This window comes from Ostrea edulis, chromosome 6 (assembly GCF_947568905.1).
Source record: "Ostrea edulis chromosome 6, xbOstEdul1.1, whole genome shotgun sequence".
Taxonomy (NCBI): domain Eukaryota; kingdom Metazoa; phylum Mollusca; class Bivalvia; order Ostreida; family Ostreidae; genus Ostrea; species Ostrea edulis.
Window position 1 is genome coordinate 36371906 of NC_079169.1, and position 72089 is coordinate 36443994.

The following is a 72089-nucleotide window of genomic DNA, read 5'->3' on the forward strand; positions in this document are numbered from 1 at the left end:
TCCTCTTCCTCTCCCCCTTACTGCTCCACGCCTAACAGGACTAGAAGTTGAGCTTGTGTCGCTCATTTCCACTCTCCTCTGTTGTCTTGGCCGTAGCCGTCTCTCAGGACTTGGAGTTGCACTTGAACTTATCTACAATATCACAAGTACAAAATAATTTGTTTTCTATACATTGTAAACTTGGGATGATATTTATAAATGATAGATAGTATCATACATGTAACTCTAAATATGCCAGTCATGAATCAACATCTCTATATTATGTGCAGGCATTGGCTACATAACTTTGGTATTTGTTGTAATGATGTAAAAAAAAAAAAAAAAAAAACTGAAGCAAGAAAAAAATTGTTACTACCTTTAAGCAGCTATAGACTATAAGAGTTTACAAACACACACACACACACACACATATATACAAAAATTTACATACGGAGAGGGAATTAACACTTGATCGTGCTTTAATAAACTTTTTTTTTATTTCTCCAAGTAATAAATCATTCAAAAATATAATAAAATACACACAAAAGCATATAAGATATTTACATTTCATAAAAATATCGCATAGCTATAATCGGTCTCTAATTTACAATTCCCCCTTCCATGGCCCCATACCCGGTAACAACATTTATACGAACGTTTATTTCCATCTAAAACATATTTTGCTTGGGGAGTGTCTCAATTCTCGTACCAATAAAGAACATACAAATGGAAAATAGCTTATCTGTCAATTGAATTGGTCATTTTATACATTATTCTTACTGAAAACAACACTGCACACAATTCTTACCTCTTCTTCCATCTTCAATCGTTGTGTTAGTTTTCCCGCGCACATGCGCATAGCGGTCAAAGGAACTCCGGCTTCCTGAATATTCACGAGAACAGCTGCCTATTTGTAATAGTTTCATTTCTGTTTTTTTCATTTAATCTCTAGGATTTAATTAGCAAATTTTGGTGAAGATTTGTATTTTATCTATATAAAGATGTATGTAAATTTAGATTGGTTTAAATTCACACGAAAAAAAATAATTTGGTATCAGCGTGTATGCCTTTAAGCTTTACAAAGGAAAGACACACCAATAAATTGGACAAATTTCAACCAGACTTAACACATGGTATACTTGAGTGAAAAGGGATTCACGATTATTCATATGAAGGGATACCTCTCATTCCAAGGGGGAGATAATCAAGAAAAGCAAAAAATAGGATGGGGTCATTTATAGATCTTCCCAAGAACCACTGGGTCTAAACACGTCTCCTCCTAGACACCTGATCCCACCTCTGGTATATCCAGGGGTCCGTGTTTGTCCAACTCTCCATTTTGTATTGCTTGTATGAGTTAGGAGATTGATCACTATTCGTTATCTTCACCTTTCACAAATGACAAGCGGTTATATTCATAAAAATCGAAGGGAGCGACAATGAAAGTTCTCCTTTTTAGCTCACCTGAGCTGAAAGCTCAAGTGAGCTTTTCTAATAGCTTTTTGTCCGTCGTCTGTCTGTCTGTCCGTCTATCTGTCTGTCTGTTAAACACTTACATTTTCAACTTCTTCTCCAAAACCACTGGGCCAATTTTAACCAATGTTGTCACAAATCATCCTTGGGTGAAGGGGATTCAAAATTGTTCAAATGAGGGCCAACCCCCTTATCCAAGGGGAGATAATAGCAAATCAGTAAAAATACACTGAAATTTTTTAAAAATCTTCTTCTCCAGAACCAGTAAACCAATTTCATTCCAACTTAATGCAAATCATCCTTAGTTAAAGGGAATTCAAAATTGTTCAAATTAGGGGCCAGGTTCTCTTCAAAGGGGAGATAATCTCAAAAGAGTAAAAATAGGATGGGGTCATTTAAAAATCTTCTTCTGATGAACCACTGTACCAGTATAGTTGAAATTTACGTGGAAGTTTGCTGACATAATGCAGATTCAAGTTTGTTCATATCATGGCCCCCAGGGGTCGGATGGCACCACAATAGGGGAAACCATATTTTATATGTATTTATATAGGAAAAATCTTTTAAAATCTTCTTCTCAAGAACCATTGAGCCAGAAGAGTTCAAATTTACATGGAAGCTTCCTGACATAATGTAGATTCAAGTTTGTTCATATCATGGCCCCCGGGGGTCGGGTGGGGCCACACTAGGGGAAACCATATTTTATATGTGTGTATATAGGAAAAATCTTTAAAAATCTTCTTCTCAAGAACCATTAAGCCAGAAGAGTTCAAATTTACATGAAAGCTTTATGACATAGTGCAGATTCAGATTTGTTCATATCATAGCCCCCCCAGGGTCGGGTGGGGCCACATTAATTGAAATAATATTGTATATGTGTGTATATAGGAAAAATCTTTAAAAAATCTTCTTCTCAAGAACCATTGAGCCAGAAGAGTTCAAATTTACATGGAAGCTTTCTGACATAATGCAAATTCAAGTTGTTCATAACATAGCCCCCAGGGATCGGGTGGGGCCACAATAGGGGAAACTATATTTCATATGTGTTTATATAGGAAAAATCTTTTAAAATCTTCTTCTCAAGAACCATTGAGCCAGAAGAGTTCAAATTTACATGGAAGCTTTCTGACATAATGCAGATTCAAGTTTGTTCATATCATGGCCCCTGGGGGTCGGATGGGGCCACACTAGGGGAAACCACATTTTATATGTATTTATATAGGAAAAATCTTCTTCTCAAGAACCATTGAGCCACAAGAGTTCAAATTTACATCGAAGTTTCCTGACATAGTTCAGATTCAAGTTTGAAGCTTTATGACATAGTTCAAATTCAAGTTTGTTGAAATCATGGCCCCCGGGGTGTCAGGTTTTGCCACAATAAAGGAAACCGTATTTCATATGTGTAAATATATGATGAATTTTAAAAAAATCTTCTTCTCAAGAACTACTGTGCCAAAAAAGTTGAAATATACATGGAACCTATATGACATAGTGCAGTTTCAAGTTTGTTCAAATCATGATCTCCAGGGGTCAGGTATGTCCACAATAGGGGAAACCGTTTTTCATATGTGTTAATGGAAGATAATTAATCTTTAAAAATCTTCTTCTCAAAAACCACTGTGCCAGAAAAGTTGAAATTTACATGGAACCTTTATGACATAGCGCAGATTCAATTTTGTTCAAATCATGGCTCCCAGGGGTCGGGGTGGGTCCATAATAGGGGAAACTGTATTAAAGAATTTTAAAATGGATAAGAAAGGAGACGATGACTCATCCATGAAAGAGAATGTAGAAATCAGTCCCAATACACCATCCATCCCATTATCACCAGAACAGAAATCTAAAATGGAACAGAACAAGTTAGCTGCGAGGGCTACACTAGCCACTAAGGCGTTGAACGGTCTACTGGTAGACGTAGGGTGGAATAACAATGGGAAATTCATTTTCCATGTGTTAAAGTGACTCAGGTGTGCGATGTGGCCCATGGGCCTCTTGTTTGTGATACTCAGCAATTTCAATGTGATGATAACCTGCTTTAGCATCAAGAACCGTGAGGTAGGAATTTCCGAATAGGATGTCTGATATTGTGGAATCGATTTAATTCATGGGGCCACTGTTCGTGGGTAAGCAAAATGTGGCTGGTTCGTGGGGACGTAATTTCGTGGGTAAGCGATACGATGTCACTAGGAGAGATAACTCTACTTGGTTTAAAAAAAAAGTTCCATGACACATAAATTCATGGGTAAGAGTGACCCATAAAATCAACGAACATCAACCCCCCACGAACAATCATGACTCCACAGTATTTCCACTTTGTGTGAAAGTGCATAAGAATCCTTCATGCCCTTACTGTTAAACTGTCTATAATCCACGCACATCTTCAGTTCACCATTTTCTTGTTTACTAAAATCACATTACTTGAAAATTGTGACTTTGACTCTCGTATTACTCTAGTTTCCAACAATTGCTGAAGGTGGTCTCTAACCTCCTTGAACATTCCTAGGGATATACATCTGTGTCTTTGTTTAAATGGTGTATCCGCTGTCAATTCTATCCAATGCTTAACTGCAGTTACAAAACCAATGTCTGTATCTCCATACAAAAAATATTTTTGTTTCTTGCGATCTTCTCCTTTCCTTTAATGTACTCCTGTTCATTTAGATTTTCTTTGGATATTTGAATGTTTCTTTCTGCAATATCCCGAATTATTGTTGTAGGTTCACTGGTTCAGGCATGTCCTCCACTGTGACTGTTTGTAACTCGTCATTAATTAAATCAAGATGAAACCTTGACTGCCTTGGTTGTGACGTTAGTGATAGTCTAAGATACTCGTGTAAAATGATTTGCAAATGCTTGATTCGGTAGACCCGGTATCTAATAAGGCAGTAGTAAGTATCCCATTCACTTTAATCTTAACCTTTGTTGGATCTCCTATGATCACTGCATGCTAATTGACGCTTTCTTTCTCGTCGACCTAGCGTCCACGACTTGATACTGGCCGAGATGAGTTTAAATCTTTCTTGTGGTCTAATCTCACTCTGCATCCGTACTTCACATGTCCTACCTGACCGCATCTGTAATATATGGCTTCCTCACCATTGTCATTTTCTTGTGCATGACCTTTTCTTTTGTTCTTATAATGTTCATCCTGCTGTCCTTTGTGTCATTGACCTTGGCATTCATGATACTTCTTTCTGACATTAATTATGTCTTCTTTCATTTGATTCATTTTTGTATTTATTTTCTAAATCATTTCCTTTAATTCGTACATTTCCACATTACTTGCACTTGCAACTTTCTGGTGGATTTTAAGTTTTCTTGATGTTTCCTTTTTAAAGTTTATCTTATTCGACTTTCCTAACTGCCCGTCTCATTTCATCAAAGTTGGTGCATGTTTTGAAAATATGTCCAGTGATATCTTTTAGATTTTCTGCTAATCCATTCCAAAACATATTTCTTAACATTTGATCTGTGTTTGTTGGAGTAAAGTTACCGTTCTGAATCACTTTATTGAGCAAGTCCTGTCACCTACATCATCATTTCCACCTTGAAATGCACTATAGAACTGGAATAGTAGATTTTCATGATCGTCAACATTTGTTCCAAATCATGTAATATATGTAATATTATAGCAAATGCGATACCAAAAGAGTTTCGATCTTCCTAAATCAGCTAAATAAATATGAAATATATTGAAGTAAAGAGATCGTTGACTGAGACACACAGACAGGGTGTTCTATAACGGGAATTATACGGAGGATTTACTCATGATCTGATTATCACAAATTGGACGTGAAAGTATTTGATTGTATCTCTTCAAATATTGTGAAGCTAGTTCTCCCATCATTTTAGTATGTTGTACATGTATATACCATGTAAAATATCTTATCATAATTGCACCCTCCGCATGCGCGGTTTTACAACCTTTCCACTCACATGATTTTTAAAGTTTCCAATCTACTTTTGTAACCGACGTTTAGCATTTTTGAATGAAACACCACAATATTGGCAAATGCATGTATTTTTGATATATCTGTTTTTATTTTCATTTCTCTGTCCTATAATAAACTGAACTTTGTTCTTTAGTTCCTCTCTGAGTCAATCTAGATCATGAAAGGTGAAGATAAAGAGTAGTAATCAATCTCGTAACTCCTTTACGGACCCCTAGATATGGCAGAGATAAAATCAAGTGCCTAGTAGGAGTAAGCATCCCTTGTCGACCGGTCACACTCACCGTCAGCCCTATATCTTGACCAGGTAAACATAGTTATATGCACTCAAAATCAGTATGCCAAGAACAATTGGTATGAAACACGTCAGACAGCATTTGACCCAATGATAGGTTGTAATGGCAAACTATATCGTTATAACGACCATAGAATTCATGTTACCATCATTCGCATAATGCACACATTGATTTGTTTTAATTCACTTATATTTAGATATGATGTATTGAGGTACAGTGATATCTGTCTGTCCGTCCATCCATGTAGTCCTTTTATATTGCATTGTGCGTTTATGGACATATACATGTATATGATATGCATTGAATTTTGTTATTCATTACAAACTCCAATGGGTGTTAGGGCATATAAACCCTGTATGTTCATCTACCCATAGATGTCGTTGCTCGTTAACGCTTCTGTCAATGCCAAAATTACTTGTAAGATTCTTGTAAAACGCTTAAACAATTATTCATCTTAGCTTAATCGATTTATGATGCAGAATTTTAAGATAAAATTGTTTTACCACTAGTTAACAAATTCCACAAAATTTAATCTTATTTAAATTACAGCATACTTTCCCGAAGTTTTGGTGATATCTATATAATTCTAATTCTTGAATTCCGATCCGTTTTCCGTTATTTATTTTAGTAATACCCGCCTATCATATACTTTCGAATGTGGGCTTGTTTCAGGTTAAGATGAAATAGATACATGTTTTAGAGGAATTATCAATTTTATGTACATTTCAATATTTCTAATGCACTCAAACAGTGTTGTTTTCATATATTTGCCATACATTGACGCACAGGATTTAAACTGTATACAAACTTGCAGAATTTTATTTTACTTATTTAGCGGGTCAATTATAATTTTCGAGAGGCCCTATAGTTTTATCAACCCCACATGCAGGGGTTCTCAATCACGCACCCCTTTTTGTGCGAAAAAGATACAAACTGGAGTCGTAATCTCCCTTCGAAATTTTCTGAATTCGTCACTGTTAAAAATTATCATATAACAAAGGATAAAATCTACGTCCATTAATCTAGTGTTCCGTCTGATCCAAGACAAACGGGTAATTGTTATAAAGACAGTATTCAAATCTTCTTCATTTATTAATGAAGCTAATTGAGGGTTTACATATATATATATATATGTATATATATATATATATATATATATATATATATATATATATATATATATATGTAAAACTTATACGGTACCAATTTTGATGCACGAGATGCGCATTTCGACAAATAATGTCTCTTCAGTGATACTCAACCGAAATGTTTGAAATCCGAAATAATTATGAAGTTTTAGAGCTAAATATAGCCAAAAACAGCGTGCCAAACAAGTGGAGCCAAATTCGTCCAAGGATAAGAGCTATGCATGAGGGAGATAATCCTTAATTTTGAAATGAATTTCTAAATTTTATAACAGCAATTAAATATACATCCGTATTTTCAAGCTAGTAACGAAGTACTTAGCTACTGGGCTGTAGAGACCCTCGGGGACTAACAGTCCACCAGCAGAGGCCTCGACCCAGGGGTCATATATATATATATATATATATATATGTGTGTGTGTGTGTGTGTGTGTGTGTGTGTGTGTGTGTGTGTGTGTGTGTGTGTGTGTGTGACTCCAAAGTGCGATGATAACGCCAAATTCCGATTTAACAATGTACTTTGCCGTTCTCACAATCCTCAAAAGGGTGAATCTTGCCGTTGCTGTCGTTCAAGTCAATCTTAATCACCCATTCCTTCGTCCAATACATCCCGAAGAAGTTGGTGTCAGCACTGCAGCAGAAAAAAAAAATCTTCGTTGGGGCAAACTATATATATGCAAAACTTATACGGTACCATTATATATATATATATATATATATATATATATATATATATATCCAAATTGTGTGTTTTTAAATCACAGTGTCCGGTATAAGATATTAAAATAAAAGCGCTTGGGTTAAAAATTTAACTTTGTGTACTGTTTATTTTATTTCTTTTAATATATATATGAAATAGGTAATGCAGATTTTAAAATAAAACTAAATAGTTAACATCGAAATTAAATATGAAATAAAAATTAAAGCAAAAGAGTGAGTCGTCTAAGGGAGAAACGTCTTTAGGATCATAACGTCCTGCTACCGGAAGACACCCTTCGTTTACCCGTATCGTGTTTATACAAGTACTGCTAAACTAACGTTACTGCTATTCAATATTGATAGCGTGTAAAGTGTTGTACTACTGGCTGACTTGGTGTACGCATGCTGATGTTGGAAGTGTTTCAACACTGATTATCAGACTCTGTGGATAAATGTGCGAGTTTTACAAGTGATTCACGGTTTGTATAGGTACAGTGTATCTAAATACATCGGTCATGGCTATCTATAGATTATGTATTTGTCGTATGAAATTAAGGAGGGTTCTTTACATCATGAAAATGACTCGCTTTTAAAACATGGATGAAAATATAAGTATCATCAATATTTCTATATTCATTTCAAAAATCATCGCCTAGCACCAGTGAGCTCAGAAGGTTAGCAATATTGATGGATTTGTCAAAGGCGTTTGACTGTATTCCTCATGATCTAATTTTATTGAAACTTAAGGCATATGGATTAGCTGACAATACTGTAAATCTTATAAAGAGCTTATCTCAGTAATAGAAAACAATATATTAAGGTGAATTATCTGTGCAGTGGATTTTTAGGTCTGTACCAAGGTGTACTCAAGGGGTCCGTCCTTGGACCGATAATTTTTAACATTTTTTTGAATGATATCTGTTATTTTGTATCGGACGATAACACTCTGTCACATGCTAGTCTCTTATGTTAAAACAAATTGGAATTAAATAGCGTTTTTGATACAATCGTTTTCAGATATATGACTAACGGTCAAATCACAAATCAACAGTTAGGAAGGAGATTCTTGCAAATGCAGTGCATGTTGTTAGTTACAAATGACATTGTAGTTTGCTCAGATTCTTTATTATTCTTTATTATTAATTTCTTCTTCTTGGTGCTTGATTTTTATTTAATTATTTTTATTTATGCTTTCAATTAAATATATTACTATTTATTCTTAATGCTTTCAATCTGGCCTTTGATGATTAGCTTGCTATTTTAACTTTTATGTTTGCAGCTAGTTTAATATTTCTTTGGCATTGCCTTAGAATTTCATAGTCCTTCTCTTATCTGATTATATTGTTTTGGCATAAACTCTTATCCTTTAGTTTGTGTTGTAAAAATTTGTGTCTTAAGTTAGTTATGTTTGCATGTAATGTATGTAGTTTTAGAATCTGTAATACACGTCTCTTGCAACATTATGATATTTTAAGTCTCTTATATTATTATAATATCTATTTCAATTTTACGATAGTGTTGTACATATCCTCCACTTTTCATACATATCAAATTTCTCTGGTGTAGCATACAAATGCGATACCAAACGGGTTTGATCCCCCTAAATCAGCTGATTGAATATCCCAATCTACTGATATTCCTACCTAGTGTGTTGTACCTGTGAACACATAGGCCTAGATTAGGCTGATAAATAAGTAGAGCATCTAACAAATTTCTGACAGGAGGGGAGGATCACCCATGTATTTTTTTTCAAAGGATCCAGTCTATTTTATGGACTAATACAAGTTTACATGTAGTATTATGAAATTGAAACTGCATGATCATAGAGGTAAATATTCAAAACTTGTTGCCGTTCGTATGGGTATTGAAGATGTGCATGTTGGAAGATTTTTATTTCCATTTTGAGAAAATGAAAGTTGTTCGACAACGTCAGATTTGGGGATATATAACATAGAGAGTACATGGTTTATTATTATTTCCTTTAATGCATATAATTTACATACAGTATCAGGAAAATTTAAGACGTCTTTCAAATTTTAAAGACATTTAATTGCTATGAACATTTAGACTCCATCTTGGTACCAAAGCCCTACCCCTGGGATCATGAAATTTAAAATTTTAGTAATTTAAAAGGACTGTACCTACTCCTTCTGATCCATTGAAGTTTAATTAAGAATCGATAGCATTAAAGAAGTTGTTAATTAAATGTTTTACACATAACACCACATCCGTATACCAGATTTGACATGCCCTAGATTCAGAACCTCTACCTCGGGGATCACGAAATTTACAAGTTTAATCGAAAATTTCCTGTTCTATATGACTAGATACATTTTGTTTTTCATACAGAGGTAACGGTTATAAGGAATTTATTTTTGAAAATGGGCCAATTGATTGTAGTTTTGGCTCCACTCCCAATGCTCTTTTTGTGCAGAAGTTCTAGAATTCACGATTTACATTCAAAATTCAAACAACTAGTCCCGAAGATGCTTATTGTCAAATCTCAAAAGAATGGGAAGGGTAGTTATCAAGAAGAAGTTATATATATTCAATTGTTAATGCACACTTTTAATCACTATGATCATTTTGGCCCTACCCTGATACCAAATCCTCTACCCTGGGGTTCACAATTTAGTAAAGGGTTATTTGCTCTTTCTAAATGGTTATGTACATTCAATTTATTATCAATATGATTAAAAGGATATTATTTGAATATAAACACTATATATGATTCAAGTTTGGTCCAGCCCTAGAGTTAAAAAGTCTACTCCGAGGATCATAAATACTAAATATATTTTCCTGCTCTACATGATTATGTGCATTTAGTTTTTCTAAGAGATGCATGGTTCCAGAGACGATTTTTGAAAATTGGTCATTGTTTGTCTTGCCTCTAAGGCGGGGATGTAGGACTCCTGATTTTTACAATTTAAATATCACCCTTGTCCCAAAAATGTGTCATAACAAATTTGAAAAGAGTTGAAAAGATTATTATCAAGGAGTTAGAAATGTTCAGTTGTTCACACACGACGGATGACACACGAGGAACGCTGACCCGCCCAATGGCAAGGGTATAACGTGAGAAACTCGGATTAATGCAAGTATTGATCTGTTTTATGCACTTATCTTTAAAGAGGGTATAATATATTAAGGTACAATGACGTCTGTCTATCCATTCAGTATTAAACCTCTGACCTTATTATATATTACGCTGTGCTTTGTCCCTTACATTCTGAATACAGATTACTCTGTTCAACCGATCAAGATATAGGGCTCACGGCGGGTGTGACCAGTCGACTGGGGATGTTTACTCCTTCTAGGAACCTTATCCCAGGGGTCTGCGTGTGTCCAACTCTCTGTTTTATATTCCTGGCTTATAAGAATTATGAGATTGATGACTGTTTGTCATCTTCACCTTATCATATTTCAGATGTGCATTATTTTATACATCTGTCTTACACCAGATGTATTACTGTAGCAATGTCTGTTAATCTGTCTGTCCATTAGATAGAACAGGATGTATTATTGTAGCAATGACTGATCTGTCTGTCCATTAGCTAGAACAGGATGTATTATTGTAGCAATGGCTGTTAATCTGGCTGTCCATTAGCTAGAACATTTCATAAAACCGCGTGTGTGTGTGTTACAGATATACATGTAAATATATACTGTTATTACCAGTCTGAAGGGGCAGGGATCTGGACCCGCAGTTTATCCCAGTATCAATGTCCGCTTTAAGTGTCAATAATTGATCAATACATGACATAAAGTAAATGTATCTTACAGTCAATACAGAGATGAAGAGGCAGGGAAGACGAACCAGTAGAGCTACACATGAAAACAACACTTCTTTGGTGCAGAATGAACCAATCCGGAAGTCGTATAATTTACGGAAAAGGAAACACGAGACTAAACAAAATGATCAAGGTGAATAAAATCATTTATGTGATTCAATTTTATGAAGTATCTTAGAATTTCACTAAAAGATATCGAGATTTTGAGTTTGTGTTCTTGTTTTTATGCTCCTTTGAATTGGAATAATGTTAAGTTATCATATACATGTTATCTTAAAGTATCTATCTCGACATCATGAGAATCGTTCTTGTCATTTTAAGGTCTTTTGTTGTAATTCTGAAATATTATCCCAAAATTATTTCAAGATAACTAATATCTTGATTTTTTGAGATGTTTTCTCACATGGTCAATCTCTTATCGTGTGACAAGGAGATAATTACTAGTAAAGCGTTGTTCCTGTGATACTAATAGGCTATTGTTCTTTGTTCTGTATAATTTTAAAGGTGTTCCGGTTGTGATTTTGAGACTGGTTTGCCTACAAACATACAAAGTTCAAAACTGTCCGATATCATATCGAACAAAATAGTATACTTCTCTGTGCAAGATAAGTGAAGTATAGATGTTATTTTCATGAACTCACACCAGGGGAAGGAATTCACCGAGAACATGCACCATCTCAATCACAAACGGATTTAAAAGACATCACATGACTACAGATATTTTCTTCTGGTGCATAATTATCAATTTATGTGCATATATAATTATAATATCGTTTTCTTTAAATCAACATGTTAAAGTTTTATTATTAAAAAGCAATCAACTAGTATGTGGTATGATAGAGACTATTAAATCATACATCGCTTTATGATGAGTCATGCTTTTTTATATCTATTTTCAGACGAGATTCTGGTAAATGAGAACACCAAGAGGAGATGCTTAAAAAATGATGACCAAAAAACGAGCACGCAACACGCAATATCAACAAGGGGACAAAAAATGCAGCATACCAAAATGGATAAACCCAAAAGCAAACAGCCGCGATTTCGCAATCAAAATAAGAAAACACTTCTCAAGCAGCCACTTAGAAAAGATATCGCACCGAAAATCCAAGCAATGGGAACAAAACGTTTGACTCGATTATCTATGAAGAAAGGCGAGAACAGCAAGAGAAAGACCTCAGATTCGAATACACCACTACTGCGGAAGAAGACCCAAGTCAAAGGAGAACAATCATTAAGAATAAAACTCCCTAAAAGAGATAAAGATAGAAAGCAAAGGACCTTGTGTGGAACCCCAAAACCTGGAAAGAAGAGAATATTACAAGGAACTCCAAAACCAATGTTAACTTCAAAAGCACCAGAAAAAGAAATGGTATCCAGCATTTTTATCCAAAAACAAAAAACACGAAAACTAAGTAGAGTTCAGGTCTTAAAGAACTCTAATCGAACCAACGAGAAACAACTGCATATGAATATTGAACAAAGCACTGAACCTAAACATTGTAGAATTTCCAAACCAAACACGATCAAACGAAAATCAACGAAAGCTGCACGCAAATTGGTAACAAAAACGGATTATCCTTCATTGCAAGGAAGAGAAAGATTACAACCAAAATATTTTCCCACGTTGTTTGTCAAGAAAATTGATACCAGGTATTATCCTGAAGCAAGTAGAATGTCAAACATACATGGAATCAGTGTATCGAACGACAATTTGATATGGGTAAATTATTTGATAGGATGCGTTCAGCTGCTAAACACTTCAGGCAAAATCCTCCGAACTATCCACTTAGATCACAGTCCGGTGTTTAACTGTTGTATTCCCTCAGGAGACCTCCTGGAAACACAAGGATACGCTGGAGGCTCAAAACCTGTCATAACAATGATATCTCGAGATGGAAACAGCCGGCTATTCGCCGATCTCTCGTCATATGCTACAAACCTGTGTGGAATTCTCTGTGAAAATGAAGTAATATTCGTCGTTGCATATTCTAGCAAAGCTGAAGATGGTGGCTTTACCGGGAGTTATTTTATTATCAAACTTAATATGAGTGGAGAAGTGGAAGGGATATTCAATACAGAAAATGACTGTGATAACATAAATCACATCATTTCACTTAATGGTCAAATAATTGCTCTTCGCACAAATAATTCTGCTATGATTCCCTTGAAGGGGAAAATAATTTCATCAGAGAAAATGAACGGAGTATGTATTGAAAGTGTCTATTCAGCGAGTGCTTCAGTCGACAATCTTGGCAATGTTATCCTGGCATCAAACACAGAACTCATGATATTTGACCCAAGTTTGGAGTTTATGCAGAAAGTAAATACTGGTATTGGATCCATTATCTCGACTGCTGTCGATAAAAACAGTCAGTTGTGGCTAGGTACTGCGTCAGGAGGACTGTATTCAACTCAGTATTTGACATGAAGTCAAGCTTGATAATAGAGTAAATGTATAGTCCACAGGGGCTCGGTTGTCAGATATTGAAGTTTTGTATTATTTGTTCCCGAATAATAAATTGAAGTTTTGCATGATTTGTGTCCGAATAATAAATTATATAAATAAAATCCACCACCAAAATCCGCTTTTTTTTTAGGTTTTAAAAAAGGTGTATCATGTGTACATTAAAAAAAAAGTAAAGGGACGACACTCACAATCTTGGATTTCTGGGGGGCCCTCGATTCACGGCTTGTTTTTAACAATTTCTACTCTCTGACTACCGGTTTCTGGCGAAATCTACGTTGGAAATAGATCCAACGACTTCTCCCTATCGTCTGCTTATGTCTACATGCCGTATTAAAGATTCAGTGACCCGAAACATCCTCGATACCTGCCCCTACTTGTCGAAAGCAACGGAAGTTTGCACCGAGTGACACGACGCCTACCGGAGCTCTCCATTTAATCCCTGGGGTGTTCCGAATGTATACGATAATCAATCCAATGATACATAGGATTACTCCCATACTTGACCAATTAGGATTATTTATCCTATGCAATAACACACTGGTGAAATTATCCCATATAACTACCATCCTGCAGGTGAATGTATCCTAAGGCATTTTTTCTCCCATGGGATAATTATTACAATTTACATTCGATCCCCTAGTCTCAAAAAATGCACAATGTCAAACTTCAAAAGAATTGGAAGGGTAATTATCAAAACTTTAGATATGTTTAATTGTTAATGCACACTTTTAATCACTATGATCATTTTGGCCCCACCCTGGTACCAAAACTCCTACCCTGGGATCATAAAATTTACTACCTGCTCTTTCTAAATGTTCATGTAGATTCAATTCAGTATTAATATAATTATAGATGATTTTAAATATTTTACATATAAAATCTATGAATAATTCAAAGGCTCATACCTAAAGATAAAACTTCTACCTTGGGGCTCATAAATAGGCCTTTCTGCTCTACATGACTACATACATTTGGGTTTTTTCCATACTGATGTGTGGTTGTAGAGAACATTTGTAAAACTTGGTCAGTGTTTGCCCAGCCCCGGGGGTGTAGGAGTCCTGAAATTTACAATCTAAATGTCACCCTTGTCCCACAAATGTTTCATTCCCAATTTTAAAAGAAATGGTGGTTATCAAGAAGTTAAAAATGTTCAATCGTTAACGCCCCACGGATGACACACGAAGGACGCTGACCAATAGAAATAAATCACGTGAGTAAATCAGGTAACCAAAAAAGGAGATAAATGCGAACATTGATATTTTTATGCACCTATCTTTAGAAAGGCTATATTAAGCTAAGGTACAGTGGCGTCTGTCTGTCTATTCAGTATTCAAGCTTTGCTCTTCTAAATTACACTGCGCTTTTCCCCTTACATTCTGAGTACAGATTACTCCGTTCAACTGATCAAGATATAAGGTTCACGGCAGGTGTGACCAGTCGACAGGGGATACATACTCCTCCTAGGAACCTTATCCCACCTCTGGTATATCCGTGTGTCCAACTCTCTGTTTTATATTCCTTATAAGAATTATGAGATTGATGACTGTTTGTTTTCTTCACCTTATCATATTTCAGAAGTGCATTATTTTATACATGTACATCTGTATTACACGATGTATTACTGTAGCAATGTCTGTTAATCTGTCTGTCCATTAGCTAGAACATTTTATAAAACCGTGTGGGTGTTACAGATCTACATGTAAATGTTGTCTCATTTCTCCATCAAATATCAGCTGGAAGTTTTGTGGGTAGCTTCCAGTCGTGTTCAACATTTCCCTCGATTGAACAGCTTGTGTTATGTGTTGTTTTCCAGTATACTCTTATTACCAGTCTGAAGGGACAGGGATCTGGACTCGCAGTTTCTCCCAATATCAATGTCCGCTTATTGTGTTATTCATAATAAAATACTGTTTAAATTAATGTCCGCTTTAAGTATCAATAATAGATCAATACATGACACAAAGTGAATGTATCTTACAGTCAATACAGAGATGAAGAGGCGGGAAAGACGAACCAGTAGAGCTACACATAAAAACAACACTTCTTTGGTGCAGAATGAACCAATCCGGAAGTCGTATAATTTACGGAAAAGGAAACACGAGACAGAGCAAAATGATCAAGGTGAATAAAACCATTTATGTGCTTCAATTTTAAGCAGTATGTTACAATTTCAATAAAAGATATCGAGTTCGTTTTCTTCTTATTATGCTCCTTTGAATTGGAATAATACTAGTATTAGGTTATCACATACAAGTTACGTTAAAGTACTTATCTCGAAATCATAAGAAAATTTCTGGTCATTTTATGATTATCTTTTTGTCCTACGGAGGATGTATTACTGGTCAAGTTTTGTTCCCTTGATACTAATAAGCTATTGTACATTTTTATCTTTGATAAAAAAAAAAATCTGTATAATTTAGAGGGTGTTCCGGTTGTGATTTTGTTACTGGTATTCCTACAAACATACAACGATCAAAACTGTATTATATCATACGGAACCAAATCGTTTATTTCTCTATGTGATTGATTATTGTTTAACGTCCCTCTCGAGAATATTTCACTCATATGGAGACGTCACCACTGCCAGTGAAGGGCTGCAAAATTTAGGCCTATGCTCGGCGCTTATGGAGGGATCTTTATCGTGCCACACCTACTGTGGCACTGGACCTCGGTTTTTGCGGTATCATCCGAAGGACCGCCCCATTTACCGTAGTCGCCTCTTAAGACAAGCAAAGGGGTACTGATGACCTATTCTAACCCAGATCCCCACGTGAAATTTCTCTATGTGAAATATATATATATACAGTACTTGGCCATAAGTATGTTCCCAAAGAAAATTTCCACTATATACATGTACTTCATTTGGAATTCAGCGAGCACATGCAATATCACAATTGCAAACGGAATTAAAAGACATGACATGGCCAATAGATAATGTATATTGGAATTTTATTTCACTAGTAAATATCATAAAATTAATTAAAAACATACTTTCGTTTTCGATAAACTACCCTGAAATAGCAAAAATGAGAGTAAAGAGGTGGACACGCTTTGGCGGATCTAAGCCAGTTTATAACTAAAGACAATGCGATATGAAGTAAATATTGTGTTTATCGATGCTTAATTTTGATCTTAAGGAAGAAATAAATTTTGATAATTGTTGAATAAATAGAATATGCCTGTTCGTTTCGTTTCTTCAATCCGTTATTTTAGTCTTGAATCAGCATTATGGAAATTTTCAAAACGAAGCGCCTAGAACGAGGCAACATCATAGGCGTTTAGGTCTGCAATGAATCGCACATTCTCGAGATAGTTGGTAAAATGGGTAGTGAAAACCGGGACGGATTCGAAACCCGATTTTTAAGTTTTCTTCTTTAATTTATTTTCGTTTGATAAGAAACTGCCTAATCCTTATCTGGATAATACATTGGGTCTTCGCTACAAAAATTACTGCATTACTGCATAAATCTGCTTCGTTGTGAAAATATCAACGATTGTTTATTTCAGGTAAAATGGGTAGCGAGAAAAAAATGCACATCTCATTCAACGAAGGACACCCCATCCCGAGACCAACGATATGACACATCGATAAATTTCAATACGATATTCATCTGATAATTCGATGTTTACAGAAGTCACTGTTACTACTTTTTGTAATTGATATGTACTAACACCTGGATAAACAAACAAAAATATTTTGGTTAAACATGTTTTATGATGACATAGATCTTGAAAGTAGGTAATAAGTCGAAAACTGTCCAACATGTCAGATATCGAATGGTCCGGGATTGCTCTGTTTCAGTTGCGCCTTATAACTTTAAAGTTAAAACATATTACCGATATTAGGTTGCACACTACCCGGCAATGTCCAAGAAATCAGGCCACTATTTACAATATAGCAGTTTTTCTGTTTGTCATTATTATAGTGCGTTATGTTTTTGATTACTGCGTTTGACGAGAAGATACCACGTGTGTTCATAATTTTGCCCTTAGATTGTCGCACGGGACAAAAACTATCATTGTAAACACATTCGAAATGCTAATTAAGTTTCAAATTTGAAATTATGAGGGACCACTCTATTCATTTCGTCATTGGTCAGCTATTCGGCATGACGAATTACGATTTCATTCGTAAGATCAATCCTGTGGCGATCCGGGTGAGAATAGGTCCTCAGTACCCCTTGCTTGTCGTAAGAGGGGACTAAATGGGGTGGTCCTTCGGATGAGACCTCAAAAACCGAGGTCCCGTGTCACAGCAGGTGTGGCAAGATAAAGATCCCTTCCTGCTCAAAGGCCATAAGCGCAGAGCATAGGTCTAAATTCTGCATCCCTTCACCGGCAATGGTGACGTCTCCACATGGGTGGAAATTTCTTCTTTATAGATCCTCATGTCAAAGTCTCATTATCAAAAAGCAATCAACTATTACAATTTATGTGGTATGATCGAGACCATTAAATCATAGATCGCTTCTGTCTAATGCATGCATTTTTAATGTACATTTTCAGACGAGAGTCTAGCAAATGAGAATATCAAACGAAGATGCTTAAAAAATTATGACCAAAGAACGAGCGCGCAGCGCGCAATATCAGCAAGGGGACAAAAAACGAAGCATACCAAAATGAATAAATCGAAAGAAATACAACCAAGATCCCGCATTCGAAATAAGGAATCACTTCTCAAACACACTTGGGAAAAATATCAAACGGAAAATCCAACCCCTTGGAACAAAGCGTTTGACTGGACTATCTATGAAGACAGATCAGAACAACAAGAGAAAGACTCCAGATTCGAACTTAACACTAATACGGGGAAAACCAAAATCAAAGGAGAACATTTATCAAGAATAAAACTCACTAAAAGAGATAAAGATGGAAGAAAAATGACCCTGTGTGGAACCCTTAAATCTGGAAGGAAGAGAATATTACAAGGGATCCCAAAACCAATGTTAACTTCAAAAGCACCAGAAAAGGAAATGATACCCAGCATGTCTATCCAACCCCCCCCCCCCCAAAAAAAACCACGAAAACAAAGTAGAGGTCGAGTCTTAAAGAACTCTGATCAAACTAAAGAGGCACATCTGCACTCAAATACTAAATAAAGCACTGAAACTAAACATTGTAGGATTTCCAAAGCAAAGATGATCAAACAAAAATCAACGAAAACTCCACCCAAATCAGTGACAAAAACAGATGATCCATTATTGCCAAAAAGAGAACAGTCACCACCAAAACGTTTTTCCACTTTGTTTTTCGAGGAAATAGATTCCAGGTTTTATCCTGAAGCAAGTGGAACATCAGCCATACATGGAATCAGTGTATCGAATGACAATTTGATATGGGTAAATTATTTGATAGGATGCGTTCAGCTGCTAAATACTTCAGGCAAAATCCTCCGAACTATTGACTTAGATCACAGTCCGGTGTTTAACTATTGCACTCCCTCAGGAGACCTCCTGGAAACACAAGGATACGCCGGAGTTGCAAAACCTGTCATAACAATGATATCTCGAGATGGAAACAGCCGGCTATTCGTCGATCTCTCATCATATGCTACAAACCTGTGTGGAATTCTCTGTGAAAATGAAGCAATATTTGTGTTGCATATTCTAGCAAAGCTGAAGATGATGGCTCTTTCAGTAATTTCATTATCAAACTTAGTATGAGTGGAGAAGTTGAGGGGGTATTCAACACTGAAAAAGGCTGTGATGACATAAATCACATCATTTCACTTAATGGTCAAATAATTGCTCTTCGCACCAATAATCCTGCGATGATTCCCTTGAAGGTTAAAATAATTTCATCAGAGAAAATGAACGGAGTGTGTATTGAAAGTGTATATCCAGCGAGTGCTTCAGTCGACAATCTTGGCAATGTTATCCTGGCATCAAACAGAGAACTCTTCATAATTTACCCAAGTCTAGAGTTTATGCATAGAATAAATACTGGTATCGAATCCATTATCTGCACCACTGGATCCATTACTTCGACCGCTGTCGATCAAAACAGTCAGTTGTGGCTAGGTACGGTGGCAGGAGGACTTTACTCAACTCCGTATTTGAAATGAAGCCAAACTTGATAGAATAAAATGATATCTGTTTTGGTATCAGCTTTTGTTCAGTATACCAACTTGTAATTAAAACTAGATATTTAAACGATCTTGAAGAATTAATATGGTATTCAAATCTGAGATGAAAGGCGAAGATACCGAACAATGATCAATCATAAATCTCACAAGGAATACAAAATAAAGAGTTGGGCAAACACAGACCCCTGGACACACCAGAGGTGGGATCAGGTGTCTATGAGTAAGCATCCCCTGTAGACCGGTCACACCCGCCGTGACCCCTATGTCTTGATCATGTAAACGGGGTAATCCGTAGTCAAAATCAGTGTGTTAAAAACGGTCTAACAATCGGTATGAAACACGTCACACAGCATTTGACCTAATGACAGGTTATATGGGTAAACGAAATCATTATAACGACCATAGAATTTGCGAAATCCTGACTTTAAAAGAGGCTGTTGAAACCTCTGTAACATCAACCTGTCAGTAGATATAGATTACAATATATTTATAGCATAAAAATCGAGTTTTTAACTTGAACTTAATAATCATGTATACCTTTTAACAATATCACTTTTAGCCTGCAATAATTGTCACTGCTGCCTGCATGTAAAATCTTTGTAATGGGGGTTGTTTCCTCCTGCTTATACCTACGTCTGATGAAGCTTAGCGTGACTACACACTTTCGTGTGTGTACTTCTTAAAAGTTATTATCATTTTTTAAAAAGACGGATGGTAAATCACTCGAATAACTAATTTAAGCACCATTGGTGTACAGGTTTTCGATTGACCATTCAATGCAGGTCCAAAATGTTATCAAGATTTATTTCTAACCCGATCCTTGCTTTTCTTGGCCAAGTCTCAAAGGTGCATTTTTTTAACCAAGTTGCAACGAAGTTGAACTCAGCTATTGGTTTGGTGATGCGGGCGGGTTGGCGGGCGGGCGGTTGGGCGTCAACAATTGGTTTCCGGATGATAACTCGAAAAGTTTACAATCTAATCAAATGAAACTTTGATGTATTGTTGGGTACCAAGTAAGGAAGACCCCTATTAATTTTGGAGAAAAATGGTCAAAGGTCAAGGTCACAGTGACCGAAAATAGAATGAAAATTTCAGAAAAATTTGGTTTCCGGATGATAACTCAGAAAGTTTAAATCCGAATCAAATGATACTTAAAGATATTGTTATGTTCCAGGTAAGGAAGACCCCTATTGATTTTGGAGAAAATGGTCAAAGGTCAAGGTCACAGTGACCGAAAATAGAATGAAAATTTCAGAAAAATTTGGTGTCCGGATGATAACTCAGAAAGTTTAAATCCGAATCAAATGATACTTAAAGATATTGTTATGTTCCAGGTAAGGAAGACCCCTATTGATTTTGGAGAAAAATGGTCAAAGGTCAAGGTCACAGTGACCGAAAATAGAATGAAAATTTCAGAAAAATTTGGTTTCCGGATGATAACTCAGAAAGTTTAAATCCGAATCAAATGATACTTAAAGATATTGTTATGTTCCAGGTAAGGAAGACCTCTATTGATTTTGGAGAAAATAGGTCAAAGGTCACAGTGACCGAAAATAGATTTAAAATTCAAAAAAAAAAATTTGGTTTCAGGAGGATAACTCGAAATTTTTTAATTTGAATCAAATGAAACTTGTATATATTGTTGGATACCAGCAAAGCAAGGCCACTATTGATTTGGAGAAGAAAGGTCAAGGTCACAGTGACCGACAATAGATTGAAAACTTCAGACAAATATGGTTTCTGGATAGTAACTCGAAAAGTTTAAAACTGAATCAAATGAAACTTGGTTATATTGTTGGATAGCAGGTTAGGAAGACCCCCCTATTGATTTTGGAGGAAAATGTCAAAGTCATAGTCCTGAAAAAAGATTGAAAATTTTAGAAATGTCTTGATCTGCATGATAACTCTAAGAGGTAATATACAACAATGAAGGATGCCCATTTCCAAACTCCTTTTAAAAATGTATTCACAAGAATTTATTACATTATATCCAACAATTAGTTCTTCACAATTATAAATATGCCACACCATTCCTGACTTTACAATGTATCCCATGCAACTCGGCTCATGCACCCCTGGGTGCATATATTGATTTTTTTTCTGCTGGGATTATATTGACATTCATTTCTGTGTTCCAAGTACTCTTTTATTGCAAGACACAACATTGCGTAAATCATTAGTTCACAGAAAACCATTATAGATCTCGATGTCTACTGTCCAGACAAATTCAAAGATTTTAAGATTTCCTTCTATTTTGTTTTAAAAGCGAGAATGGGTAGTTTGCTACTGAAGGAATTGACCTATGGCGGAAATCTTTATGCTATCATTGAGTCAAATGCAGTCTGGCGTGTTTCATGCGGATTATTAGGCCGTTCTTGACTACGGATTACTCCGTTTACCTGATCAAGACATAGGGCTCACAGCGGGTGTGACCGGTCGATTGGTAATGCTTACTCGTCCTAGGCACCTGATCCCACCAGGGGTCCGTGTTTGCCCAACTCTTTAATTTCTATTCCTTATAGGAGTTACTCAGGAATCATTTTTATTCGTGGGGGCCAATGTTCGTGGGTAAAAGTAAAATTTTGTTGGTTCATGGGGATGTAATTTCGTGGGTCTTTGATGCGTCCGGTAATTGCGGTGAAGTGATTAGTTCTCATGCTATTTAACCAGTTCTTCAATTTGATTTCGAAGTGTCCAGAACATGTCAATCACACAGTGGCAAAAATCCGGTGAAATAAAAAATTCCGACTGTGGATACAGTGTTGGAGGGAAATCCCAATTCTTCTCTGCGTTTTACACCAAGAAAATGTGAAAGTTATAACTGCATGGACGACGAGCAGCGGGCAAAAATTCCTAAATAAATTGTAGATATCGGCGTCGCCAAAGCAAGACTTGGGGGGGGGGGGGGGGGGGGGGGGGGGGGGGGGTATCGCAGCTCGGCTCATTGGACTCCGGTAAAGAAAGTTAGAATGAACGAGGAAGTTGTTATTCAAATAATAGTGATGGTGCATGTAGCATGTGACGAAATTTGATACAAAAAAATTCGCAACACACGGAGGGCACATCGAAATTACAAAACATTATGCGAGATCATTGTTACGAAGGATGGGCTTTGTGAAAAGGAAAGGAACACTAGCCGTTATAAATCTGCCAAATCATTTTGATGAAATAAAGAATGAATTTATCAATAGTGTCCAAGAAAGTTTGAGATAAATTACTGTTCGTTATCTTCATCTTTCATATACACACAATTGAAATAAGAGAGAGGTATACATAATAGCGCATACACTGACCTCTCTTATCCAACCCATAGCAGTACCACTCCAGCAGGACTGCAGTGGAAAGAACACCTCTATTGGCCATATCACGAATCTCACTTGCGACTTTGATTTAGATCAACTATTAACAAAATATTAGAACAGATGAATTACAGGAAGCATAGGATAATATCTGAATACTCTGTTTTGTAAATTAATTCAGGCTTCCAATGTTTTCATATCCTTATAATACAAACTAGATATCTACCCCTACACTGCACGAGGATGCTTTGCATGAATATATTGTGCCATTGTGGTGTTGACAAGATCTTTAAAGTGTTTTCCTATACGTCTTTGAAAGGTGAAGATAACGAGCAGTCATCAATTTACTAACTCCTTTAAGGAATACAAAATCAACACGGTCTACAGGATATAGCTGAATGAAAGGTGAAGATAACGAACAGTGATCAATCTCGTAACTCCTATAAGCAATACAAAATAGATAGCTAGGCAAACACGGACCCCTGGACACACCAGAGGTGGGATCAGGTGCCTAGGAGGAGTAAGCATCCCCTGTCGACCGGTCACACCCGCCGTGAGCCCTATATCCTGATCAGGTAAACGGGAGTTATCCGTAGTCACAATCAGTGTGCCAAGAACGGCCTAACAATTGGTATGAAGCACGTCACACAGCATTTGACCCAGATAGGTTGTATTGACGAACTAGATCGCTATAACGACCATAGAATTTGCGAAATGCTGACTTCAATCGAGACTGTTGAAACCCCTGTACCATCAACTTGTTTGTCTATAGCTTGCCTCGATTTAAAACTGACCATACGCAGAACAAGCTCTTGTGTATCGAATCAGTTGAAAGATATAAACACCATATGCAGGTGATAATGAAATATTGCTACATAAATATGGGAAGTTGACAATGGAGAAGCTGAAATCATCCTGTTTGTCATACAGTTGAGTTGTCAGTTTGCCGTTAATGTCTACTTTCAATGAAATATCCAAGTATGAAGCAAAAGTGGAAGACTCTGTGGTGTCTTTTATTTCGAGCTCACAGGGATATATCAAATCGACATGTGAATGAAAGTTATTATGTTAATAGACAAAACGTCGTCGATATATCTAAATGTCGAATTGAAGGTCACAGCAAGAGATTTTTTCTTCTCACATAGAAGTATTTGAATAAATTCTGCTTCATAGGAATATAGAAACAGGTCAGCTAACAAAGGAGCACAATTCATGCCCATGGGAATTCCAACAGACTGTTGGAAAACCTGATCACCAAAGACCATGAAATTAATAATAAAAATTGATGCACAAAAACATGTTCCATCATAATAAAGCATGTTTTTAGAATACAATTAATAATCATAAAGACGTAGGAAACAAAACCCAGCAGATATAATTAATATGATTTTGTCATGTCATAATTTGACATTTTAAAATCTTCATTGTGATGAAGATTTCATCCTTGTAAACCAGTTCACTGTTGAGAAATGGATATACAAACAGTTTATGCAAATATTCTCGATTCTCGAGAGATGTCCTGCATAAATACAGTATGAAAAGTGTGATGTTTTGCTGACATTTAAGAAGTAAATTTCATACATGTTGGTATGATCTGAGATGCTTCACCCCACATACTTCAAGAAGCTCAATGGCACGTCATGAAAAGTACGCCGGCATGAAGTGTTGCAGTTCATACTCTAATGTTTGTTATGTTTACATTCTATACATTTCTGTCAAAATTCCCAGCCGTTAAAATAGACGTACTATATTTATCAAGTAGTTCTGTATTCATGTGCACATTGTTTACAATTGCAGCACATTCATGAGGAAATGTCTATCATTACAATGTGTAACAGGATGCTCATGAAGAAATGTATATCATTAGGATTTGTAAAGATATCAAAGGCAAAAACATTGGAAATGCGAATATAAAGTATTAAACAGTTCTTCCAGCAGGAAAAAATGACAAAAACAACAGGTCAAGCACACAATCAACTTACTTCATCAAAACACAGTTTCATTGGAATGGCCAAGTTTATGGAATGCAAGACATCAATCCTTTTAGAATTTCAATACCTAATATATTGCCCACTTTTAGCAATAAAACAATTAACCATTTCAGTTTAAATTATGTTGATGAAGCTTTGTGTGTTAAAGGGGAAGGCAACCAAAAAAAAAATTTACATAAATCATATGATAAACATTTGTCATACTATTCAGTTGATATATGGTCTAGATAAGCTTCAGTACTAATTTGAAAACGTTAAAAATTGAAATTCCTGCCATCTATAGAGGCTGCCATGACGTGGAACTCTTTTGTATTCAAGACCACAAAAATCAATAATTTTGACGTCACACCGTCCGTTCCGATTTTGTTGAAATAAGGTCATCAAAGATGTGCATGTGGTAGATTTTATGAATAAATAGGTTGATGCCTTCCTGTCAAGCTGTTAACTGCACTAATGCAAAGGGGAGATGTGAAAAGTTTTTTGTTTTTTTAATGAAATTCCTGACCCAAACAGGTCATCTGAAAAGAAAAGACTATGTAAACTGTGGATCCGTCATTTGCATTATGACAAGCTGAGGTTTGAGACATTTGTATGAAGAAATGTGTACAGTCTGCCGGGTCTGCGACTCGACTGAACATCTTCTTTTCTTGATTTCTTCTTGCGAAAGAACGGGCTCAAAACTATACAACTCCAAACTTAACGGTTTGTGACTTGTCATGTTTACAGTGTTGCTGATGAAATAAATCGGAACCGACGGTGTGACGTCATAAATTAAACTTTAATGGCAGCTCTCTTAGCATCGGGTAATTTAAAATAAATGATAGATTAATATTGATTAAAATCGTTAAGCAAGGATTTTTGTTGTTAAAGACTGTCATTTACGATATCAGCAGGTAATACTTTATTCATACAAGCAACAATGTGGTTAAGGTTGCCTTTCCCTTTAAAAATAAAGTACACAAATTGGTCTCCTCAGCACAGATAAGGTTGACAAAGGGTTCACCATATTCAAAAAGTATAAAAAATGTTGACTGTATGATGTCATGAACAAAATCAGTCAATAAATATACAACTAAATGACATCCAGTTAAACATCCTTATAATGAATTCAAGCTTATCATGAAGTCATATTTATTCCTCTATGAATGAGAGGAAAATAACAATCAAAAATTGTATTGGATATGACAAAGTTTGGTTATAATGAACATTAAATGTTCAACATTTGCGGTAACCATGTTTTACGGTACTTTGAAGCTTAAAGTATTAAATGTATAATAATCTTTACTTGCAGCTACAGTCATATTTTGATGTCATGTGACTTGCTAATTAATATTCCAAATAAACAGGTCTCGCTATATGATGTCTAGGATCCCTTAATCAATGTACACAGATCTCACTATGTGATGTTGCTACTAAAATATCATAGTGCGAGCTGAGAGGTGAATCTAAGAAATTACGCTATTCAAAAACCCATGTCACATGATCATTATACATGTGGTATACAACAAATGAACTCATAAAAAATATAAATTAATGAACTAGAATTTTTTTTGACAAAAGTGAATATTCAAAATATATGCTAGAGGATGGTATAGTATTTAAGAAGGAAGATGTTGACATTTTTCTTAACTGTACTTTGTCCATTTCATATTGTATATAGACAAACAGGATTTGATAAAATCTCTGGTACTCCCACCTCTCATTCACTAAATCAATGTGTATGTCAATCTACTCGTAATAAAATGGCACTTATTATTTGTCTACTTTCGTATTAAACAACCAAACACAATATTCATAATACATAATTCATAATACAATGCCATGTAATTATGTGAGCAACCTAACTCTAAAATGTTAATTCTAAATCAAAGTTTACAACCACAAGAAAATCAATATCAATAAAACGCATACAGTGTTCTCCTCATTTCCTTTTGAATAATGGACAAAGCAACAATAATACATATATTTCAATTCATATAAAAATAAATCATTTTGTATACATCTTATGAATTGATTCAATGGTATACATTACAAAAATTAAAAAATAGGATATGTATCGCTGAAAGATGGAATGTTTATGAAAAGTGAAACATCTTTGCACAAACAAAATATGTAAATATTGCTGTATCTGTTATAAAAATGATATGTTCATTCACTGAGCATTGCATGATATGTACAGATATGTACGAGTAAATAGATAAAACATATACTGTAGTGCTACTTAATCAAAATCTACTATGATACATTTTACAACAAATACATGTCTCATAGAATAAAGATTCTAACAATGATATTTGAAAGAATCGCAGATTTGAATGGCATATTACATTTATCCTTTCAAGTTCAAATGAAATAAGTAAATCCTTCAGACTTTATGTAGCCCTCGTACTATTGTGAGCATTTGTGAATCTCATAGGCCTCTCTCCGTAGTCTGTCTATTTCTCAAGGAAAATAAACAGCCTTTCTCAGTAGTCTTTGGGCCTATTTCTGTAATTAACAATACACAGATCTATGATAATGAGGACCAGCCTTCTCAGTAGTCTTTGGGCCTATTTCTGTAATTAACAATACACAAGGCTATGATAATGATGACCAGCAGTGATGATAAGCCTGTCAGGGACCAGGTAGAGGTCTGGTAATTCTTATTGGTCTCTATTAACGGAGCAGCAGTGGCTGTACCTGCAATACAAAATGGAACATGTCATGGCACAGTTAAATTCCAGTTCAACAAAATACTGACAGATGCAAGTATATTTATAAAGTAGGGAATTAATTCATACATTTCAAAGTTTATGTGCACATGGGCCAGGTTGGGACACTACTTACAACAATGTTATATTTTGATTAAAGAGAGATTCATCTTATATTACATGTTCTGTATCATTATTCTATGCCATTTATTGATTTCCTTTGAAGGAGATCATAGAGTGTTCTGTAAAATCAACAAGGACAGTGCAATAAATTGTATGTTTCATGGTAACACAGTCATTCAGGCCAACATTTGTTTATTTTCTGTTTTATTCCATGGGTGTCGTCATGGGTTGAAATCAAACAGAAATAAAAGCACAAAAATTCAACTTTTACTTTCATTACCTAAGGAATTGTCTGTCCAACTTGCAACTTATGAAAGAAACTCTGACCTGATTTACTAAATCTACCCCAAAAGAGAAAGTGAAATTTAAAAACAGTTCATTTTTGTTATTAAACTCAATTTTACATCCAAATTTAAAAGCCAATAACACTTCTTTTTCTACAAAATTTAGGCAGTTGAAAAAAAATTCATCCTATCAGAGTTAAAAAAAGATTTCTGACCACAATTTTTCAATTTCTTTTTCTGAAATTGGTATTTATTCCCCCCCCCCCCCCCCCTTCATTTTTGAGAAAAAAATTCCCCAAAACAGACAAGCGGCCCATGGGCCACATTGCTCACCTGAATCACCTTGGACCTGCCAATGGCTGCCATTGTTCAGCAGTTGTGATTTTAAAGAATAAAGAATGCACACCAATATGACTAACATGATCTTGCTGCTCTGGATAAGACCAAGGTCACAAGGTCATAGATCATGGTATGACAGTCACACAAAAGACTTTGCCATACGAAATCTATATACAAAATATGAAAGCTCCATCTTAAATAGTTAAGGAGATATTGAATAGGTCAGATTTTTATAAAAAGAAGGTCAAACTTCCAGGTCAAGGTCACTAGGTTGCATACCATTGCATCACATTAAAGGTCTTTTCGTAAAGAATGTAAGTACAAAATATGAAAGCCCTCACTTAAATACATGTACTTCTAGAGATATATCTAAATGTCTCCTATATATATCAGCATATAACACTTTGATCCCTTATTGTGGCCCAACCCCACCCTACCCCCGGGAACTATCAAATGCAAAATTTCGGATCTATTCTATGTCAGGAAGCTTTCATAAAAATTTCCACTTTTCTGACCCTGTGGCTTTTGAAAACAAGAGGCCCATGGGCCACATCGCTCACCTGAGAAAAGAGTGTTTATGTTTTAAACCCAACATGGCAGGTGTGACCAGAAAATCAATAGGGGGTCATACACGTTGTAAATATGTGCATTAAGTGTGTAATTATAACAAATGAATGCCCTTCAGTCAAAGATTTTTGGTGCCAAGATTAATGATATTCACCAAGTTGTTCAAAAGGAATCGACGGCGAGTTTTCTTCTTCTTAATTTATAAATGAAGACAAAAATGAAATCATATCACTAGATTTATTTGAATGCAAAAAAAAAAAATCAAAAAAAAAATCGATCTTCTATGTGGCCCCAACCTTCGCCAGGGGACCATGAATTCCACAAATTTTAATCTGCACTACCTGATAATGCTTTTACATTAAAATGACTAATCATTACTATGCTCTTCTTGAGATGAAGATTTTTGAACATATATTTTTTTAAATATTTCAATGTCAAACTTTGAACCCCTATTGTGGCCCCTCCCTACCCCCTGGGGGCATGACTTGAACAAACTTGAATTTACACTACCTGAAGATGCTTCCATATAAATATGATTAATCACAGCTTTGCTATTCTTGAGAAGAAGATTTTTAAAGATTGTCCCTATATATTTGTGTGTAAAACTTTGATCCCCCCTTGGGGCCCCATCTTATCCCCGGGGGCCATGATTTGAACAAACTTGAATCTGCACTATGTCAGAAAGTTTTCATGTAAAAATCAGCTTTTCTGACTCAGTGGTTCTTGAGAAGAAGATTTTTAAAGATTTTTCCTATATATTTGTATGTAAAACTTTGATCCCCTATTGTGGCCCCATCCAACCCCCGGGGCCCATGATTTGAACAAACTTGAATCTGCATTATGTCAGGAAGCTTTCATGTAAATCTCAGCTTTTCTGGCTTAGTGGTTCTTGAGAAGAAGATTTTTAAAGATTTTTCCTATATATTAGTGTGTAAAACTTTGATCCACCCCTTGGGGCCCCATCTTATCCCTGGGGGCCATGATTTGAACAAACTTGAATCTGCACTATGTCAGAAAGTTTTCATGTAAAAATCAGCTTTTCTGGCTTAGTGGTTCTTGAGAAGAAGATTTTTAAAGATTTTTCCTATATATTTGTATGTAAAACTTTGATCCCCTATTGTGGCCCCATCCAACCCCCGGGGCCCATGATTTGAACAAACTTGAATCTGCATTATGTCAGGAAGCTTTCATGTAAATCTCAGCTTTTCTGGCTTAGTGGTTCTTGAGAAGAAGATTTTTAAAGTTTTTCCCTATATATTTGTATGTAAAACTTTGATCCCCCCCTTGTGGCCCCATCCTACCACCGGGGGCCATGATTTGAACAAACTTGAATCTGCAATATGTCAGGAAGCTTTCAGGTAAATTTCAGCTCTTCTGGCCCAGTGGTTCTTGAGAAGAAGATTTTTAAATGACTCCACCCTATTTTTGTGATTATCTCCCCTTTGAAAGGGACATGGCCCTTCATTTGAACAAACTTGAAAGCCCTTCACCCAAGGATGCTTTTGGCCAAGTTAGGTTGAAATTGGCCCAGTGGTTCTGGTGAAGAAGTCGAAAATGTGAAAAGTTTACGGACAGACAGACAGACGGACGCCGGACAAAATGTGATCAGAATAGCTCACTTGAACCTTCGGTTCAGGTGAGCTAAAAAAAGATTTTCCCTATATACTTGTATGTAAAACTTTGACCCCTATTGTGGCTCCACCCTACCCTTGGGGGTCATGATTTTTACAGTCTTGAATTTGCATTATATCAGGAAGCTTTCATTTAAATTCAAACTTTTCTGGCCTAGTGGTTCTTGAGAGGAAGATTTTAAAGATTTTCCCAATATATTCCCATGAAAAACTTTGATCCCCTATTGTCGCTCCACCCTAAACCTGGAGAACATGATTTAGCCATCTTGAATCTGCACTTTGTCAGAGACCTGCAATGTAAATTTGAACTTTTCTGGCCTAGTGGTTCTTGAGAAAAAGATTTTCCCTAAATATTTGAATGTTAAAGTTTGATCCCCTATTGTGGTCCCACCCTACCCCTGCGGGCATATATGTTTTATCAAACTTGAATCTGCACTATGTTAGCATACTGGCATGTAAATTCAAACTTTCTTGGCCCAGTGGCTCTTGAGAAGAAGATTTTAAAAGATTTCCTTTATACATTCCCATGTAAAACTTTGATCCCCTACTGTGGCCCCATCCTACCCCCGAGGGCCTTTATTTTAAAACTTGAATCTGCACTATGTCAGGAATCTTTCATGTAAATTTGAACTTTCCTGGCCCAGTGGTTCTTGAGAAGAAGATTTTAAAATGACCCCACCCTATTTTTGCATTTTCGTGATTATACCCTCTTTGAAGGGGACATGGCCCTTCACTTGAACAAACTTAAATCCCCTTCACCCAAGGATGATTTGTACTAAGTTTAGTTGAAATTGGCCCAGTGGTTCTGTAGAAGAAGATGAAAATGTGAAAAGTTTATGGACAGACAGACAGACAGGTGACAGACAAAAGGTAATCAGAATAACTCACTTGAGCTTTCAGCTCAGGTGAGCTAATACTTAAGAAAGATAAATTAATCACTGAAAATATTATGGTCTTATATTCAGCATTTAAACAGTCGTTAAATGTAAAATAAAGTCTATAATTGAAATCTCTCTGGACAAGTGGTAAATTTGTCTGAAAAAGTACATTTTCAAGTTTTTTGTCTATAAACATCTACTAGGCATTCTGAAAATCACATCTGCACTCCAAATTGGTTTAATCACTTGCAATTAGAGTGAGGCACACACAATAGTTTATACACACTAATTCTGTCATGTAACATTTGGTGTGAACCAATAGTTTTTTCAGTATGGAAACCTTCACAAATTAGAAAGGTTTGAGAGTTTGCTTACTTAGGAATGATTACATATGTACGTATAATGCCTCGTTCACACGAATGCACATTAAATTTTACTTCGCATTAAATTTGATGCGAAGTAAAATAATGCGCATTAAATCAATTCGAATTAAATAGCGTTCACACGGCGGTAATATTTAATGCGAAGTAAACTAATGCGTATTAAATTCGATTGCATCTCTAAATTAAAGGGTGCGCACAATAAATAAAAGAATATAGACTATATCATTGAAAATTATTTTATAGATATTTTAATGAATATTGTGTAGATACAGAATTCATGCTTCAAAACACTTTATATCTTTTAACAATGTACATGTAACTGATCTACATACAAGGAGTTTTGTCGTGTTTGTTTTTATGTGTTCCCAAGAAATCACTTGTTATTTCTTCTGACGACCAACATTCACTTTAGACAATATATTGACTACTGTTGTGACATAATTTTTGATTACTAATACGTATTATACACTGTAAGTCTACTATGACGTCATATGGTATAAAGAAATTCAACAATGATCAAGCGGCATATTTGTTAAAATGTAAAAGAGAAAATCATATCACTATTTCGAAACATTTTTGTCGTATTTAAAAGCAATTCCTCCCATATTGTAATACTCAGTATGCCTATGCAGAGCACATATTTATGTCTGACATTATCTAATGACACGCTGTTTGTACATGTATTTTAGTGATTTCTATCATTTTGATTAGTTTTTCGCACAAAACTAACATTGATGTATGTAGCTGACCACGGGTATGATGCAAGTGACCCAAATTTGCCATTACGCATGCGTCTACATTTAATTCGAATTAGCTTCGCTTAGCGTTCACATGGAGCTAATGCGATGTAAATCTAATTCGCATTAAATCGCGATGTCAATTTTAATTTGAAGTAAACTAATGCGCATTAAATCTTCGTGTGAATGCAGTTCAGATTTAATTCGCATTAACTTACATTTAATGCAAATTAAATTCTTCGTGTGAACGAGGCATTAGTTAAATTGTAAATGGGGGGGAAGGTGGGGGTTGACTTACTTCCTGGTCGAGATGACAGCTGTGGGAAATATGTGGACCAGAATCCAAAGTCCTTCTGTCTGTAGTTTGTGTAATTGTAAGACGAGTTACTGATGTAGAAATAGCTGTGGTTGTAAAGATTGTACTCTCGCCAAGTCACATTCTTAAAATAATTCAAATTAAATCGTCTTGGGGTAGGATCACTGCAAGGAAAATAAGGTAGTTCATATTCAACTCTATAAACCTGTGTAATCTACTCATTAATGAACGTATTATAAGAAAATAACATTATAATTGTATATTATAACCACAGTAACTTGATCCAAAGAGTTGGATTATGTCAAGTTGACAGGCGCAGATCATCAGATCATACAAGACACGAAGTGCTGAGTTTGATCTGATGATCTGCGCTTGTCAACAAGTAATGAAAAATTTATCATATATCCTCTTATGTATTTTTAAATCCAAGTTTATAAGATAATAAATGTAATCCAAATTATCAAAAACACAGACATACAGTGAAATTATATTTTGTGTATGCAGATTTGTTTATGACATGGTTAATATTTTCCACAAAAAATGTTGCATTGATGCATTGTGACATTATCAGTTTCAGAGGATACTGATACGGAATCAGAAAACCATAGTGTGGTGATCCGGAAAATCAAATCACACTTAGTGAAATCCACATTATCAAAAAACGAAACATTGATGGGTATATAAGTGCAAATATATATTATTACTACAGTAACTTGATCCAAAGAGTCGGATCACGTCGAGTTGACAGGCGTGGATCATCAGATCATACGAGACACAAAGTGTCGAGTTTGATCTGATAATCTGCGCCTGTCAACGAGACGTGATCCAACTCTTCGGATCAAGTTACTGTAGTAATGATAAATATATTATATACCCCCTTATGCATTTTAAATCCACATTTATAAGATAATAAATGTAATCCAAATTATCAAAAACACAGACATACAGAACCATGAAATTATGTTTTGTGTACGCAGTTTGTTTTGTGACGCGGTCAATATTTTACACAAATAACATTGCGTTGATGCATTGTGACGTCATCAGTTTCAGAGGATACTGATACGGAATCAGAAAACCACATCGTGGTGATCCGGAAAACCGGATCATACGCTGTGAAATCCACAGTATCAAAGAACGGTACATTGATGGGTATATAATAATATCAATTATCATACTTGTACGAGCACACAATCTGTAAAACTAACTTTGAGAATGCAGGATAGGTGATGTTCATTTTGATTTCAGAGTGAAATAAGAGTGTAGTAATTACATGTGTATGTACAATTAATCATTGGCTTTTGTAATTTACAGGCACTACAATTGTAAATAACTCCGGCACACATAAAGCATAAAGAAAAAAGTGTAAATAAATTTTCCATAAAACTACCTAAAAACATATTCAACACTAAAAATGTGTAAATAAATTTTCCACAAAACTACCTAAAAATATACAAGAGGCCCAGGGGCCTTATAGGTCACCTGAGTATCATGTAACAACCTTCCAATGTTTGAAATAGGTTTGTGTTTAAATATAAGAATTTTACTTTTGGATGGAAGAAACATTGAATAGCTATGTGGTCAGCCCCGCCTTTGCACCAGAACCCCTGACCCAGGGGCCATAAATTTCAGTTTTGAAAGAAGCATCCTTGATCATCATTATCATACTATTAGTTTGTCTACTTAATACCCAGCAGCAGAGGAGAAGATTTTCAAAGAAAGAAAATGCATTTTCACTATATGATCAATAGGGCCCCACCCTAATACCAGAACCCCTGACCCAGGGGCCATGAATTTCACAATTTTGAAAGAGGCATCCTTGCTCATCATAACCATGCTATTGGTTTGTCTACTTAATACCCAAGGACAGAAAAGAAGATTTTCAAAGAAATAATGCATTTTCACTATATGACTTATAGAGCCCCACCCTAGCACCAGAACCCCTGATCCATGGGCCATGAATTCCACAATTTTTAACAATAGGTACTGTGAGCAATGCTCACTAAGAATACCCCCCGCTTACCCCAATCTCCCAAAGGGTGTTGGTAATAGGTATAAACTACCTCTTTTCTGAGTGTTGCTACTTCGATGTCCAGTGCGCATGACCTTTGACCTTTTGACCCCAAAATCGATAGGGAACATCTTCATCCCATGGGTAGTCCATATGTTTGATATGGTGACTGTAGGTGGAAAGGATAACGCTTTAGAGCCCGGAAACCATATTGCTACTTCAATGTCCAGTGCGCTTGACCTTTGACCCCAAAATCGATAGGGAACATCTTCATCCTATGGGTAGTCCATATGTATGATATGGTGACTGTAGGTGGAAAGGATAACACTTTAGAGCCCGGAAACCATATTGCTACTTCGATGTCCAGTGTGCTTGACCTTTGACCTTTTGACCCCAAAATCGATAGGGAACATCTTCATCCCATGGGTAGTCCATATATATCATATGGTGACGGTAGGTGGAAAGGATAATGCTTTAGAGCCCGGAAACCATTGCGTCTACAGACGGACGGACAGACGGACAACCCGATTCCAGTATACCCCCCCACAACTTGTTGCGGGGGGTATAAAGAGGCATCCTTGCTCATCATTACCATGCTATTAGTTTGTCTACTTAATACCCAGAGACGGAGAAGATTTTCAAAGAATTTCTACATTTTCACTATATGACCAATAGAGCCCCACCCTAACACAAGAACCCCTGCCCCAGGGGCCATGAATTTCACAATTTTGGTAGAGGGCTCAACGCTCATTATAATTATGCCCACAGTTTGGCTTCTTGATGTCCAGGAGTAAAGAAGAAGATTTTTTAAAATTACACTCATTTTGATGGTTTTTGCCCCACCCCTCAGGCCCCAGGGGGGCAGGGACCACGAATTTCACAATTTTTGTTCCCCTCCACCCACAGATGCTATATGCCAAAATTGGTTGAAATTGGTTCAGGGGTTTCAGAGAAGAAGCTGAAAATGTTCAAATGTTAACGCACGACGAACGACGACGGACAAAAACAGATAGCAATAGGTCACCTGAATGAATTCAGGTGACCTAATAAAACACTAAAAAAATGGAAATGCCTAGTGTTCTATATGGTAGACACTTTTCTTATACTTCTTTAATATTCTACAGTACCTCTAGTTGCTTAAATTCTCTTTGATATTCCTTTTTAAATCATTACAAACTTCATAACGAAAGAAACCTAGCATACCCTTATGCCTGTTGACACCAGTTATGTCTGGTTTCATAGCATGTTGCTTTATATCTTCTTAAAAGTCTTGGGATCTCCATGGATTTGTAAATTATGAAGTACAATGGAACTTTGGTATCTCAAACATCGATATCTTGAATACCATGGATATATTGAAGTGAGTTGAAAGTCCCAACTACTGTAGTACATATTCTTTATCTATCAAGTTCATGATAACGAGGTTAACCAGTTGACTGTGTTTTTAAGTATTGATGTAAGAAAACAATTCTAATACATATTGAATTATCTTATTTACTAATTGCTATGTTCGTTGGCGATGGCCAGTATTAGAGAAATTCTTTATATCAAGGAATACACAAGACTTTTTTTTAAATTCATCGATTTTTAAATGGGATAGGTTTTTAGGTAGGCTACTATATACATTGAGGAGGTTCCCTATAAATTTTCTCTTTACACCTGAACGAACTGTCACTAAAAATGCAAGTAGTGTATTTGTACTTAAATTAACATGTCAAAAACAAGTACTGAATGCATACTTATAATGATTAGATTGGTCAAATTCTAGCAAAGCTGTAACAAAGGATGGCTTTAAACAACAGTTTTTTTGTTCGATACAGATAACCTGTACTGGCAATTACCTCACAAGTTACTATTGAAATTGAGAGAAATTCGCAAATCCCACTAAATCAAGCATGTCCGTTTCTGTCAACTCAGCTGCTATAAGTATGCTCTCCATGTAATGTGAATGTATTGTTTCTGTAGGGATGTAATCAGAAGTGTTTAATATATTGACTGGACAGTATAGTGTGTTTCTGTAGGGATGTAATCAGAAGTGTTTAATATATTGACTGGACAATATAGTGTGTTTCTGTAGGGATGTAATCAGAAGTGTTTAATATGTTGACTGGACAGTATAGTGTGTTTCTGTAGGGATATAATCAGAAGTGTTTAATATATTGACTGGACAGTATAGTGTGTTTCCAGTTGATATGAACATACCCATAAGAGGAGAAGTTTGTCCAAAGACTCATCATGTATTCACTCATGTTTCTGTCTGCATAGTCATATTGCTGACGGGGATAAACTCCCAGCAGGTCTATGTAGGTCTGGTTAATGAATGGGAAACCAAAGATATACTGCAGTTCCTGGCCATGTGCTACCCCTGTATTTTGTAAAATAAAAACGATCATAAGTGAATTGAGAGAAATTCTCATCATTATGAACGTGAGATTAAACAAGCATTGCTCATGAAGGCTACCATTATACAACATATTCAATACCATTATTCAACATATTCAATAACATTATACAACATATATTCAATACCATTATTCACTGTATAACAATACATTTCCACTATTTTTGCCTTTGATATCTTTACCAACTGTTCTGGTGATGCAGATGTGAACAATGTGCATATGAATCTTGATAAATATAGCACATCTACTCAACGGCTGAGAATTCTGACAGAAATGAAAGTAGAAATTAAATATAGGAAATAAATTTCAGTTTTGAAAATGCATGAGGGAATAAATTAAAAGCTTCCCACCAGCATACTCGTCATAAAGTGCCAATGCCCTTAATGAAGTATGCTGGCGTGAAGCATCACAGTTCCTACCCTCATGTATTTTCAAAAATAAAATTTATTTCTTAAACAACAATTTTCTAAAGGGTAAGATGTAAAGCCCTAGGAGGTTGTAAATACAGTACAGGGCTGCATAGTAAGAAAGACACACCCACCTCTGTAATAAGGCAAGTAGTCATTCCAGGAAAAGTAGTTAAAGACGTAAAAGAAAGTTTTGTTATGTACTGTCTGCCACCTCATAGCCTCATTCATTCCTGTACCAAACATGTAGTCCGACATCATCTACAACACAATTACAAAATGTTGGACACAAATTCAGTCTGCCATTTATCATAAAGAATGTTCTTTTTGGATCATTTTTAGACCAACAAAAATACAAAGTTCATCTGTTCTTAACTAGAAATCTATCGGCTATACATGCATATCAAAACAATTTGTATAAACTGAGAATGATAATAATTTGTTGCCAATGGAAGAGCAGACAACTCACATCTACTGTCCGGCGGAGGATCATAGTTTGGTTCTGAGGCTGAGGCCAGTATGTATACTGGAAGATCATGGCTTCTTTGGTGACGCTGTCTTTCACTCCTCGGTCACTAAGGAACTCATTAATGATATTGTCAAACTGGATTTTCTGTACTCCTTCATCAAGGGTTGACAAATTGGCTGTCAAAGAAATCCACATCAATACATGTAATAAATGGGCATATAATTGAGGTACTTTTTCCACAATCCTACTATTTTGACAGCTTAGAGTATTGCTCAATTATGTTTTCCCACAGATCTCCAGAAAGAAAATCATACAAGGCTCTAAACACTGTTCATATTAATCTGTACACTGTAGACGTATTTACATGTAATTCCACGGAGTCTTTATTTCACGGATTATCATTCTTGGTTTGGTTCACGAGTATGAAATTCCGCTGAGTTGCATATGACATACATTAAATCAGCTCACATACTGTAAGTCTGCATGTATGAAATTCTGTAGATTCTATATGACTGCTGACTTAGCACAAATAGGCACTACACTTAACAAGAGGTACTGTGAGCAATGCTCACTAAGAATAACCCCCGCTTACCCCAATCTCCCAAAGGGTGTTGGTAATAGGTATAAACTACCTCTTTTCTGAGTGTAAAAAACAAATGGCATGACAAACCTTGGGTATTCTCGTTTGTAGGGAGAAATGGATTATCTAGGAACACAGCATCTCCATGTGATTAAAAAAGCCGCTAAAGAATTTAAATGGAAACCATATTGCTACTTCGATGTCCAGTGCGTGTGACCTTTGACCTTTTGACCCCAAAATCAATAGGGAACATCTTCATCCCATGGGTAGTCCATATGTATGATATGGTGACAGTAGGTGGAAAGGATAACGCTTTAGAGCCCGGAAACCATATTGCTACTTCGATGTCCAGTGCACTTGACCTTTGGACCCCAAAATCGATAAGGAACATCTTCATCCCATGGGTAGTCCATATACATGATATGGTGATGGTAGGTGGAAAGGATAATGATTTAGAACCCGGAAAACATATTGCTACTTCGATGTCCAGTGCGCTTGACCTTTGACCTTAAAATCGATAGGGAACATCTTCATCCCATGGGTAGTCCATATATATCATATGGTGACGGTAGGTGGAAAGGATAATGCTTTAGAGCCCGGAAACCATTGCGTCTACAGACGGACGGACAGACAGACGGACAACCCGATTCCAGTATACCCCCCCACAAATTGTTGCGGGGGGTATAAAAATGTACATTTACAGTATATCATATAATTATAGAGTACAATAAATCATTAATAAATATTGACATTTCCAATGTTGTTGTCTTTGATATCTCTACAAATTGTAATGGCAACCATTTCTTCATAAAAGCAAACAATGCATGTATGAATACAGATTAATATAGAACTTATATTTTAATGGTTGGGAATTCTGACAGAAATTAAAGTACAATGTAAATATGTATAAGAAATAAACTTCATTTTTGAAAATACATTAGGGAAAGGACTCACATTAGAGAAAGTACTGCAATGCTTCCCGCTGGCATATTTTTTCATTAAGAGCTAATACGTCTCATGTAGTATGCCAGCATGAAGCATCATAGTTCACACCTAATGTATTTTCATAACCAAAATTTATTTCTTAACACTCTCAAGACAAGTAATACGATACTCACGAATAAATAACGAGCCATCATCTTTGTTGAGGCCTCCCATCACTACAATTCTTTTAAAATTACCAAGTTCTCGCATAAGTTTTGGATTATCTGGTAGAAATGCATTGACGGTCCCCACCAATGACCCGTCCACTACAGGCCCCCAGGGATTTCCGACCGAGCCAGGCTGAAATGTATCAAGAAAATGTTTAATGCAACAAAATCTGACATTGCTTTTCTGACTTTGTGCTGAAATGGGAAGGATTTCTGTTTCACTTCTTCACCTCTGCTACATAAAGCACATAATGCATTCCAGAATAAAAAAGGATATTCCGGGAGTACTTTTTCTGGGTTTTAGAGCAAATCTGTCATAGGGTAAACGAATGAAGATGGAGGAATGTTCTCCTATCTCAAATGTTGATGTAGTAACATTACTCTATCCTCTGTGGATCTTATTGCTCAAAATCTCTGATAGAGGAATGTTCTCCTATCTCCAATGATGATGTAGTAACATTACTCTATCTTCAATGATCCTATGATAGAGGAATATTCTCCTATCTCAAATGCTGATGGAGTAACATTACTCTATCTTCTATGGATCTTATTGCTCAAAATCTCTGATAGAGGAATGTTCTCCTATCTCCAATGATGATGTAGTAACATTACTCTATCTTCAATGATCTTATTGCTCAAAATCTCTGATAGAGGAATATTCTCCTATCGCAAATGCTGATGGAGTAACATTACTCTATCTTCTATGGATCTTATTGCTCAAAATCTCTGATAGAGGAATATTCTCCTATCTCCAATGATGATGTAGTAACATTACTCTATCCTTTGTGGATCTTATTGCTCAAAATCTTTGATAGAGGAATGTTCTCCTATCTCCAATGATGATGTAGTAACATTACTCTATCTTCAATGATTTTATTGCTCAAAATCTCTGATAGAGGAATGTTCTCCTATCTCCAATGCTGATGTAATAACATTACTCTATCCTCTGTGGATCTTATTGCTCAAAATCTCTGATAGAGGAATGTTCTCCTATCTCCAATGATGATGTAGTAACATTACTCTATCTTCAATGATCTTATTGCTCAAAATCTCTGATAGAGGAATGTTCTCCTATCTCCAATGCTGATGTAGTAACATTACTCTATCTTCTATGGATCTTATTGCTCAAAATCTCTGATAGAGGAATATTCTCCTATCTCCAATGATGATGTAGTAACATTACTCTATCTTCTGTGGAACCTATGATAGAGGAATGTTCTCCTATCTCAAATGCTGATGTAGTAACATTACTCTATCTTCTATGGATCTTATTGTTCAAAATCTCACCGCGGTGGCCGAGAGGTTAGAGCGTTCACCCTGCATGCGGAAGGCTGGGGTTTGAATCCCGGCCACGGCAGACCACAGCCTTAAGTCGTTAAAATAGGTAGTGACAGTTCCATCGCCAAACGCTCGGCATCAGCTGTGAATGTCACGGTTCCTCGGAGATTACCTTAAAAACGTATGTCCCGTGCCACAGTAGGTGTGGCACGCTAAAGAACCGGAATGTTCTCCCATCTCAAATGTTGATGTAGTAACATATAGAGGAATGTTCTCCTATCTCAAATGTTGATGTAGTAACATTACTCTATCTTCTGTGGATCCTATGATTGAGGAATATTCTCCTATCTCAAATGTTGATGGAGTAACATTACTCTATCTTCTGTGGAACCTATGGTAGAGGAATGTTCTCCTATCTCAAATGCTGATGTAGTAACATTACTTTATCTTCTATGGATCTCATTGCTCAAATCTCTGATAGAGGAATATTCTCCTATTTCCAATGTTGATGAAGTAACATTATCTTCTATGGATCTTGTTGTACAGAAAAGTCTTAATAATTAGAAACTCTAATATTGTCTTTGTAAAGCACATGCTATCTGTGTATGTACTGCACTGTCTTAACAGTTGCTTGTTAAGGGGCATCCTAAACACTATTGTATTCATAACTGTTTGGTAAGAAAATCAATTTGATAAGGAAACTGTATCTTCTCTCAATGATCATGATATAAAGAATTTCTATGAACACACACACACACACACACACACACACACACATACATGCATTAGGGCATTGGTAAAGGGGCGGCAATCGGCGTCCCGATAATTTTGAAAACAAAATTGAAAACAAAAATGCAAAATTTGGAGAGGCGATATCTGCTAATTGGAGAGTATAACACCATCTGTGGTCAATAGAGCGGCAAAATGCGAAAGCTATTGTTTACACTAGCTGATGAAAATGGGATCTAAAATTAAGTGATAAGACAATGCCTTCTTGCTGTAAAAGAACCAATTTAGCAATACTGCTAACACAAACTTTCTGTCAATTCAATGAACAGGATATATGTATAATAAAATACATAATGGTAGAAGGCCAATCTCTAAAGCTTACAAAAGTATGAAACAATTAATTACATAGAATATTGAAAGAAGGATGAGGTAGACAGGGAATCAGAGAAATTATCGCCACAAAAAATTATTTATAAAGTGGGGGAGGATGTAAGTAGTATCCATGCTTCAGGTGCCTGCATGTGGATGAATGCTCTGGATTTCTTTCATAATATAATTTCAATTCCTTAGACTAATAATTTTGTCACATGCATCATCCAATTCGGATTTCATGAAAATATAGTTACAATTTACATTACCAATTTATTTACGATTTTCAAATATGACAGGAAAATTACAATAATATAAATGTGATGTGTTTATAAGTTATAAAGGAACGTGATATCTTCTGTCCCCTCAAGAATTTTACTTTTTATCAATGGTGGAGAGAGAGAGAGAGAGAGAGAGAGAGAGGGGGAGAGAGAGAGAAGAATCACATTATCAAAGTTATCAGTTTGACAACAGGCTGATAATTGAATGCATATCAATGTATCAAATCCATCATGAATATTCTTATAGGTTGCATATTATATATACATGTATATATACATGTATGTAGTATCCATCTTGAAGAATCTTAGAACATATAGAGGTCATTACGTGTATAATGTTACTAATTCTTGCAATAATGCAATTATAAAACAGTTTTGAAAACACAGTTGTATTTGGTTTCATGGTATACAGGGCTCGAAATTAAGATATGTTCGTCAGTCTGTGACTGGCTAAAAGTCTGGCAGACTGACCGGCATTTGTTTTAGTCAGTCCGATGGGACTGGTTAATTTTCTAAAGCATCATTTTGGAAAATATACTTAATATGAAATTTCATACACATTTCGCATGCTTCGATGTGTTACAATATTGTCTAAGGCATAATGAGTTAAATTTCATTTTAATGATATCAACAAAATATATTTGATTATTTCAGGAAAACTCTGTTGGACTGGTAATTTTTTCTGCGGACTGGTTAAAATTATACCCCATCAGTCCGGCTGGACTGGTGACATAAAAAGTTAGCTTCAAGCCCTGGTATAAATAGTACATAATTTACATATACCTCAGAACTGATCATTCCACACACATACATATTGTAGGTGTGACACAGAACTGATCATTCCACACACATACATATTGTAGGTGTGACACAGTTATAAACAGCTTTTACAGATTCCGACACTGGTTTAATTCTAATAGATCAAAACAAGAACTATTACTTTTGTCAATGTGTTTTTACTACATTTGTATATCTGATGCTTTTTTTTTTTTATCAAATAAAGATTTAATATAATTATGTATTTTTACAATTAATATGAATGATCTGTGATTACAGTACAAATCAATCATGATACATGCATGTACTTACATAGTTACAACTTTTTAGGAAAAAAGAAATCACATATTATTAGCCTGTTTACACAGCAACAGCTAAGATGTTCAGATTTCAACATTTGACCTGAAATCTAAGGCACATTGACACAGCCACCAGCTAGCCCACTGTGATTAATTTATGTTATCAATTTGTGTAGAGCTGATAGGCACAACAACTGCAGGATGATGATATATTTATAGATTCACAAAGGTGGCTTGATCATTCTAATCTTCACTAGCATATTATTAGATTTTGAGTTCCCAAGGTACAATTGTATATGTAAAAATGATGTGATTGAATGTCTGAGAAAATGATTACTTACTCTAACTCTGAAGTCTAGCTTGGATAGAGGGGGAGATAAGGCCATCTTAAAGGCCGGGAGTAACCTAGAAAAATTTACACCCCTACAGCAATATATATGGCAAGAGGACAGGGCTTAGCAGTGTTATCAGAATAAGCAGCAGTCTGATGCTTGACTCTACACTGCTCTGTAGCAGACGATATTTTGAACAGGGAACTGGCATGATTTATCAAAATAAACTAAAGTTTTCCTGCATTTTTCTACCACTCTGTTCAATCTGTGAGGCACTGAAAGGATATGTTTTTACTTTAACAAAACTTCACCCTACGAACTACAAAATGAATTCATCATTGTTTTATCCATGTCTTTTAAAACATATAGTTTTTTGATAATATACACAAATATTGGTGTATATGATATACTAATACTTATGATTTTCCTCTTGGTACCTTTCAATTATGAGAAGAATTTGGGGGGAAATTGTAGCTGTGCAATGGAGGACATGTGCATTGAAGGATTATTAAGAAACACTTTGTCCATTATGATATTTGGAGACCTACTGTCTGTGATTGTCTCTTTTGACGTTGTAATGTTCACACGTAAGAGTCCAGATTGAGAGTAATTTTAAAGTGATGGTTGATCAATTGGACATTTGTCATCATTAGTGAGAGACAATGGGATTTACACTGGCCTAGGATATTGTTGCTTGATCAGAAAAACATCATGCTTGACATTATTCTAGAAAAGGTACCAGCAATCCTTCAAAACTCTGAAACAGCGATCAGACTGAACAGTCCTAATGAGTTATTCTTATAAAGTTAGCAAATTTTTTAAAGGAATGTGATTATATTTAATTAAAAAATAAAATCTGGATTTACCAATGATATATGAGTAAGTACTTTTTTTCCACGTTATACAGTGATTTGATTACATGTTGCCTTTGGTGCAATCCCCCTTATCTAGAACTAGACAAGCATGCTCATGCAATATGCGAGTCAACATCCGGTGTAAACAATAACAAAAGATATCATTACAGCATTACATTATATCAGATGAACTACTACTGTCACACTTCAAAATGTTGCACTGCACACATTTAACACAGTGTTACAAATGCAAGGTGAAGATAACGAACAGTGATCAATCTCATAACTCCTACAAGCAATACAAAATAGATAGTTGGGCAAACAAAATCTATAAATCAGCACGATGAAATATACAATAGATATAGCTAAAACACTTTACACATCTAAGGACGGTGCTTGAGCTAGGGGCTCTAAGGGTGCAGATCGGCCCCAAATTTACATATCTTTAAAATTCAGTCAATAAACTTGACATTACTCTATTGTTACTCTTGGCCATTTAGTTGTTCTTAATAGAGGCATATATCTGGGAAGTCTTGTATCAATGATGTCACATTCACCTGGTATTATGATGTTGTTTCCACAACAAGAGGCCTAGGGGCCTTATAGGTCACCTGAGTATCATGTAACAACCTTCCAATGTTTGAATTAGGTTTGTGTTTAAATATAAGAATTTTACTTTTGGATGGAAGAAACATTGAATAGCTATGTGGTCATGAAGTACATGTGTCATTTTAGAAGATTTTTTAAAATCACACTCATTTTGATGGTTTTTGCCCCACCCCTCAGGCCCCAGGGGGGCAGGGACCACGAATTTCACAATTTTTGTTCCCCTCCACCCACAGATGCTATATGCCAAAATTGGTTGAAATTGGTTCAGGGGTTTCAGAGAAGAAGCTGAAAATGTTCAAATGTTGACGCACGACGAAGGACAAAAACAGAAGATTTTCAAAGAAATATTGCATTTTCACTATATAATCAATCAGCCCCGCCTTTGCACCAGAACCCCTGACCCAGGGGCCATAAATTTCAGTTTTGAAAGAAGCATCCTTGATCATCATTATCATACTATTAGTTTGTCTACTTAATACCCAGCAGCAGAGGAGAAGATTTTCAAAGAAAGAAAATGCATTTTCACTATATGATCAATAGGGCCCCACCCTAATACCAGAACCCCTGACCCAGGGGCCATGAATTTCACAATTTTGAAAGAGGCATCCTTGCTCATCATAACCATGCTATTGGTTTGTCTACTTAATACCCAAGGACAGAGAAGAAGATTTTCAAAGAAATAATGCATTTTCACTTTATGACTTATAGAGCCCCACCCTAGCACCAGAACCCCTGATCCAGGGGCCATGAATTTCACAATTTTTAAAGAGGCATCCTTGCTCATCATTACCATGCTATTAGTTTGTCTACTTAATACCCAGAGACAGAGAAGAAGATTTTCAAAGAATTTCTACATTTTCACTATATGACCAATAGAGCCCCACCCTAACACACCAGAACCCCTGATCCAGGGGCCATGAATTTCACAATTTTTAAAGAGGCATCCTTGCTTATCATTACCATGCTATTAGTTTGTCTACTTAATACCCAGAGACAGAGAAGAAGATTTTCAAAGAATTTCTACATTTTCACTATATGACCAATAGAGCCCCACCCTAACACTAGAACCCCTGCCCCAGGGGCCATGAATTTCACAATTTTGGTAGAGGGCTCAACGCTCATTATAATTATGCCCACAGTTTGGCTTCTTGATGTCCAGGAGTAAAGAAGAAGATTTTTTAAAATTACACTCATTTTGATGGTTTTTGCCCCACCCCTCAGGCCCCAGGTGGGCAGGGACCACAAATTTCACAATTTTTGTTCCCCTCCACCCACATATGCTATATGCCAAAATTGGTTGAAATTGGTTCAGGGGTTTCAGAGAAGAAGCTGAAAATGTTCAAATGTTAACACACGACGCACCACGACGGACAAAAACAGATAGCAATAGGTCACCTGAATGATTCAGGTGACCTAAAAATCTCATATTCCTCTATCAGAGATTTTGAGCAATAAGATCCATAGAAGATAGAGTAATGTTACTCCATCAGCATTTGCGATAGGAGAATATTCCTCTATCAGAGATTTTGAGCAATAAGATCCATAGAAGATAGAGTAATGTTACTACATCATCATTGGAGATAGGAGAACATTCCTCTATCAGAGATTTTGAGCAATAAGATCCACAGAGGATAGAGTAATGTTACTACATCAGCATTGAGATAGGAGAACATTCCTCTATCATAGGTTCCACAGAAGATAGAGTAATGTTACTACATCATCATTGGAGATAGGATAACATTCCTCTATCAGATATTTTGAGCAATAAGATCCACAGAGGATAAAGTAATGTTATTACACCATCATTGGAGATAGGAGAATATTCCTCTATCAGAGATTTTGAGCAATAAGATCCATAGAAGATAGAGTAATGTTACTCCATCAGCATTTGCGATAGGAGAATATTCCTCTATCAGAGATTTTGAGCAACAAGATCATTGAAGATAGAGTAATGTTACTACATCATCATTGGAGATAGGAGAACATTCCTCTATCAGAGATTTTGAGCAATAAGATCCACAGAGGATAGAGTAATGTTACTACATCAGCATTGAGATAGGAGAACATTCCTCTATTATAGGTTCCACAGAAGATAGAGTAATGTTACTACATCATCATTGGAGATAGGAGAACATTCCTCTATCAGAGATTTTGAGCAATAAGATCCACAGAGGATAGAGTAATGTTACTACATCAACATTTGAGATAGGAGAACATTCCTCTATCTTAATTCGTTTACCCTATGACAGATTTGCTCTAAAACCCAGAAAAAGTACTCCTGGAATTTCCTTTTTTATTCTGGAATGCATTACATGAGATTTCAGTCTACAAACTATTTAAATACATAATCCCAAACAAAAAAATTGTCAATCTAATGCGAAAAGTGAAAATTAAAAATCTACACAGACAGTGTATTAAATCATTTTTAAGTTTTTATTTTGATCATATCTTACAACTAAATTTTTTCTTACTGTGATTTCTTTTGTTTCCATATACAGTGTACAGTATATACACATTTTTAATATTGTGTAAGCAAGGTATCGCTATATATACATTGTAAGAAGTGTTGGGATGGGAACTGTGGCTCTTATATGCAAGTCTTACTGTACAAATTAAAAACATTATTTAATCTCCAATTAAACTGAGTATTTGGGAGATGAACAAAATTTCCTTGCTAGAACTTACTGGAAATACATTGAAACTCTGTTTTGAAAATCAAAGTTAAACGATATTTCATAAATATCATCCAAATAGGGTCTCTAAATATCCTACGTAAACCTACCTTTAATCTCACTTTGGATGAAGCATTCACAATTTCTCCATATGACCTGTGCTCTCTAAGACACTGGGTTAATCGGAACATGTCGCCTGTTGGACAGCCAAGCTCATTGGCCAATTCCACAGCATAACTCTGAGCATCACTGGTAGACTTGATAATGGCCCATTCGCTTCTATCAGAGCCACTCTGCATAATGGCACGATGAAAAAGATCTGAAAATAAATTTTGAGTAAGGAAACAATTTCATACATACCAGTTCTTAGGATTCTAACATTGAAGGTAAATATCCAGGCTTTTCTGCATACCTGGAAGATTCTACTAAGCTTTACAATACAAACTGTATCTTCTCTAGCCATCGGTGACACTCCGTGGAGTTTCTCTTTTCAAAAAAAAGGAAAACAAGTCTTGAAAAGAGAAATATGGAGGAGAGTCAACCTTGGCTAGCAAAGATGACAAACCTGCACCAGTCGGGGAGCAGATAAATTCCAAAAACTATAGTCATTGTCCAATTAGGCACTACATAACACAGTGAAATCTTATTTTGATCATCTAGTTGCACTTGCTACATCACACAGTAAAATCTTCAGATTTGAGTGATTCATTGAACAACTTACTGACAGTTCTTGGTGACAAAATCTGGAGACCAACGCTAGCTGCTCCGGTGTTCTGTCCAAAAATAGTAATGATGCCTGGATTTCCTCGGAAACTTCGAATATTCTCTTTCACAAACTCCAGGGCCCTCACTTGGTCCCACATTCCATAATTCCCCGCGGAATTAGCATCATTGGTACACAAAAATCCTACAAAATGATGGTAACATGTAAAAGATTGAGAGCAAATACATGTAAAGAAACCATCAAGTAACACCTGTGACGGCTGAGAATCGTTTGTGGAGTTTTGAACTTGAATACATGCACTAGTATCCTAATTGTACACTAACAATACAAGAAATACTGCATGATTGGTTTGTCCCGTTTTATATTTTTCATATTTCATACACTGCATAAAGTACACTAGTTTTTATCCTTGTACATGTATATGTAAAATGTATATTTTGCATAATTTCAACATCTGAATAAGGTCCTTTTTACCCTATGTATTATGCAATTCTTAGTACCCTTCCTAAATTCCAGTACCTAAATTTTCCTGTGTATTTTGTTATAAACCTATTGATTATAATACTGAAAATTCCTGAATGTGTGTGAGAAATTTATTATCGCGTAATTTCACGAGAAGCATCACTTGCGAATTAAAAATACTGGCTTTTATTTTCATATTGCTCTAATATGTGTAAAGACTCTTGATCAACAAAGCACTCACAATTTTATGTGCTTGCGATTTGATGTATACAAGTCATTTCCCTGATATCAAAGACCCAACTTTAAGTTAACACCCCCATATGGTAAGCCACCTGTCATTCAAACAGTTAACAATAGATCTCAGGTGGAGTGACATCTGCAGGGACCCTATAGAGGTGTAACAATAGATCTCAGGTGGAGTGACATCTGCAGGGACCCTATAGAGGTGTTTTGATAGCAATAACAGTCAACTGGAGGCGGAGAATTTCCAGTTTACGTAATGGTGCCGGTTCTGACGTTTTCCTGGCACTGTAAATATCAAAATCATAAAAAAGCCAGGAAAACGTCAGATATTTCAGACTACCATTAGAGATACAACCATTATACAAACACTATCACCACTGAAACTCTGCAGACGCCCCTGAGACATATCCTGTGTATATCAAAAGTATACATAACACTCTGATCTTTTGGCCAGGTAAATTCCAGGTAAATAATAATGACCATAGATGAGCTCCGCCCACATCCAGTGATCCGTAAAAAAACCATAAGGTATTATTTTTGGGTCTGGCATAAATAAGGAATCTACAGAACCCTTTTTGAAATAGACTTGTATAAGCTAATTTAGGGTCATCATTAGGTAGTCAATATCAACTGTAATTCATGCCACTCACACACATTTTTGTTAAATAGCATAGAGATTTTGTGAGAGGTTTCAATCCTTATATATATATATATGTGTGTATATATATATGTATATATATATAACATGTATAATATTGTATAATATGTATATGTATATAGTATATAATAAAAAGTCTCTTTTTTCGAAGTAAAATATAAAAAAAACTCTAAACACTTTGTAGAAATATTTCGACCGTGTTACCGGTCTTCTTCAGAAATATCGTGAAACACGACTGAAGAAGATCGGTAACACGGTCGAAATATTTCTACAAAGTGTTTAGAGTTTTTATATATATATATATATATATATATATATATATATATATATATATATTTGACAGTCTGTGACATTTTATACCTGAGTAAAATGAAATAACATATATGTAATTTGAGAAAATCCTTTTCTTATCCAGGCAAATGTTTTGTACCCTGTGTTGGGCCTCCTACCTAAGGGTCCAAGTCTGTAGTTAAAGGTCACCACCACCACATCCCTCTCTGCCATGAAGACCCCTGGATATTGATGTGATGACCCCATGGTGTAACCTCCACCATGAATAAACACCATCACTGGATAGAGGGTGGGACTGTTACTTAGGATTTCCTTCGTATTCTGATAAAGTAGATATCACACACACTCATGTCTCATTTAATAAAGTATGATTATTATGAAATATTTCCCACAGTGAATTGTGAATCATTTAATATTTATTGTCTTGTTGAAGTTACAGCAATTTTGATTGGCTAAGAAGTATTTGTTTTCTGCATTTAAAAGAAAACCTGATTTTGCCTTCATGTTGTGTATTGATATCATAATGTCGTATGAATTTGAAAACAAAATCATGTTTTATCATTTAAACTCTATGTTTTAAAATATTCAAATGATAAGGAATTAAATTGATACTTTTTTTTGTTGGATGGAGATACCATGAAAAGAAAAAAGAACAGAAAAACGCAAAATTATGCAGTTGTTTGTCTTTTTTTTCATGGTATACCTCCATCCAATGAAAAAATAATGAATTCAGTCCTTAAAGATCGAGAAAATAAGCACCGCCTTCAAATTTACCTGGTCTGTGAACCCATGTCAATCAGGAGAAATTAAGCTTCAGATTGGATGCTATAAATTGATGGACTAAGCTTTGTGTATACCTTATCTATCTGATTTGGCGATCGAGGTGTCCGTGCAATCTTTTGATGCTTACCGCGTAAATCTGCTCGATAGGGTTTTGAGTTTTTTCATGTAGAGATAGTCACACAATAATAGTAGTAAATTTTGCATACAATTACATAAATTATAATAGAATATAGTAGCTTATGCTTAGGAATGGATACGATTGATAATAATTCTTATGGATTGTTGAATACATTTTACACGGACATCGATTTTATGCTAAACATATTAATTATGAGTAAATACATTGTACATTAATGAAATCTTGTTTACACTCAGTTGAAAATTTATAAGCGTAATTTTCCCATCAAAACATGGCACAAAGTTCAACTAATCGGATGAGAAATTAGCCGCTATAATGGCTCTTTCTTGCGTATAATGGTTGCAATTGGGATCCAGAGAAAAAAATTCTTTGTCTAGACCAGTTATTGAAGGAACTGTCAGAAAATACGAATGTCCTGTTTTTGTAGGCCATGCATTATGGATGAGTCACACAGACAACTTTGGTAGGCAGAGAATTCTGGTGTGCGGTCCAGAAAAACTAATTCAAACAGAATAAAACTTTCTAAACTGTTTTTAAATATATATATAGTCATCATGGGGCGTGGGACGATGATCAGTATAGCCAGAAAATCTACCGCAGTACGCAGGAACTCCCGTCGGAAACTGTATGTTTGGCAGTCAAAAATCGTCGGATACCCAACGAAGGCAGTCAAATGGATACAAGAAAACTTTGAATAAAGAATACTCTGCCTAAGTTTTCAATGGCTAAAGTTCTCATTTATATAAAATAGATTTATCGAGCTTTAATTCTTACGTTTGATTCATTAGATTTAATCATCAATGTTTTGATTTACCCGCACAAGAAAAATGACTATCATGAATTTTTCAATCTTACAAAAAACGCACAGGTAATGCAGGTAACACAGATAAGATTCTGTGTATTTGAGATGGTATATACAAGCTAGCAGGGTTTCCTCGGGCTCGGGTCTTCACACCTGCCTTAAATTAGCTCCGCCCCGCACTTACCTTACCTGAGGAAAACCGACCGGTTAAAAAACTCGGCCTTTAAGTAAATTTCAACTGTGATATGAAGTAATTACAAAACTAGATTAATTAAATTACAATATGCAAAAATTACATGGATACAATGAAACCTTCAAAACAAGCTTACATTTGGTGCAAAAATATTCATGTAGAGACAGTCTTCACTCATGTTGGCACTGCCTACATTTGGAACAGTCTCCCTGACGTACCATAGGTGCTGCGGACACGCTGGTTTATAGGACGTCGCATCCCACGTTCCTTCCCAGTATGGTCTATCTGGCTTCTACAACAAAAACAGAACAAGTTTTCCTTTCTGTTGATTTTCTCTACAGTATTTCAACATGTCCTTTGACTATTGAATAGATCATAAATTGTACATGTTCACATCTTGTTAAAATTATTGACAGAGTTAATACAATCTGCATCATGGAGGCCAATTTTCGTGAAATGTTGATTTTACAGTTTTGTTTGGATGTAATTTTATTGTTATAATTTCTGTACACTAAACATAATACAACTATTACTTGTGTATTTTGTTATGGTTTGAAATTTATTTGATAGGAACCCATGAAAATTGAGCCTCAATGAAATCTAATCACGCTAATAATTCCATAATTTTACAATACATGGATCAATAAAAAGATGTCAAAACAAGCACTAAACAGTGGAATCCTTGAAATATTGTAGTGCAGGTGATTAAAAAACACTAAATACAAACTAATTTCATTCCTTTACGAATTGGGTAAGGGCTGTTCCAGAAATGATCAAATGGGGGGGTCGGGCGGCAAATGATATTTTTTTGTGTGGGTGGTCGTATTTTTTCATATTTTAATTGGTCCGTGGTGGGATTGTTAATAAAATATTTAGTATGGGTAGTGGGTAGTTTCTATTGTTTTATTTTGTGCTACGTGGGTGTTGAGTTTTCAGAATATTTTTATTGTCGCTCTTGTCGTGTTGGTTACAAAACGTCGGAGGGAAAATTGCCCTTGAAGGGTGCCGTCAGGGTGACCCTATTGCCCCATACTTATTTATGCCTTTGATTGTTGATGTGACATCGTTTCTTCAGAACTACTGTGATACAATGTCGCACATGCATTACCGCGTCATTGACTAGAATGTTTGTCCCGAAAACCTCGCGAGATTTGTACCGTTTTCATTTTTAAAAATATTTTTGTGGTGGGTCTGGTTAGTTTTTTTTTTTATTAGATGGGTCATTGTAAAATGAGTTTATTAATTTGATGGGTCATGGGGTAATTTTTAATTTTTTTTTTATGGGTGCTTGGTATATACAAAAGGTGCCTCCCGACCCCCCTCCCCCCCCCCCCCCCCCCCCCCCCCCCCCCATGTATTTATTTCTGGAATAGCCCTAACAGGAATTTGATACATCAGCCTGATAGCTCAATGGACAGTGTCAGCATGATTCACTAACACTGAATTTGGGATGCAACAAAACAACTAATGGATGAAATCTCCACAAATTATAAAGTATTGAAGGGCGAAGGGTGCAGTGTTTTTCATACACAGAAATTACTACCGAATTTAGACATTTTTCCCTTGCAAAAATTATCAAAAATTCCCAAAATGGGAATGATAATGTAAAATTTTATTTCAGCGTTATAAAGCAGTGAATATTTGAATGACTTAGGTACTATTGCATCTTGATGTTTGACAGCAACAGGATATTTTTGTCATTCAATCTAGCAGTTTTAGAACACCAACTTTATGACAAGAGGCCCATGGGCCACATCGCTCACCTGAGACACCTTGGCCCATATCTGAAGACTTTCCATATATATTTGCATGTAAAACCTTAGTCCCTATTATTATTATCATACAAAATTTATAAAGTGCTACATATAATATAAAATTACTCTAAAGCGTTGTACATAAAACACTTATGGACATAAGAGCATAAAACTTACTTAATAAATACTGGAGCTTAAAAATGCAAGTTAAAAAACGCTTAAGAATATACATATAACTTTAAAAGGACTAGTAATGTTCACATGTAAATTGCTGTGTTGTCCATTGTAATAACAATTTAAAATGAGCAATTTCAAACAAACACTAAGAAGAATCTGGGTAAGCAATGGTAAAAAGGTAAGTTTTTAATAACTTTTTAAAACGAATAAAATTCCTCTCAGATCTCAGGTACATGTAGTAGGGGTAGATAAATCTCAGCTATTCTAGCTCATTAGTTCTTGAGAAGAAGATTTTTCCTTTATATTTCTATGTAAAACTTTGATCCCCTATTGTGGCCCCAACCTAACACCGGGGGACATGATTTGAACAAACTTGAATCAGCACTGTGTCAGAAAGCTTTCATGTATTAAATCTCAGCTCTTCTGGCTCATTGGTTCTTGAGAAGAAGATTTTTAAAGATTTTCCCTATATATTTGTATGTAAAATTTTGATCCCCCTTGTGGCCCCATCCTAACCCCGGGGGCCATGATTTGAACAAACTTGAATCTGCACTATGTCAGGAAGCTTTCATGTAAATATAAACTTTTCTGGCTCAGTGGTTCTTGAGAAGATTTTTAAAGATTTTCCCTATATATATTTGTATGTAAAACTTTGATCTCCTATTGTGGCCTCATCATACCCCCGGGGGCCATGATTTTGACAAACTTAAATCTGCACTATGTCAGAAAGCTTTCTTGTAAATTTCAGCTTTTCTGGCCCTGTGGTTCTTGAGAACTGAGAAGATTTTTTAAAAATGACCCCATCGTATTTTTGCATTTTTGTGATTATCTCCCCTTTGAAAGGGACATGGCCCTTCATTTGAACTAGCTTGAAAGCCCTTCACCCAAGGATGCTTTTGGCCAAGTTTGGTTGAAATTGGCTCAGCTTTCAGCTCAGGTGAGCTAAAAAAAAATTGAATTTCACTGAGTGAAAATATTTCATCCTTGTACTCCATACAACACAATGTAAACAAAAAATACTTCTTCAACTACATCCCTTAGGAAGACTATTGATTCAAAATTGTCAAACGTCTAAGATGATTAAGTTGTTAAGCAACAGTTATCCAATCTAGAATAAAATTAGTCAATGAGGATTAAAAGAATAATCATGATATTGGCTATCATGCTTATTTATGCTTCAATGCACACAGTCACAGGGTAGTGGACAGTTAACAACACACAAAAAAATCTCTTTTCATAAAAATACTTGAAACAACATAGTATTGTTCTGAACTCTAATTAGAACCATAATTAATACATGTGGTTAGTTAAGAGTGTATTTAAAAAAATTATTATGCAGATTTTTGGCTATGCAATTGCACCTAACAAATTCAGTGTGCGAAATTAACCATGGACCGATAGACAATGTCTATAGAAAATCGAATCAGTCTATAACAATCAAAATAGCTATAGACCGACTTGTCTATAGGAATTCTGAGTAAAGAAAACTGGTTTCCTGGCGCTTATTAAACATATATGAGAAGCAGGACCAGTTTATAGATATTACGTTAAACAAAACGTAGTAGAAGTGACTCAGATGAGGAATCAGACTGAAACTGAGCTGGAACAAAATGAAAAATAAAACGGAATTCTAATTGAAAAGCTTGTGCATGAAATTGAAAAAGAATATAATTAAAATATCATGAACGAATTACCAAAATCAAATTTGTGTCTATTACTTATTTTTTAATAACAATGAATATTTCATGTTAAATTTTGGTCTATAGGAATTTGTTGTGGTGTATAGGAAATGAAATGACTATGGACCAAAAGTCTATAAGACTTTAAAGTTAGTTTCGCACACTGCAAATTCAATCTAAACTAACTTAATCAAGCTATTCAAAATCGCTTTATAAATTTATCTATATAGCCTAATAAAGCTATATAGATCTAGCTAAATATAGAGATTGTGTTGGACCTACAATGTGTAGAACTGAAGAATGCCCTATTTTCCACAGGGGCTCGGTTGTCAGATATTGAAGTTTTGTATTATTTGTTCCCGAATAATAAATTGAAGTTTTGCATGATTTGTGTCCGAATAATAAATTATATAAATAAAATCCACCACCAAAATCCGCTTTTTTCGAGGTTTTAAAAAAGGTGTATCATGTGTACATTAAAAAATATAATGTACACATGATACACCTTTTTTAAAACCTCGAAAAATGCGGATTTTGGTGGTGGATTTTATTTATATAATTTATTATTCGGACACAAATCATGCAAAACTTCAATTTATTATTCGGGAACAAATAATACAAAACTTCAATATTTGACAACCGAACCCCTGTGCTATTTTCAAGTCCCCATCTAGCTGCTACTTCTCTCTCGCTGTAATAATTCAATAATTGTACAACACTTAAATATGTTTTAATAGTTTACCGTAAATCTATAAAGTTTCGGGTCATTGTTGTACTCTATTGGTCGTTTTGCGTAGGGAATTCCGAGGAAAATGTTGATGTGTTTTTTGTGTTTCGCTGCATATTGTGACGGAATGGCCATCCCTTCAACAGCTCCATGTTTTGTATGAACAAGAACGTTATACCTACATTCCACAATAACTAATGTACTAAAAATGACACACAGAACATAAATATTTCCCATACTAAATGAAAAATTAGAGCCAAATCTTTGAAATATCAAAAGTTTGATTCATAGCGGAAGTTGATCAAAGGTAAACAGTTTTAGATAACTCGACCCACCGAGTTTCGTATTTGATAGAGGTTAGCGTGGGGGTTAACTCTAGAGGATATATTCTCCCAAACCACCATTTTTACAGTTATTCCTCTTTAAAGATATCTCATTTATAAACTTTCTTTTATAAGATATCTTATAAAAGTTATAAGATATCTTATAAAAATGCATAAATTTATGAGATACAAGATATCTTATTATAAAGTTTTTGAGATATCTTATAAAACATACATTGTATATAGGCTTAAGATATCTTATAAAACATATAAGATATCTTATATGTTTTACAAGATATCTTATAAAAATGAATTTACAAGAATATCTTCTTCTTTTTGTTTATTAGATAATATCTCATAAACTTTAAAAGATATATCGTGTTTAAGATATTCAAGATATCTTATAAACTTTATGATATATCTTATGTATAGTTTAATTTGATATTACTAGTATTATAGGTGGTTAAATCTTTATGGTTTCTTTACCATCATTTTAACATGACCTTTTCAAGTGTATGATTGTATATTTATTTCAACTATTGTATTTTATATCAGTTGATTGTACGGCGTGGAACCTTTTTCATGCATATCGTGTTTTAGATTTTAGTAATTTTACTTCACATTATTGATATTTTTCTAGCATTGTTTTGATATTATCTGTCTTAATGCTATTATAATCTCCTTTTACTACGTTTATAACATGCTTTATCATTTTTATTGTGTGCAGCGCTTTAGAGTGGTTATTTATAGGACTATAAATTTATAATAATAATATTTATTTATATAGCGCCCTATATGAATTCATATAGGGTGCTATATAAATAAATATTATTATTATAAAATATTATTATATTAATTACAAAGATATCTTATAATATATTCAATGACGGGCGTAGCTTCGTTAGGTTCGAGTAGGCACGTGCCTACACATAATTTTATTTTCGTAACATATTCTTAGAGAAAATATGCACACAATAGAGTTTTATATTTATCTAGAGTTTATCGCAATTTTTAAAATCGGAGGAAAATAGTAAATGTATTTATTTCATTGGATTTTTCTTCACATACTTTATTTTTACTTCTGTCATTTAAGGTGATACGGAGTAGAGAACGACAGTTCAGCGTGTAGTGACAAGTTTACAAAGATTCCGCCGTGTAGTGACAAGTTTACAAAGATTCCGCCTGTCTATAGACTCCATCGTCATTGTCATGAGTAGGCCTAACAATAAATCCCTCTATCCAGATCCTGGTACCTTAAAGGTGAATCCATAGTATCAAATTCTAAAATAGCTCCAATAATTGTCACAGGTTTGAATTCCCATCAAGATTATATATATAGTACATGTATTATTATGATTCAACAGAACATTTTTTTTTTTTTTTTAATTGTTTTCAAAAAGTATTTGGTTTGAACGAACAGAAAAAAGGAAAATGAAAATTCATTGTTTGAACTATATATTTACTTGTCTATTCATTACTATACCCCCCCCTCCCACCCACCCCCGCGCAAACGAAGTGGGGGGGGGGGGGTATTAAAATCACAAATATCCGTCTGTCTGTCTGCAGACATGATTTTGTCCATGCATTGTTCTTAGAAACTTGTGCATGGTTTTTCTGAAAATCTGTACACTCATTGCTTACCAGATGAAGATGTGCACCTGGTATTTTCATATTGATTAGACGATTGTTTTTCAATTCGCAATTGTTCGTCGTCTGTCCGTAAACTTTTTACATTTTCGACTTCTTCTCCGGAACCACTGGGCCAGTTATAACCAAACTTGGTCAAAACATCCTTGGGTAAGGGCTTTCAAGTTTGTTCAAATGAAGGGCCATGCTACTCTTCAAAGGGGAGATAATCACAAAAATTCAAATATAGGGTGGGGTCATTTTTAAAAAATCTTTTCAAGAACCACTAAGCCAGAAGAGCTGATATTTACATGAAAGCTTCCTGACATAGTGCAGATTCAAGTTTGTTAAAATCATGGCCCCCGGGGGTAGGATGGGGCCACAATAGGAGATCAAAGTTTTACATACAAATATATAGGAAAAATCTTCTTCTCAAGAACCACTAAGCCAGAAAAGCTGATATTTACATCTTATAAACTGTGAATCATGAGATATCTTATAAACTGTGAATCATGAGATATCTTATAAACTGTGAATTATATGAGATATCTTATAAAATTTATTAGACATCTTATCAAAAAGAGAAGATATCTCACGATATAAAATATCTTTATAGAGGAATAAATATGGCATGCCTAAACAAGCATAATATATAGCCCAAATGTACATTGATGTAGGTTATAATTGTCCACTTCTCTTGACCCTTTACATGTAGCTTGATTAATAGATTAACGTCAGATTGCATTAGCAAAGGATCAAACCTAGGACCTCTGGCATGGCATCTTTTAATCCAGAGTCTGATTTAGTCAATAACGCAATAACGAAGTATACAATCTTTATGTGCAAGACTTTTGAAGATGTAATTCTTCTCCACGTTTGCAACAAATGAGCAAGTCATTTTATGAAAACAAAACCATATGTGTCATTGTCAAATGTTGGCTCAATTCCAATGCTGTGGCTTCAAATCAATGGAAATTGTGCTACATATGCCAAAAACAATAACCAAATTTCCAAGAAATAGAGCAACTTCTGTATAGATTCACTGAAGCATACACGTACTACATATTGTTTTTATGAAAATCAAATGTCTCCCCAGCTCCCCAAATTGGAAGTGCACCAAACCCCCTCCCCTTAATGTACTACATGGTATGGAGGAGAAAGCATGAGCAGGAGCATAGACATTATGAACTCTGATAAGCCGTATAAGAGAAGTGTTCACAAACTATTTAACACCCTCTACCCCCTTTAGATCCACTATAACTTATAGGAATTAATTGAATACTCCTGTCCCGACAATATGCACATCTACAAATGGCAATGAACCATTGTTCAAAGTTTCAAATCTATCAAATAAGCCATATCAACAGAGAAGTGTTCACAAGCTATTTTGCACACACACACACACACACCCCTCCACTCTTAGATCCACTGTAACAATTTGGTAAATAATTGGATCCTCCTGTCCCAACAATATGCACATCTAGAAATGGCAATGAAGCATTGTACAGAGTTTCAATTCTATCAGATAAGCCATATATGAGAAGTGTTCACAAGCTATTTTACATCCTCCATCCCTCTTAGATCCACTATAACTTGTAGGAAAATAATTGGTTCCTCCTGTCCTGACAATATGCAATGAAGCATTGACAAAGTTTCATGTCTATTCAATAATCCCTATAGGTGGAGAAGCGTTCACAAGATTTTGTGACAGACAGACGGATGGACAGAAAGTACAAAAAATGTCTCCCCATGGAAGAGGGGAGACATAAATATACATTCTGTGCTATAGAATGCGCTGACAGTAGTTATCTTCGTTTTATTAATGAATTTGGCACTGCCATAACCATTCATTGTAAATGTGTTTGTGCAACAATGATGGCTTTCGTTTTTTTTAAAAAACAAAACACCTGTTTGAACCTATTTCTGACCACAGTGCAGCAGTTTTGTCAAAGATCTGCCAAGTGTTTCAAAGTCCAGCATGCAGTAGAAATTGACATGTTATGCAAACAAAACAATGGACTTTCAATGGAGTGTATCAACTGTTAGGTCGAATTTTTCAGACTTGACATGAAAATCTGTACAACTTTCCATTTCACATGAATTTTAATGTACAGGCGTGACTGCATGAATGGGGCTGAAATTTTTTTAATTTTGTGTACAGTCTATACAATATACATCTATCAGATGTATGCAAGTAAAGAATTATAATTCATTCAAGAATTCACAGGACAAAATACGCACCAACAGCCAACATCTATACTGCTTAATTAATATATACATGTATATACCGTTAAAGACAACAGTCAATGCATATACTGCTTATATACTGTATATATATATACCGTCAAAGACAACAGTCAATGCATATATACACTGTACTTCTTGCCACTGACTTATATGCCCTTTATTGCGATAATCAACAACAGATTATTGCAATAATCAACAGCCAATAATTGTGATACGTAATCAATAACTGAACAAATTTTTGGGATATTCTAATTCATCAAAGACAGATTCAATATTTCTTTATTTGACAAAATCAATAATATGCATGTACATTTGTTTTTTTTAAATACTTTACATTTAAGTTTTCAACCCATTAAATCATTTTATACTTGCATTGTATGTTTATGAATTAACTGTAGAACCATGCACAAGTGTTGATATGCCACAGACTTGATTTTATTCTTTTGATGTCAAGATAATGATTGTATTACAGAACAGCAGCAACTACACGAGTAACATGTCAATAAGCTAGAAAAAAAAAAAAAAACACAACAAAAATCATGCAATCAACGTCTCTGTGATTTAGATATATTTGTATACAATGAAATACCATTTATCAATAAAGTTTAATACAAACATGATTTTACACATTGCACAATAATGGAGATTGCACATTTTGATTTTAAGACAAGCTGTGGTTTCGATGTAAACTATAGAAGTGTTCTCCATTGTACCTTTCTTTGTTCTCATACAATATTTCTCTATATGCTACACTGTACATAAATGCACCACATCCATTTTATCATCAATAAAAAGAATAGAAAATAAATCATCCAGACAGCTTGAACCTCAAAATAATTTAGCAAAGCATTAAGCAAGTCCCAAAATGTCAAAATATGATTATGATACTGTTTTTTTCATGTGAAACTTTACATTCATTCTGCTGATGCAATGTGAACTGGTATGAACTGGACGTATGGATTTCAATTCCAATGGCACTTTTGACTTAACAACTATATATCCAATGTTTCTGGTTTATTAAACTCTCACCAAAGTCCAAATTGGGGAGATGGGGGTTTGGGCAACAACAAAAACACCAATACAAAAAATCCCACCATAATAAAACAAATTCTCCAAACATGACATTTTCACCATAAAAGTAAATGCACTTCATACACCAAACTGGATTTATAAAACACAAATATGGCATAAAAATATGACATGCATATATGAATTTCTTTTCAATATGATAATACAATATGATTATTGAGATTAAAAGAAGAGAAGAACATTATTTGCAATGTTTATCCCAGTTCTTCAGTCAGACAAAACAAGATCTCAATTGTGTTTATATTCTGAACCCATTCCAAGTTTTGTTTATCTTCTGCATTCAAATGCACTTTGGTATTGAAAACCCTACACCATTAAAACCACATAAAATTGTATGTTTCTTTTATGAAAAATGGAATTTCAGTGTCTAAAATTAATTTCCAATTATCACGATTAACGAAATAAATTGCAGTTTTGAAAATTCATAAGAGTATGAACTGCGACGCTTCACCCCTGCATACTTCATGAAGCGGACTACTTTCATCTCTGTTGGAATTCCCAGGCATTAAAGCAATATTAGTTGTCATTACGGTTTTTAAATTTTTTTTATGTGAATATATCAACAATCAATATGATAAATCTTTTCTAAATTTGTCTTAAATGAGAACAAAAACAACGTTTTGTGAAACAAAAATGAAGATCAGGGCCATTAAACCAGCTATTTTTTAAATGTATTTGTTTGGTTTTTTTCTTTTTGTTTTGGTACATGAAGGAGATTACTAAACACTTTGATGAAGCTGTATAATCTAGTATGATAAAACATCATAATTTTCTCCACTGAACTAATTAATATTCTTCACTGATCTAGTTAATATTCTTCGCTGATCTAGTTAATATTCTTCACTGAACTAGTTAATATTCTTCACTGATCTAGTTAATATTCTACAATTTATTGTCTTTCTTTGCTTTTTATTCTGTGGGTTTTTTGATGAACAGGTAGGCAGGTTTTGGACAGAGAGAGGAATTCTATATATTAAAAAAGAAAACAAACTTGGAATGGGCTACTGTACAGAGAACAGAACAAAAGCTAAACAAGAATACACAACAATGACAAATACAAACTATGAACAAAAACATCTTGGTTTACAATCAAACTAGGAGCCTGCCAACATTCTGACAACGCTGTCGTGTCAGCTGATCCCGATGTCGTGTCAGCTGCTCGGTGAAGGCAATAAATTGACATTTGGTAGGCTGCTGGATGTGCTGTCTTTGAGTGATATTGGTGTTGCATCACTGCTGTTATTTGTGATAATGTCTTTTGTTTTAAATTTCCCAAGTTTGTATTTGCAACACACAACTTCCACCAAGAATTCTGTCCAGTTGTGTATCATTCCTAATTGACAAAAGAAAATAAAGTACGTATGTACATATATATATATATATCTATACATATATTGTCTTCCTAAATATACAAATCAGAACACTGTTGCGGAGAAAAAGTTTTCTGACGTTTATACCCACAGACACTTTCCTGTCAAATTCCATCAAAATCAGACATGATAGCATAGGTGCATCTGTTACAAATATATGGGAGTCCCTCATAAGGTTGGGGACATATATCTAACCTACTATCATCAAATTTAAGAGATGAAAAAAGTTTGCAAAGTGAGAACTCTAATAGTAGCAATTTGATATCTCCAATGTATAAATATTACAATTGCACCTTTATCATTCAGGGAACAAGAATACCACAAATGGTACAACATATGCCCGTTCGACCTGGAAGCACATTATGCACTCTAAATTGATATCATACACATTCCGAATAGAGAAGCCTTAAAGTAGGTCATGTGTGACAATCTAACAGACATGTGGACGGATAATGTATGTTTATAAATGGGAGGTTGTGACAAAATGTCATCGTAATATCTGTATCCATGATGAGAAAAAGTCCAGAAAATTATTTGACCTACTTTTAGTCTTCAAGTAGGTCACAGTGACCAATCAAGTTGAAATGACTGATCATGTATTTCTCTGAGGGAGTTTGTGACAAAATTTCAGGGCAATACCTGTATTCATAACAAAAATTCTTTTACAAAACTGTTTAACCTACATTTACCCCTAAAGTAGGTCATGGTGTACCAATCCAGCTGAAATGCAAACTGAACTTATATTCCTCCAAGAGGAAGCTTGTGACTAAATTTCAGGGCAATATCTGTATCAATAACAAAAACAATCTTTTTCTAAGAAGTGACACTACAACATTGACCTTTGACCTTGAAGAACAATAGGCGTCCTACACTTAGCATGAGGAATATGTGTACCAAGTTTGACGGTCCTAGCCCCAATAGTTCGGTCTGTATTCTGCCGACAAGGTTTTCATATTACATGTAACTGGTACTACGACTTTGACCTTGAAAAACAATAGGCATCTTCCTCTCATCATGGTGATCAAATGTACCAAAGTGCAAGTTCCTGGAGCATACAGTTCATTTTGTATACAAGGTCTGGACCAGATAAATGTACTTAATTCGTGCCTTCTTTGACAGATGTATAAAAACTATTAGAGATGGGGTAATTACAAAGGTTCTACAGTACATTGTATTTTATTACTTTAGCAGTATATGTAATGACAAAGGTTTTATTTCATTACTTTAGGAGTATATGTACTGACAAAGGTTTTATTTCATTACTTTAGGAGTATATGTACTGACAAAGGTTTTATTTCATTACTTTAGCAGCATACATGTATGTAATGACAAAGGTTTTATTCAATTATTTGGCAGTACATGTACATATAATTCTTTCGTAAGAATGGTAATATTAATGGGAAATATACAAAACTTGTTTTGCTAATTAAAAGTGGCTAACTTATTACCATGCGGATTAAAGAAATTTCAATCATGTTATCATAGCAAATATTTACGCCCTAGAAAGTTGTTTCTATAGAAACCGATTGTTAGGCCATTCTTGGTACACTCTTGGTAACTCTGTTTACCTGATTAAGATATAGGGCTCACGACAAGTGTGACTGGTCAACAAGGGATATCTTACTCATCCTGGGCACCTGATCCCACCTCTGGTATATCCTGGGGTCCGTGTTTGCCTAACTCTCTATTCTGTATTGCTTATAGGAGTTATGAGATTGATCAGTGTTCGTTATCTTCACCTTTCACTAATTTCTATAAGGCTCATATGAAATACTTGCATCATTTCCTGGATCCCGCTGCACAAAAAGTTAGATTTAACTGACAATCAACTTCCAATTAATGCTGTACAGTAAAAATTTAACTGTCAGGTTTTTTTAACTACTGGTAACTTTTGTGCAACTGGGTCCTAGATAAGATTTTAATGATGGCTCACCCGAGACAGCAAATATTCCTCATTAGATAAAATTTTAACAATGACTCACCTGAGACAGCAAATATTCCTCCCACAATGCCACACAGTCGAATCAGGAACTGACTAAATGGTCTATGTGATTCAATCACACGGATTTTTAAAGCATTAAGGTCATATTTCACAAATATTCCTGGCACACCATGACTCCCTTTATTGTGATTTATGGTTCTGTTCTAAAACAATAAAAAAAAATATCTTTCACATGTTAAAGACCTTCAGCGATTTTAAACAAAGTCTTAACTTTGGACACCATACTAAATCACAAGAACAGCCTTACTCACAGTATATTTCACATCAATTTGATTAAAATCGGATTGTTTGATCTGCTCACGTACATCACTACACCAGTGTAGCAATATACTGCTCTGATCAAAGAATCGGATTTTAATGATTTTACTCCACAATAATACTTAACATTTATTTGGAATTTTTACATAGCCACATCAGCAAAATTTTATTGTAAGAAACAGTATTCCAATTTATGGAGTAAATATGTTCTTATTTGTTATTTGTCACTGTTAATGGTGACTTAAAGGTCACAAACTTCTGGTTACTGGTGACGCGGCCATTAAATTAGCATTAATGGTCAAAATAACAAATGAGAAGATAATCATTTTCATTCTCAAACAATTCATGCATTTTACTTGATGTTTAAATCTTATGCTGAGTTCTGCCTTTTTGTTATATGAAATACACATGTACTTATATTTTTACATCATTCTTATTATGTCAAAATGGAAAGTTTTCTGTCATGTTAATTTTTGTTTAAAAGCCTTAATCATCAGTGAATTAGCCAATCAAAATACTGATTACAAAACCATTGCACTAAAATAAGATTTTTTACTCTCCTTACCCTCTGTGTGACAGAAAACTGGAATGTGTCGATATTTCCTGCTGCGTAAGTTCTCACCTCAGTGGGAACAATTTTTATAAAGTAATTATAAACATGGAAATCTACAAAATAAATATCACACATTAAACAGAAGTCAACATCTTTAAAAATCAAACCTACATACAGTTTCCGATCTGATTTGTATTGGTGCTGCGTGAAATACACCATAACAGTATACATATCAACTTATCAAGTACAGACACTGTACAGCGACTCCAGTACAGACACTGTACAGCGACTCAAGTACAGACACTGTACAGCGACTCAAGTACAGACACTGTACAGCGACTCAAGTACAGACACTGTACAGCAACTCAAGTACACAGTCTATGCAAAAGACATCAGACCGTCAGACCTGACCGATGTGCAGTGCCTAAGGTCCGATGCATCATTTTTTACACCGGACCAGAATGTCCGATGTCTCAGTGTCCGGTTTTGAGCTTTATTATTTTGAAGCGGAGTCATTTAAATGTTTGTTATGAGTAAAAAATATCACACAAACAGTATACATATCAACTTATCAAGTACAGACACTGTACAGCGACTCAAGTACAGACACTGTACAGCGACTCAAGTACAGACACTGTACAGCGACTCCAGTACAGACACTGTACAGCGACTCCAGTACAGACACTGTACAGCGACTCAAGTACAGACACTGTACAGCGACTCCAGTACAGACACTGTACAGCGACTCCAGTACAGACACTGTACAGCGACTCCAGTACAGACACTGTACAGCGACTCAAGTACAGACACTGTACAGCGACTCAAGTACAGACACTGTACAGCGACTCAAGTACAGACACTGTACAGCGACTCCTAATTGTGACAAAGACCAAAACTACTATTATGTGTATGAGTATACATACTGTCTGATGAAATCTACAATTATTACATGTATATGAGGCACTAATACACATACTGTCTGATGAAATCTGCTCTTCTCCATCAAGCGGATTTATAATGCCTTTAACGGAATCTCCAAATGAAAAGTGGTCAATTCGATGAGAAAAATTGTAGTCTGAAAAGCAGAATACAAGTGGTATATTTTTGTTACTGTAAAACTCTTGTTTGAATTTGCAAACACACAAGTCCAAGAAAATGTTCATGTACATGAAGCCAAATGTCTTTATGTTATGCTATGCTAATATATCAAAAACCTAGGCTTTAGACCTAATGTCACAAATTTGTCCTGGAAATAATTGTAAATACTGACAATTAAGTTCAACAGATTATTTAAAGTCTCAATCTTTAACATTTCACAAAATTATGACGTACAATACACAACACGAGTTTTATGAGTGCTCCACGCAACACGGTGGAAACTTTTTATCCAAAACACGATGAACCTTTAAAATTGTCGGCACCTTTGAAGTCTTAATTTTCTGAGCGGGTTAGACTTTGAAGTCCACGGAGGATCTCCGTGGATGTCACCTCGCATCTATATCCATGGATGCCACCTTGTACCTCCGTGTGATAAAACAAAGAAATAAAAGAAATAATAATTCCATGAATTTTTCCGAAATGATCAACCTGGAAAAGCGTTCCACTTGGCCAACCCCTTCATTATTTAGAAATTGGCGATAAATCATTCAATTCTTGTAATTGTTGTAAAATGATACATTGGTGTTTTCAGTAATATCTGTATGCAGACTTCCCTGCAGACGTTCATGTCCTTTTTTATGAAAAGCCCAAATTCTCGACATCCTGTATATAAACACCTGTGTTATTCCCACCACTCGTCGGTACATTGTTTCACGGCACATGCAGCAGAAGTTCACCAAATGAGAGGAGGATCATGAACAAACGACTATCAAATGATATAAATTGCCAGTAATTTCAATTTGATAAATAGCAGCTAAAAGAAATGTGTACCATTAGCAGTGGTTTTTTTTTTGGTTGGACAATTTTAAAAATTGGACATTTAGTGCACCACAAATCTTATAACGTATAGTTTGCAGTGTAATTAAGAACGCTAGTAGGTGATTTGGATCTGCTATACACATGTTTACATGTAGTCTTGAAACATCACAAAGTATACAGTTGGCAACGATTGAAATAAAAATGCAGATGTTTTCTCATTTATTCAATGACTCACAATCTTATCCGCTTTTTAATGAAAGTTGTAAAACAAACGTACTAGTTTATGGTAAGTTATAACACCCAAATACGGGGGTAAAATTCATCTTCGCTAACCATGGATTTTGGGTCTACTTCTGTGCTCTTTATGGACAAATACTCAATGGAAATTTTTTTAAAAATGCCTACCAGTAGATAGTCCACTTGCATAAACCATGTATCATGGTGGTAAACAGAAGAATTATCCAGTAAATCCAATGAAGTTGTAGTTTAACTTTTGTATTTATACCCCACACAACAAGTTGCAGAGGGTATAATGTTTCTGACCTGTCCGTCAGTCTGTCAGTCCCTTTCTTGTCAGCACAACTCTTCTGAGACCGCTCAACCGAATTTCATGAAACTTTGTAGTTGATAAGGACACACTGTGTAGATGTGCATATTCCCAGGAAATTCTGATTCAATAATTTTTCTGGGAGTACATGTATATTATAATCAATTATTACCAATGCTCTCTCTCTTGTTTTCTCTCTCTCTCTCTATTATGATGTTATAGAGTCAGTACTGCTTTCATCATTTAATGCATTTAAATTAAAAATGATTTCATATCGAAATTAAAAATTTTGATAATCTATAGCATATATGAATAGAAGGACCTAAAATGCAAATCGTTAAATTAATTTTTGTCTATAATTTTCTTTTCATGAACTAGTTGCATTTGACAGAGGTTTTACATCCTTACACATTGACTACAGACACGTAATATCAGAGAGGGTGTAATATGTAAGCTTGAAAGTTAAGAATTCATCCATGTAGCAAACAAAATTACTGTACGATTTAAGAAATTGAAGTTGGGAGGGGGAATTGAGACAGTTTGAGCAGATGAGGACTAACCCCCCCCCCCCCCCCCCCCCCCCCCATACACAATTTAAGGTTTTGATAATCGGACAATTTAAGCACCATTTGTTGTTGTTTTTGTTTTCTTATGAAGAATTTTAAACAAATTAAACGATGACATACTCTTCTCATACATTGAAAAATATAAGTAAAGTTAACATGGGGCTATATAAAGTTCAATCTGAAGTTTGTTCATATTTCGTCATTTTAAATTAAAAAAAAAAAATTTCTCGAGTTAGTGGGACTATGATCTATGACTATAACAATGACCTGTGTATGGCTTGTATATTCCATGCAAAATGCAAAGAGTTTTTCGCCTCAATAGAACAACTGGGGGTCAGCTAATCCGAGTATTTGAAATTAACAGAAGTGTTTGACTTCTTGCGAAAAGTGTGAAATAATATATATATATATATTGGGTCGGTGCAAGATACCCATGATCTTAGACTAGATCTGACATCGCGCCAACCCAATCTATTTCACACTTTCCTTAAAGGAAGTCAAAAACTTCTGATAATTTCAAATACACGAACTAGTTAACTGTAATTTAGTTCTATTGTGGCAAAGACCCTAGGAATTTGCATGGAATATACTTGTTATACATAGATAATTTTCACACCTCCTGCAAGGCACCCATGGCTAGAACAAAGCTCCTAGAAGCTGTGTGTATTCGCAAATAACACACAACGTGGAACACGGTGTATCTCCGTGGATTTTCCACCGTGGTCTTTCCACGGAGGGGTGTATAAAACTCGTGTCATGTACTGTAGGTTACAGTTATGATCAGATGGCCACTTTAAAATCTTGAGACGGACATTTAAATGCTTCATGAATATTACTTTAGTTTCCAATTAATCACCTTTTTCATGAACCATCATTGATATATGAGCATGTCCCCTTGGAAACACCGGAACTGATCTACAAAAGAGACGATTACTGCAATATGTGCAATATGATAGAGATTCTTCCCCAAACCTTGTCGCAGAATTATAAGTTTTACCATTACATGTAACTTTAAAGACATAGGATTCCAAAACCTAATTCCGTATAGAATTTTGTAAAACTATTTATAAATGTTTTAATATTGCTAAAAATCCATATTTACAACAAAGTTTTCCTTTATATTTGCATTATTCCCAACTCTTTACTTGAATATTCAATGGAAAAACATCACCCAAACATTGAAATCCTTCAAAAATGCCTTTTCATTGGTGAATTTCATGTATTAATGACCAATTGGCATTGTTGTTTAATCATATAATATAGAAAATCCCACGTAAATACAACAAATTCCTACTTCATTTGTTGCGTCCAAAATCTCCGGGATCCTACATTTTTGTACGACTTTATCAATTAGATTTAAATACATTTCAATAAAACTTGGTAATGTACAAAAGTGATCTGTTACACTCAGTAGTAAGAGGTACTTAGACTAACTTTCCTACACTCAGTAGTAAGAGGTACTCTAATAGATAAACTTTCCTACACTCAGTAGTAAGAGGTACTCTAATAGATAAACTTTCCTACACTCAGTAGTAAGAGGTACTCTAATAGATAAACTTTCCAACACTCAGTAGTAAGAGATACTTAGAGAGACTAACTTTCCTACACTCAGTAGTAAGAGGTACTCTAATAGATGAACTTTCCTACGCTCAGTAGTAAGAGGTACTCTAATAGATAAACTTTCCTACACTCAGTAGTAAGAGGTACTCTAATAGATAAACTTTCCTACACTCAGTAGTAAGAGATACTTAGAGAGACTAACTTTCCTGCTGTTATGTGAAAATTCCCAGCCACTTTATTGACCTCCAGGGAGCCATGAACTCGACAGGCATCAGGCTGTCCTTCTGCTGGAACTTCCCTACAGAATAAAAACTCACAGTTAACAACATGTACATGTATCAAACATTTCTGTTATTCAAATTTGTTCTGTGTTCCACTTTGCAATCAAATATACCACTGAAACAGTTTATACAGCTTTTGTGGTATCTCTTACAGGCATGGTGCTGAACATTTTTAATTACATTTGTATATACCATTTGCAAGTCTTGTTAATACAAACAAGAGGCCCATGGGCCAAATCGCTCAACTGAGTCACTTTGGTCCATATTAAAAGATTCTCCCTATATATTTGGGGGGGGGGGGGGGGGGGGGGGTTGCATAATTTTAACAAACTTGAATCTGCACTATATCAGGAAGCTTTCATGTAAATTTTAAACTTTTCTGGCCCAGTGATTCTTCAGAAGAAAATGTTTAATGATTTTCCCTATATATTTGTTTTAGGGATGTCAACGAATATTTGAATATTCATTCAATGAGTTGATATTCGAATATGAAATTAAGATTCGAATATTTTGTTATACAGGTCAGGGACTAACAAATCCCATTGCCCGACACCCAGGGCAAGTGGATTTTTTGGTGTCGGGCAAGTGAATATTCCTTAACCACTCGTCCACAGGCAAGTGACTTGAAAAATCAAAATAGAATAAAACTTGTACATTCGGATTGAAACTGAAAGTAAATCACCGTTCAAGTTGTCTCTCGTTATGTATTTAACTGGTAAATTATGTGAAGCAGTTTGATCTGTGTCGTTGTGAGTCTTTATTCAATACAAATTTT

At 35.2% G+C, this 72089-nt stretch overlaps 5 protein-coding genes across 15 annotated transcripts in view; 2 read left to right on the forward strand and 3 right to left on the reverse strand.

Annotated features, from left to right (window-relative positions):
• LOC125683534 (uncharacterized) overlaps window positions 1-1070 on the reverse strand; it is a 1325-nt gene extending 255 nt beyond the window's left edge. The window contains exons 1-2 of the mRNA XM_056139516.1: window positions 788-1070; window positions 1-132 (exon numbers count right to left, since the gene is read on the reverse strand). The exon at window positions 1-132 is cut by the window's left edge and continues 255 nt beyond it. Coding sequence (XP_055995491.1) covers window positions 1-132; window positions 788-838 — 183 coding nt within the window. The 5' untranslated portion in view covers window positions 839-1070. The remainder of the gene's footprint in view (window positions 133-787) is intronic.
• A 6763-nt stretch (window positions 1071-7833) lies between these two features.
• LOC125647131 (uncharacterized) lies at window positions 7834-15918 on the forward strand. Of its 4 annotated transcripts, none has more exons than XM_056139517.1 (3): window positions 7834-8021; window positions 11326-11466; window positions 12233-13917. In XM_056139517.1, exons 2-3 carry the CDS (start codon window positions 11337-11339, stop codon window positions 13762-13764), a joined length of 1662 nt encoding a protein of 553 aa, XP_055995492.1. In that variant the 5' UTR covers window positions 7834-8021; window positions 11326-11336; the 3' UTR covers window positions 13765-13917. The 4 variants fall into 4 exon arrangements, 2 of the variants coding, with proteins under 2 accessions (XP_055995492.1, XP_048729774.2); XM_048873817.2 differs by having other exon boundaries at window positions 7852-8031; XR_008795744.1 differs by lacking the exons at window positions 11326-11466; window positions 12233-13917 and adding an exon at window positions 15784-15918 and having other exon boundaries at window positions 7852-8031.
• A 2939-nt stretch (window positions 15919-18857) lies between these two features.
• On the forward strand, window positions 18858-19548 carry LOC125647132 (uncharacterized). Its single transcript, XM_048873818.2, has one exon. The coding sequence runs from the start codon at window positions 18942-18944 to the stop codon at window positions 19464-19466; it is 525 nt and encodes a 174-aa protein (XP_048729775.2). The 5' UTR covers window positions 18858-18941; the 3' UTR covers window positions 19467-19548.
• Window positions 19549-24184: 4636 nt separating this feature from the next.
• LOC125646410 (acetylcholinesterase-like) lies at window positions 24185-57295 on the reverse strand. The gene is made up of 11 exons (XM_048872659.2): window positions 56991-57295; window positions 52775-52930; window positions 50880-51042; window positions 49065-49250; window positions 48454-48662; window positions 40111-40276; window positions 38413-38588; window positions 38078-38204; window positions 37337-37499; window positions 33109-33290; window positions 24185-27857 (listed from the first exon to the last, which is right to left on the reverse strand). The coding sequence occupies exons 1-11, from the start codon at window positions 57210-57212 to the stop codon at window positions 27712-27714; spliced, it is 1896 nt and encodes a 631-aa protein (XP_048728616.2). The 5' UTR covers window positions 57213-57295; the 3' UTR covers window positions 24185-27711.
• A 4137-nt stretch (window positions 57296-61432) lies between these two features.
• The window catches only part of LOC125683260 (endoplasmic reticulum-Golgi intermediate compartment protein 2-like), a 27449-nt gene continuing 16792 nt past the window's right edge, over window positions 61433-72089 (reverse strand). For all 8 annotated transcript variants that reach the window (XM_048924228.2, XM_048924223.2, XM_056139519.1 and 5 more), the window contains 6 exons: window positions 71236-71331; window positions 70330-70388; window positions 67420-67518; window positions 66456-66556; window positions 65613-65775; window positions 61433-63593 (listed from right to left, as the gene is read on the reverse strand). In XM_048924228.2, coding sequence (XP_048780185.1) covers window positions 63412-63593; window positions 65613-65775; window positions 66456-66556; window positions 67420-67518; window positions 70330-70388; window positions 71236-71331 — 700 coding nt within the window. In that variant the 3' untranslated portion in view covers window positions 61433-63411. The remainder of the gene's footprint in view (window positions 63594-65612; window positions 65776-66455; window positions 66557-67419; window positions 67519-70329; window positions 70389-71235; window positions 71332-72089) is intronic.

Excerpts from the sequence above, each read along its gene's own strand:
- LOC125646410 (XM_048872659.2), bottom strand. The coding sequence starts at position 57,212 with ATGGGAAATATTTATGTTCTGTGTGTCATTTTTAGTACATTAGTTATT. Across the intron at positions 51,043-52,774 it reads TGAATATTTTTGCACCAAAT|AATACGAAGGAAATCCTAAG; the intron begins GTAAGCTTGTTT and ends CTACTTTATCAG. Across the intron at positions 37,500-38,077 it reads CTACTTGCCTTATTACAGAG|GGGTAGCACATGGCCAGGAA; the intron begins GTGGGTGTGTCT and ends TACAAAATACAG.
- LOC125647131 (XM_056139517.1), top strand. The coding sequence starts at position 11,337 with ATGAAGAGGCAGGGAAGACGAACCAGTAGAGCTACACATGAAAACAAC. Across the intron at positions 11,467-12,232 it reads GACTAAACAAAATGATCAAG|ACGAGATTCTGGTAAATGAG; the intron begins GTGAATAAAATC and ends ATCTATTTTCAG.
- LOC125647132 (XM_048873818.2), top strand. The coding sequence starts at position 18,942 with ATGATCAAACAAAAATCAACGAAAACTCCACCCAAATCAGTGACAAAA.